Source organism: Uloborus diversus, chromosome 10 (assembly GCF_026930045.1).
Source record: "Uloborus diversus isolate 005 chromosome 10, Udiv.v.3.1, whole genome shotgun sequence".
In the NCBI taxonomy this organism is placed as follows: domain Eukaryota; kingdom Metazoa; phylum Arthropoda; class Arachnida; order Araneae; family Uloboridae; genus Uloborus; species Uloborus diversus.
In genome coordinates, this window is record NC_072740.1 from 27,157,622 (window position 1) to 27,229,710 (window position 72,089).

General features: G+C 32.4%; 1 protein-coding gene across 1 annotated transcript; it reads right to left on the minus strand.

The window, feature by feature from the left end:
• Positions 1-750: 750 nt before the first annotated feature.
• LOC129231481 (lysosome membrane protein 2-like) lies at positions 751-35,338 on the minus strand. Its single transcript, XM_054865810.1, has 12 exons — positions 35,083-35,338; positions 12,411-12,568; positions 11,357-11,501; positions 8,595-8,831; positions 7,815-7,906; positions 6,003-6,292; positions 5,227-5,345; positions 5,038-5,111; positions 4,881-4,932; positions 3,686-3,838; positions 3,441-3,573; positions 751-2,318 (listed from the first exon to the last, which is right to left on the minus strand). Exons 1-11 carry the CDS (start codon positions 35,215-35,217, stop codon positions 3,442-3,444), a joined length of 1,587 nt encoding a protein of 528 aa, XP_054721785.1. The 5' UTR covers positions 35,218-35,338; the 3' UTR covers positions 751-2,318; position 3,441.
• Between the last annotated feature and the right edge of the window lie 36,751 nt (positions 35,339-72,089).

Here is a 72,089-nt window from a genome sequence, read left to right on the forward strand (position 1 = left end):
AGATGGAGCAGTTCGCGTCACATATGTTTTCACCATATTAGTTTTAAAATACTGTATTTTATTTAAAGGGCTCGGGGCAGAAATGTGACAAGCCACAAAGAGTTTTTTCGATCAAAATTTTTGTTTCTCATAACTAAAATTGAAATGACTATGACAATGGATTATATCATTTGCGGAAAACCATATCTGGTTTTAGTATTGCAGACTATAAAGCTCACAGATGGAGCAGTTCGTGTCACATATGTTTTCACCATATTAGTTTTAAAATACAGTAAAACCTGTAAAGTTGACCACCTGTCTAAGTTGACCGCTATTTTCAGGCACAGAATTAGGTCTTATCATATAATTCAACCTTTATAAGTTGACCACCTGTTTAAGTTGACCACTTAAGTAGTGCACCGCAAGTGGTCAACTTACACAGGTTTCACTGTACTGTATTTTATTTAAAGGGCTCGGGGCAGAAATGTGACAAGCCACAAAGAGTTTTTTCTATCAAAATGTTTGCTTCTCATAACTAAAATTGAAATGACCATGACAATGGATTATATCATTTGCAGAAAACCATATCTGGTTTTAGTATTGCAGACTATAGAATGTATAATACCTTTGAAAAAATCTACAAATATCTTTTTATAAGTTGGAAATTGGCCTACTGAAAAATTCACATCATGTGGCATATCACATTTTTGCTCCGAGCCCTTCATTTTATGATTTGTGCGGAATAACGAAAACAAATGCTTTGTATAAAATCACAATTTATTTTACTAGTAACATTCACTTACATTAATTTGTACAAAAAAAAGAAAAAACATTTCACAATTTCATAAATAAAGGAACACTTATCGTTGAGATGACAAAATAAATACTGGAACTTAAATGATGACATCTTCATTCAAAGTTGCAGGTTTCCAAGGAATGAAAATAAATCACACAGCAGCTGGCACATTCTGCTACCAGAAAATACCCACACAAAAACATTTTGAAAACATACAGTAAATCAGTTCTTTTCATATTGGCAATAAATATGCGGATGTACAGTGAGGTAGGGAATGCAAATGCGTAAAAAGAAAGTTTTAATTTGTGAAAAAATTCACCTTAGAGAGAGAGCGCGAATGATTCATGTCTATGTACTTAACTGTACTCAAAAGAAATAAAAGTCAAGAAATAAAAATTGAGTAAAATAATCGTCCGAATAAATTTTGAAGAAAATAAATAACAAAACTAAAATGCTAAATATTATTATTATTATTATTATTATTATTATTATTATTAAAATAGATTTTAAACAGCATTTTTAGCTGTGCTGATTTATCACTGTTAGTTTTTTTTTCTTGAAGTTAATGGAGTGAAAATCAATTTGAAGTAGCGAGTGATAACACTATGCATGAGGTCGCTTTAAAAAAAGCAACAATGATTCAAGATCAATTAGAATAGTTTGAAGATTTTTTCCATTGAAATATTGAGATTATCTCCTAAACACGTGATTTAAGTCTTCTACAGAAAAAGTGAAAATATAAGTAAAATTTTAGATTAGAATTCTGTAATAAGATTTGTTCTTTTTCGGATGTTTTTAGCAAATAACTCATATGTATTTGCAGTCCTTAATTGAGTCCAATTAGTAGTACTGTTGTTTCTACAATTTCCAGAAATCTTAATTGTTTTGTTACTACTAGCATTTTAGTTTAAAAATTTAATTTTAAAATAATTTATATTTTTTAATTATGTTTTAATGGTTTGAAAGAGATAAGTTTTAGCGAAACATATACACAAATTCCAGCGTTGAATGCGGTAAATATACAAATATATTTCATTTGACTATGTAGGTATTCCGAGACATAAAAATGTATAGTACTTGTATGAAAATATAGTTCATATACAAAATATCCAGTTAGCCTTTATATCACAATTAGTTATTAAGGCTCCTCTTACGTTTGATTCCTTAATTAAAATGATGATGATTTTTACAAACAATTATCAATGAACTCGCTGAGGATGAAAATATGGTTTTCAAATTTTCTTGATATCAGAACGTAAGAAACAAGCAATTTCTTCAGTGTCACTTCTGAGCTGCTCCATACATAACCATACATAGTTACCTAGTTTCCATCCAGCAATGAAAGGACTAGATAAATTTTTGAACAAAATCTTTCTTAGATTTTAAGGATTCACCCATATGCTCGTCAATGAGGTTAATGGAGATGTAGTCTTGATACGTAGAAGTGATTATGATGATATAAATTATGATATATAAAAGTCTAAAAAGCGCTCAGCACTTAAGTTCATGTGGAATCACAAATGGTATTTCTTTGAAAAACAACCTAAAAGAAAAAGATGAGAAATTAGTTTAAAAATATGCAGTCATATTAAAACTAATAATATTTTAGCTGTTTAAAACTTTCAATAATAAGCAATTTGTTCAAATGTATTTTTCCTTTAGAGTTGCACGTTTTAAAACGATTATGCTGCTTTCATATTGAGGGGGGGGGAGAAAATCCACTTTTTTATGTCATAACATTTTAGTAAAACTATTCAAGAATATGTTGCCCAAATTTCAGTGAAGAATTCCGATTAGTTCCGATGCTATGAGCACTTACAGTGACTGTGGAGATTCGAAAGAGTCCATATTTTCGCCTTACGTTTTTTAATTTGCATTTTTAATAAAGTAAAAATACCTGCAAAGTAAATGACCAGCAAGTTGAAAACTCTTACATCATAAAATAAATTATTTAAAAAAAAGAAAAAAGAAAACATCCCTTTCGAATCAGAATTCAGGATGGAGCAGTGAGAACTCACTCTGCCTAAATAAGACTGTTTCACTGTACCCCACTCCGTCTTTTTCTTCTGATTCAACAATTTAATGAGCTCATTTAAAGCCTATCCTAAATGTTTTTAATGATAATTAGCTACATAGGGAAAGCAATGAAAGGGATCAAATGGCTAATTTTTATTCATAAAAGAAAATGTTATAAATCGATGCACGCGAGAGAAAAAAAAAAAAAAAAAACATTGCTTGCCTGAAATAAAAAAAAATAACGATCATTTGATTACAAACACAAGCAATTACTTCATATTCCAAAATCCACCCGGCCAATTCTTACAGATCAATGGGTACCTTGCATCATTTCCTGAACACAAGTATATGAGTTTAGTTCATGTCATGTATTATGTTTAGGCTTTGCATACCTGGAGTTGGACGTTATTGAAAAATCTTAATTTAAGAAGGTGCCGTGATGCAACAAGGTTTAGAAGCCACTGAAATGTGCAATATTAATTGTAGCCATTTTTATTTTAATAAATGTTATTGATTTAAATTAGAGTTTTTGCAATTCTGAAACATAAATCACTGAGAAATATCTTTTTAAGCATCACTTCACTACTAATGGACGATTTTTTAATAAACTTCTTTTTTGTTATCTTATTAAAACAAGAACTTGACGTACTTCATAAGTGAGTTTTCTCAGTAATATTCGCTTCTTTTATTTCGTCTTCAACAGGAGGCCAAAGAGCAACACTTGTATACACAGAATTTAGTGTTTTCAAAACCAATGAATGTTTCAACTTGTCTGGTTTCACCTAAACAAATGAAATATAAGGATGAGAATAGCAATCATAATTATTTCTCAAAATAATGTGTTAATTCATATTTAAAACTCTATTGTATTTTCCTTGAAGAGTTAAAACTTACTTTAGCCTCTATACACAACAGGAACACAACGGAAGACAATGCCCAAAATGCTCCAATAGTTACTGCTGCTATGGTCAGTGCTTTGAAGACTATAATTGGAGTTTCCACCCTTGATTTGAAATAATTTGCAAAATAAACATCTAACTGAGCTTCCTGAAACAGAAATGAATTTTATCAACATCATTTTCGTCAATTAATTATTGACAAAGACTACAGCAAAATTTTCAGTTAAAAGAACAGTAAAAGAAACATGTACCGATCATTTTTGCAAATCGATTTGAGCACATGGAAGTGCTAATTAATATAAGATTCCTTTGTTTTTCACAATTTATAGATTTGAAACAAAAGATGACTGATAACCATTCTCCCTTTCTCTTTTTCTCGAAAGAGAAATTGGTTAACCATATTTTTAAAAAGTGGGAAAGTTAAAACCGTAAATATATACCTTCTGTATTTTCTGATCAAGATATTTATTTCAACATATACATGATTAATACGCAGCACCAGTAATAAGTTTAGTTTTAAAAATAAAAAAAATTACCTTTTCAAAAACAAATACAGAAATAGCTACCTAAAAGATTTATAAGCTTTAAGAAGTACAAATAAGTAACTAAAGATTGTTATTCGTAACATTTTTAGTTGTTTACATTTTAATTGTTATTTTTAAATCATAAATACATATTACCGAGTACTTATTAAAATATTTTTGTTTTCCTGTGTTAACAGCAACGCCAACTAACTTCTCATTACAGAGTTATAAAATGAATTATTTTATAAAATTAAAGATTTCGTGTTAAGTAACTCGATAAAATTCGTTATTGCATGCATAACTTCATTCTTTACTGCATTTCAATTTATCCTGCTACATTTATCCAAAATATCAAAATCTATCATTTTTCTTTAAATTATGAAATATATATATATATATATATATATATATATATATATATATATTGTAAGATTACCATCATATAATAATATGAGGGGAAGAAATGAATGCACGATTGGGCATCCCGTAGTTTTATTTGATCAAACACATAAAAAGTATTACTGTAATTTCTTTGCATTTTTGTAACAAATTTTCAAGGTTATTAATACAACTGAAAACTTTTGAATTTTTATACGTATTTTCAGAGACATTTACTACTTTTCGACTGTAAATAAATTAATATTCCGTAATTAATAATGTACTTACTTCACTCATCCACAACACAGGAACTATACTGTCTGTTACTTTTTGTAGGGCTCTATGAAAGAAATAAAAGTGATTAGAGAAGTTTTTTTTCTTTCAAATAAACGTTGCATTTAAGTATAAAATGCATTGTGATAGAAGTTTGTACAAAACTACTTACTTATACTCTTCTATCCTTCTTGTCACACCATTTAACTGTATCCTGAATGCTGCATTTAAAACAAAGCCAGTATTCTGTAAAAAGCAATTAAAAAATTATAGTTGTAGTAATTAAGAAACAGAAACATGCATACATGTATGATCATACAATTCAATGACCTTGAAAACAACGAAACAAAGTCATACATACTGGTTCGATATCAACATATGTTTTATGTTTATCAAGTGAAGCGTTAACACCGTCAACTGCTGCTTGAAGTTTTGAATCTCCGTTCAAAAAATGAGGAAACGAAATCACATAAGGAGCACCTATGTATAAAAATTGATGCATAAGAAAAATATAATATACTTAACTTTTGATCATAAAACAATTTGTATTACAAGAATGGAGAAAATACTTTCAAAACATTGCTTTTTTAACGTTAATTTAAAATGTTGATAGCATGTATGTGTATGCATAATACCGTGAGTAGTTTAGTCTTCATTTGACTTGCTAGAATTTTATATTTTTGCTTTTCGGTAGAGAATAACGATCTCTTTTCTGTTGTACCATTCAGCTGTTAAATCTTAATATTATATTAATAATTTTACGAGATTTTGAGAGAGAGAGAGTTGGAATCAGTGTGTTCTGCATCTGTATGTCTAGTTTCTATGAAGTGCAACTTTTTTAAAACTTAAGTTACGATCTAGATAATGAATTCGCTGCTCGCTTGAAATTAAGAGTTTTTCGACAGAAGGATCCAATCAATGTGTCCGCACTTCGCAATATACCTGAAGCCCTCTGGCCTCGTTTGAGAATAGTTTTACTTCTAACAAAAGGTGTGATATTAAAATTCAAAGGATAAAACCAGTTTTTCTTTGCACTTTACAACTGAAGTTCGCCGTATTTAGTTTAAATACTTTTTGTTGTAATCCGTATCCGAGTATTCTTACACATAAAAATAACTAAAAGAAAATAAGACACACCTGGTTTACAGTTCAATGGCAAAATGCCTGAGAGACAATGTGAACTATGGCAGTAACATTTGTTCCCAGGATTGGTAGCAGCATTTGACAAAATATTTTCTGGCATTCCGAATCGAAGAGTTTTTATTCCATGGACTGTTACATCTTTTACGTATTTTATTGGCATTGATCTGCATAAATTAGGGTTAAATATGCTCAATGTTTGATTCCTTAGGACACCAGGAGCATACTGAACACCATCCGTTCCATTTATTTGATCACAATATTTATCATTCCACCAATTGACAGACCTAAAAACAGATGGAAAAAGTATATTATTGAAAATGCAAAATTGATTTGTCGCATGCAACAGGTTTGAAAAAATATTTTTTAAAAAATTTTGTGTTGCTTAAAGATGCTCTAATGACTCAGAAAAGAACTTTTAAGCTGAGTTTCTTAATTTGGGTTTGACTGGTTGCCACACTGCTAATATCCACATGTTAGAACCACAAAAACGTTCATCTATCATTGGTAAGATATTTAAGATCATTTTTATTACTCTTTTGAGGGAGTTTCACAGTAAATTTTCTGCATTTTTGCTCTTACTACCAAAAAGTATTCTGGATAGGGCTGTCATTACTGAGTCGCGCTGATTTGTTAAAAAACAAATCGAGGTCATGTATTGCAAAATATGTTTGATTTTAGAAGAGTTTTTCTACAGCATATCGATAATGTAAAACAATGGTATACGGGAAAAGTTGGATGAATGAAAGTTACCTCAAACGTTTTTCACCCGTTTTAACCGCTGATTAAGTTGTACTACAGAGCTCTCATCAGGCAACACGTAAAAACGTAAGCTCGTAAATGTATCAGCTCAGTTAGTTTCTAGTTTTAAAAACTGTCCTCTAAACATATTACTCAATAATTTCAAATCAATATTATTATGTAAGAAAGTAGAACATCTCAAGAACAAGAAGTTTTCATGTAACGATAACTTAATGTGCTGCAATGCGGTAATTAATTTGTATTTCTCTTTTTCAATCGATAGTGTAAAACAGTTATGCATTCCTCGATTAAAACAAATTTATACATTCGATTCTAAAAAGCAAATCATCATTCTTTGAAAGAAAAAGAAGAAAAAAAGGTAAGAGAAAAAATAAAAAATAAATAAAGAGAGTGTTATAATTAGATGACTCAATCTTGCGGACTATAAAATTAGAAGTAAGCTGTAGATTAAACTATTTATACAATTAGATTTGATGTCTTACTTTTATATCGAACTACTAATCATGCCTTTCAGTAATGTTCCCACTCAGGCCCCTAACCTATTTTCCTCATATGCAGCAGGCGTCTAATCAAGGTATCATTACTGATAGGAATTTTGTTCTCTTGTTGCAGAGAAAGTGTCTTGACAGTTGTGTAGAAATCTAAACGAGTTGTGCATTTCCTTTAAATTCTACTTAACCTGAGCACATGCAGCTTATCAGTTAAGAAAAGGGTGAGAAGTAAAGTTGTTTCCTCGAATTTGAGAATGGCTTGCCTATGAAGGCACAGAAAGATAAGGGAGATTGTTGTCTTTGCGAAACTGGGAACAACCGCAAAACGGCTTTCGACACATTTGAAACCGTAAAAGAAATTTCTTCATTCCCCGATAAAACTACATGCCATTCGTATCTTGATCTAGTCTAGAGTTTAGTCACTTTGTAGCAATTGTTGTTTCCTGCGTGAATAACGAACAAATAATAACGAAGACTTAAAATAAAAAATACCCCTTAAAATCAACTTAACAAAAAAATAAATAATAATTTTTAAAAAATAATAATGATCACTTACGTCTGATTATTCCACATCTGAATTGCGGCATAATCTTCAATTCCACGGGCACCTGATTTTATAGTGAATACTCCATCTCCGATATGCTTTCTCTGTAAAATATTTGTACATTATTAATGGAAAATGAAAATTCTTTACATTTTTAATCAATCTGAAACGACTTGATATTGCAGTTAAAACGTTAATACTCCATGCAACACGATCATGTTTTTGATTAGCTCTGAAAAATTTATGTAGCGTTAAGTAAAATTTAAAAATTAGATTCAGAATAGCCAAATGTTTGTATGCATGTCTTGTCCTGATAATATCTCAGGGCGGTTGGGATTCGGGCTCTGGGACCATTACTAACGGATTCGGAAAATTCCAGGGAAGCCATTTTTACCGGTCTTATTTTGTCAAGTTTTTCGGTGTTCCTTATTTAAGCGGAAATTTTAAGAAGCTGATGTCCTCGATCTAACAGGGATTTAAAAGTAAAGTTGTCCTTATATTGATGGGGATTTTAAGATGATTTCAAGATGAGCACTATGTAATAGCTATACTATAAATCTGAGAAAGAGTGGGCAAAATAATATTTAAATGCGGAATTAACGGGCGGATACTACTCACCGTACTCACTCATGTTTCAGGTTTCCATTGTATAGTGTAATAGCATGGTCAGTTGAGAAAATGTATTGTTCAATCATGGATGCATTTTAAAATTGATTTTTAGTCGAATGATTTTCTGATTAATGAATCAAATTGTTGCTTATTTTGCAAGTTTCATTGACAAAACTAACTTACTTCGTGTAAAATTCCAAAAGTATCATTGACAAGCTTGAGTGGCAAATTTATGAAAGGTTCAACAACTTTTGTTAAGTCAGCAACCATTGGTTCGTAGTATCCTTCGTAGATAATTTCCCGGATTGTTTTCTGCACAAGAAGCGTCTCATTGTAGCTTTCAAAGATGCCATTCATGATATCGGCGACTAATGAACGTATGAAAAATGGAGCGTAATCTTCGACGTAATTGATGACAGCCTAAAAATGATAATGAATGAAATCGATTTATGTTCAAATCATAAGATGTAAGCAAAATACAATATGTTCATCAATAGAGCAAAATTTTAATAATTAATATATGATTAGTTTAATTTTGTATGCATTTTTTATTTCCAACTTCTAGAATTACATAAGCTAATATTTTTATTATCTTGCATAGTAAGCGTCTAAAGGAAGAAAGCTAAAAAGGCTTACTAGTTTAAAAAACAAAAAAATACTATGAGTTGAATTCGAAACATATTAACTAGAATCCTAAACGCGCGCTAGGGAATTTTGCATCGTTTAACCAGGGGTGTCCTCTCCTTCCAAGACGATGGCACACCCCCCTAAGATGCTACGGAGTACCCTCAAAACGGAGCCCCTCCCCTCAAAAAAAAATAAAAACTACAAATGAGGCAGTGAGAAGCAAAGGGATGTAAGCGACAAAATTTAAAAGTTGGGCATAACCAGTACAAATGATAGATGAACCTTTACTCTGTCTTGGGGCAAGAGATGGTGTTAATATTCCTGATAGGTGCTGCTATAAAGCATGATTTAGAAATACTTTTCAGTGAAAGTCAACCTAGGACCAGAACTTTAAACGCGATTTGCTCCAAACTTGAAAATGTCTACTTACATCCCTTTGCTTCTCATTGCCTCAAATGTGAATAGATGATTAGGTGAAGACAACGGCGAAACAACTGTTTTCAATATCATCGCCTTCGCTCAGCCTCTAGCATCTCCAACTAGGGGTGGAAGGAGGGGGGATCGTGTTGTTCTATATAGTAGATGCACACAGTGGTGCAAACCCTCCCCCCCCCCGTCTCCAGAAGGATAAGTAGAATGTTTCTCAAAAACATTCATTTAAAGAAGAAAATATCGTGCCTTGGGAAAACAAAGTAATTTTAATATGAAAAGAAAAAAAGTTGGGAAAAATCCTTAACTTCTTTTGAAAAGAAAATTAAAATAAAAATTTTCAATAGTTGCGGATTATTGATAAGTTAATTACGTCCTACATCTCTTATTTCTTTCATCCCCCCCCCGCCCTCTTCCATTTCTTTTTCCTATCTCGATCTAAAAATAAGAATGTCTTCAAATGCAAAGCTTCGGAAAACCCCTCCCCCCCTCGCCAAAACCATTAAAGAACGTCTCAAATCTCGTTTTCAGGGCTTCAATTTCGAAAAATTTCCAGGGAAGAACTAGCAAACACCTCGCCTTCTAACAACATCGAGAATCGTTTAAGATAGTTTTTTTGTAGCATCCATTTGGAAAATTTGCCAACCTCCCACACGTTACGAAGCATGGTTTCTAGTCACGTTTTTAAGACATCAATTAGGAAAATTTTCGGACAAGGGTCCGACTGTTCCTGTATGAAATCTGAAAATAAAAAAACTACGATTCAGAAAATTTAAGATGGAGATCGTTTAAATCCCTCCACATAGTGTCACTGAATAACTTCTTAAAAAACTTCGTCTTTTAGGCCTTGAATTCCAAAATATTTTTTGGGAAGAGCCTTGGAACCCCCCTGCCCGCAACATCATCAAAGTTTGTCTGCGTTTTTGGAAGTTCAGTTTCGAAAAATTAGGCAGAAGGGTGGTCGATTTAGCTCTATTTTTTCAAAAAAATCGATCGCGAGCAGCACCAAAAAGTTCTATTCATTAACTATTTTTAACTGTTCCACACGTGGCTATAGAATCCCCTTAGACATAAATTTTATGACAAAATTCTTCGTTTCATATTACCTCGTTTTATTGCTCGGTCGGGTGTATCCCCCCCCCCCTTTTTTTAAACAAACTGTCTGTGCTCTTGGGTAGCTTGTCCAGCGCCCTTTTAGGGGTATCAGTCCATCCCTGGAGCGAAAACGAGGTTATGGCAAACGTTATACCTTCTGTGCTCTATAGTGCATTAAGGGAGACTTGATAGTGGAAGTAAACAAAGCGGGTTGCTGTTTGGTGCCAACATTTACCACTTTCATGAATTACTCCTTGGATTGGCGATTCCTTTCAGGAACATTTCGCTTATCTGATTGGCGCTGTTTTCGAAATCCCGTCGTCAACCAAACAACGGTATCGACAAGTGTCACGCTGCTTTGTTTACTTCCACTGTCAGTTCTCACTGAATTCACTACAGTAAAATAATTAACTATAAATTTTCAGATTGCGATCAATTACTATCAAAGTAACTAAAGTAATTAATAAAATCAGTATAATAATACAAATAGTCAGGGGTGTGCACGGGGGGGGGGGGGGAGAAAGGACTCCTGTTGACCCGTGCCCAAGCCTGAAGGGGGGCCAATATTTTTAAAACTAGGCGTGAAATATAAAGGTAAAAATTTGGAGGGGGTCCGGAAAAGTCATTTGTGACTGGCCCCAGAATTTCTGTACACGCCCCGGCTACAGAATATACAGACATATCAACATATGTCTTCTCTAAAACAGTATAAAAATGTGTTTCATTATAACACCAGTATATTGAAAAAATAAATCATATAATCACTATGAAGCTATGGTATAAAGAAATCTTACCAGCAAGGGACCATTTAGGGTGTAAATTTTCTGTTCTTGATCCCCGACTGAGAGCTCTCTGACGAAAGTATACTCTTTGATATCTTTGTAGGTTACTGTTCCGTCTGTCTCATTCCAATGCATTCCTTCCTTCAGCCATCGACCTCTGTATAAATATCGAAAATGTAATTCTAAAACATGCAAGACCACCCGTTTCAATGTTACAAATTAACACTTTCTCTTCGGCAATACCACAGCGGGAGTCGCTTTTCCATCAACAAGCTCGAGGGGAAATTGGAGCCTGATGATGGATTCCTGTCAAAACTGGATTCAAGCTTACGCAGAATTCAAACAGTTTGCTTTCTCGAGATATTTTTCAGTCTAAAAATGTCAAGTTTTTAAATCTTGTTGCTTATTGCAAAAACTAATCGAACTATGGTCAAAGAGATATTTCGGGACATTTTCATAGGGTAATCCGGGCACTAATAATCCATGCACAATAGGGTAAATCCGGTAGTTAAGTCGCACTTTTTTTGCAGATGTGCAACAAATCCCATGGCGCACATATAATAAACTTAATCATGCTGTGCTTTTTAATGATAAATATATGACAAATATACTTCGACAAAAAATGTAAAATATATAGAGTGAAACCGCGTTGCAACGAACTTCAAGGGATCGCAAATTTTATTCATCGTAACGAAAATGTCGTTGTAATGAAATTCAAACAATAAAAGCAATAAAAAAAATCAATCAAAATATTTTATTTTGGTAATTTAAATTTTTAGCACAATTCTTTTGCATATATTCTCTTATTTTAATAATGCGTAACATATACAGTCAAACCGGTTTTTTTTTTGCAAGGTATTACCATCATAAAATACATTAATCTAAATGAATAAAATAAAAATAAACTCATGTGAAATAACTCACAATAAAAAAATTATAATTATTATAAATAAGTAAATAAATAAAAATGAAATAAAATAAAGAACGAATGCATAAAAAGTTTTGAGTTAAAAGTTTTGGGAATACAAATAATTTGAAAATGGCACTAGGGCTTGACTTTACATACCTGAAAACAAAGGGTCCTATTTCTTGAATTTTTGGTTTAGCTCCGTTAGAAAATTCATCAGGATTCGTGATATTGAAGATAAAAATTCTTTGGTAAATCGGAATCGGGAGCTCTTTCCAAATATCGTAAAATTCACTGCCAGGTCTCAAAACAAGCTCCTAAAATTCAAGCATACCTTAATCTGGAGTTCTTTAAAATATTCAACATTTTTATACATAAATTAGTGATTGAATATTTAATTTATGATATTATTTTACTTAAAACGAGTAATTAGACGAAAAACTCTAATAATTAAACTAATTGAACAAATCAACCTGAAAATAGATCGACTACACCGGATCCAATAGGTTTCGAAGCAGATAGAATGTACCTCAATTTTTAAACTAAAATATTACTATTGCAAATAGTTAAAATTTAGTTGTGCAGTTTTAGTACTGTTTAACAAAAGTTCATGTAAATATTTCAGTAGTCTTATATTATTAAATTTTGTTTATTTTATTTCAATGCAGAAATACTAAGTAATACGGTATTGTTTCGATGAAGCAGTTGGTGATGCTCCACGTTATCTTTAGCAGTATAACATACCCAAGATGTTCATTATTGAACCAAGGACTAGAAATTTTAGATAAGTAGCAATTTGTCCACTAGTTAAGCTAATTCATCTAAAGTCTTTTTTATGCGCCTTATAACTATCTAAAATTCCAAGAAATAATAAATATTACAAAAGTAAGAAATTTGAAAATAATGCTATTATGTTGGTTGTTAAGGATTTATGTTGCAATATTGGTATCAATTTATTTTGATTAAAGTTGTGAGTGTTCACATCGCTCAGTACTTAGTGCAAAGTTTTGAAAATAAGTATAGGTGAGTGTCAACTCCAACGGATGAGCGATTTATGAAAAAAGCAATGACGAAAAAGATATCTTAAAAAAGTCTGATATGCTGTTGAAAGAAAACTTCTTCGAAACTTCTAAATAGGAAGTAACCTATTATCTCTTTTTTGGGGGGGAGGAGTGATAAAATTTCATGCCTGAATGCACTAAAAATTCATTAACAAAGCTGGAACACATTCTTTGTTTTTCATTTTTGGCTAAAACGCATCTATTTTCAATACTGTTATTTCAATACAAAGTATTAAGGTGATTATAATCTGGCTTTTTAATATCCATCCTGGTTTACTTAAACGAACAATAACTTAACGTTGTCTGCATTGTGTGCATTGACACTAACTTTTTGCAAACACATCGATAAAGGAAGGTTCTGGAGAAAACAAAATTATTATGCCCTCTATTAAAAGGAACTCGAAAACGAAACAAATTTCTCCTTGAAATCTTTCTTCAACTGTATGTTTTATTTACTACGTGACCACGTAGTCAAACAGGTAAAAGTCTCAATGTCACGAAAGAACAAAACGCGATTCTTTGTTGACAATTTTGGCCACTGAACTTGTGCAATGAAAACAACAAAAATCGCTCCTTAATAAACGTAGTGAATGCCAAAAAGAAATCCAACATAGAAATTAAAAATAAAAGATCAAACCATCTGCAAAAATCGCTGTATGAACGAGACTTGGATCAAAATAATGGGAGCAAAAATTGATATTTTATCAGTAAAAACATCAATTTTCAAATTAATTCCTTGAAAACATTTTCATTAAGTTATCTCAAAGCGAATCACACTTTTACCAGCTTTTGTGTGAAAATTTGGTTTCCATTTTTAATCAAGTCATTAGATTATGCATTATGGATCTTCAGCAAAATAATTAACATTTACTAAAATGGAGCTTTGATCTTGATTAAAAATTTGTACAGACTTTTGTATCAAACTTTTACAAAATTCATGCAAAGTGTTAAAAATCATTTCTCAATACAAAATGCTGCAGAAAAAGTTAAAGATTAGTGTAATTAAAATTAATGTTTGAGTATATGATTTTTATCGCCTGAGGATCGTCTCAGTTAACAAAAAACTTTTGAAAATGACGCTGCAGGCTTTTTCAAACCAACTCTACAAAACTTTCTGAATTATCTGCATACATACGCATGCAATAAATCCACATAATATTTTAGTCTCAAAGTGTAGCTGTACTAGAAAGCAATAAACGCCTCATTATTTAAATTTGTACTTAGGAATAAATTGAGAGGTTCTATTTTCTCTCTCTTTTTTTACAGATCTGACATAAAAATATCAAACATTTCCTTTTATGCAAATTCAGTAAATAAAAAATATAAAATAAAATAAAGGCCTCTCTGTAAAATATCTCATGTTTACGTATTCTAAGAATACGCAAGGAATCCGTATTGAAAGCGATCTTAGAAATCACATATCAGGGAATTCCCAAGTTAAATGCCAGTTTTGATGTTATAGCTCCGGGTTATGGCAGTGAAGACAGATCAAATTCAGTATGATAGAAAGATGACTTGCGAGAAATTCTTGAGCAACTTCGTGTCGTCTTCTTTTTCATCAATACATCTTGACCGCTCCTGTTGTCTGGATTTTGACAAGTTGACTATTGGCAACTGCGTCTGATACGGCCATTTATTATTTATAGAAGTATATAATAGTAGTTCTCTCTTTTGACGTCACTGGTTTCGTCAGAAAACGTCAGGTCAAAAGTGCATGACAGGGCAAATAGTTGAAAGCAGTTTATTAGTAATTATTGGATGAATTTTCAGAGACGAAATAATTACGATTTTATGACTTTCATTTTCTCTTCATACAAGGCTTCCTTGATGTTTGTTTTAAATATTTTTTTTTCCTGAAATTATACGTATAACGCCGAGATACATAACACTTTTGCTTTAACGTTAAACATTTTTGACAACTGACACTTTAAACTGTTTGTAATTTTAATGTTCACAATTATAACAAAATAAAAACCGTTTTCTAATGATTTGTGAAGGAGGAAACTTTTATTGATACGATTTTTAACAATTCATTGATTTGGAAATTGTGGTATGATAGCGATACTTGTTAATTCCATTTTATACATAAAGGCGGCCGAATTTAGATATTGTTGTACTTGAAATTTCTTTTTGTACATTCGTGGCGAAAAAACTGAATTACAGAAAAGGGAGGGAGAAAATATTGCCACCCATTACTTTAAAAGTTACTTAATTCAGATCAACAAAAATTTAATAGCAGTTTTTATGAAAAAAAAATAACGCTTTTATAACAGTTGTTTAAAAAAATATTGCTTTTGTATATCACAAATTTTGTCCCGAACTTTACTAAATATATGAAAATAATTTTATCTTCCAGTTGCACTTGAACTTTTTAAAAAGTTAAAAATCATCATCAGTCAGGGGTGCAAACCTGGGGGAGGGGGTCACGGCGCAGATTACGCCATTGAAATATTTAGGGGGGTTGAGGGGTATTTGTTTTTTGGGGGGGGGATCTCTTGCTGTTTGGGGGGTCTTTGCAATATTTAGGGGGGCGCCCTTGCTCTTGGGGGGGGGCACCCTTGCGTTAGTAATTTAGGCTTGAGTATATTAAAAACTAAAAATGAATATATCAAGTAAATCAGTAGATTCTTAAACGAAAAATTAAAGGGATAATGGCTTTGAAGCATAAATTAAAACTGATGTATTTTGGTTTCTGTCACGAATTCTCAGTTACTCTCAAAAAACGCATCATAAGACGATCAGTATCATCTTAAAATTAATTCCAACCATTTTTTTTCGATTGCTAAAATTATGTTTACAGCTTTTATTGGTCTCTAACATTTTCTAAAGTTCACAATTTTTTAAATTTTATTTTATGTTTTCCCTTTCTTCTTAGAGCTCTTGCTATTTTCATTAAAAAAAGCTCATGTAATCGAGTACTATTATTTTGAATTTTGAGTAAGCTATACAATCCTTGGGAAAATACAGTTTAAATAAATTTGCATTATTATTCTTTTATTCTTTGCATTGTTTAAACATTTTCATTTTATATTCCTTAAAATTTTTCTTCACTCAGTTACCAAAAAGTATCACTCCGTTGTTTCCATTTTGTCATTTACAAGCCCCACCAGTGTTGGAAAGCCATATTTCATTTAATGAGGAAATGTTATTTGCACACTTTTTAGCTTTCTTAAACAAGTCTTCACATTCCTACTGAGCTACGATCATGGTTGATTCCCTCTAAAGCTATGGGAGACTTTCCAAGGATGGTGTCGAAATGCAGTAGTAGTTACTTTCGGCTGGGAATTCCCACGGAGTATATTCAATGCGTTAGAGAAATATTTAAATAACTTCTTGCCTTTTGAAAGAACAAAATATTCGGATTGCAAATAATCTTGTGATTGCAAATGACACTTGAATAGTAATTAATATACTTTTGTGATAATTAGCATTTGGATGTACTTTACACTTTCATTTTCGAATGGGTTTTGACTATATTTATCTTTGGCGGGAAAGGCCAGTAGCAGTTAAAGCAATTCAGCACCACTTTAAACCCTAAATATGCACATTTATTTTTCACACCAAAGACAATCTTTCTATTGATTTTATTATGCCGTAGACGCATTATTGTGGTCATGTACTTGATAACGTGTTCACTGAAATCTAATTTAAACAACCGTAGACAAGTTACTATCGTTATGAACTGATGACCCATTAAATGAAGTCTTTGGAGAAATCAGAGCTGTGCAAAATTTTGGTGCTCACCGCATTTCTTTGGAGTCCATGCATCTTTTCTCAAAAATCAGTCTTTTAAAATTTGGAACCCCTTTTAAACCCTGGGTCAGAGAAAAATATAATCGCACCCCTCCCCCTACACGGCCCTAAAAGCAATGCCAAGCAGTTCATTCACAAAAATCCATTTCCTAGAGGACTAATAACTGTTGCAATCATGTGCTCAGATTATCAGAACAGTTTGATATTAGGGTCATCCAAGTGGGGAGGTGAGCAAGGGATCACCTCGGGCAGTGACATGAAAAAGCCCTGGATGATGAACAGCTTTATTGCAGCGATTTCAAATGGAATGAAATTTTCGTTTTAGCTGACGATTGAAACTCGAAGTCAATTAAAATGACAATAAGTATTCAACTCCAAAGGAAAGAAATTATTCTTATCTGCAACAATTGTAGAGCCAAAAACATTTTCTTAATAAATAGCAATTTAGCAGTAGTGTCGCAGAGACTCGTCCCGAGTGCTACCCCCTCCTGTGACGCCCCTGCAAAACACCATGAGCACAATATTACCTACGCTTAACATATTTCAGGGATACTGAGATAATTGAGGGGATACAGGATCAATGAGATAATTCATGTTTTGCACATGTGAATGTGCATGTGTTCACTTTATTCAGTGAGTTACGTTTTCGAAGTAAAATTCAGAGCACTACGTATCAAAATTCTAAATAAAATAAAAATCTTCGAAAATTGAAAGCTCCATTATACGCAATTTCTCATCGTTTTAAGCTACTGAATACTGCAGGTCCTTTTGTTTAGCATTTCTGCCTGCCACTAGCGCAGCCAGGAAAACCTTCTGGAGGAGTTTTTTTGATCACAAATACCTTCTGGAGGGAGCTTATTGATCAAAAGTTTTTTCATATGTTTAAGCTACTGTATTAGAATACGCATTTATGTTGAAACCAATGTCTCAGGGAGGTGTTTTTACCCCTAACCCCCCCCCCCCCCCTCGTTGCGCCTCTGCTGGCTGCTTTAGTGTCTTTAGAATTTGAAAAAATGTTTAATCAAATTTCGAGAAACATAATCCTTAGAAATTTTGCATAATCTGCTAAGATTACGCAAAACTGGGAAAACTATGAGTTTTCGAAACAATCATAAGAAAACATGCATTAATAAAAAAAACCATCAACTTATTTTCTAGAATGTAATATTAAAGTAAATAAAATTTTAAGGCTATTTGATCAAGTTTCTTTTTCAAAACGTCAACTGCGCAGTTCCTTAGACGTAATGAAAGTAATCTTCACCTGCAACCCTTTTTAACTATAGCCTTGATCTTCCTTGAACTCAAACCTTCCGTTGAAACTTGATGTTAGACACAGTAACACAATAAAAGTATGATAGGAAGTCATGTGTGTGGGTATAATTATCTAAACAATGTTTTAAAACTTGTTTTGGTAGTGAAATTTATAACAGCATTTTAAAAATTATGACTGCAATAGGCTAAACATTTGGGATTTTACTTAAAAGAAAAAAGCTACAATGCTGGTGCAAAAATAGCTAGACAATCAGTTTATATGGAAATTATGGTAGTCTATCACACAAGTAAACGCAGTCTAATTTTTTACTGATTTTAGAGATAGTTGTCTTTCTTCTGACACCGCAATAAGCTTAAGTTCTTTTTAAATCAAAAATATGTCATACTGATATAAAAAATAAAGCAGTTTCAAGCCTTCCACTGAAAATGACATAAATAAAAGAGCTGGAAATAAGTGGGGAAATAAATTTGATAAGTATGAGGGGTACATTTTGGCAGACTTTATGTAAGGTAAATTTAACATGTAGAAGCGTAAAGCCAAATGGTCAATTAATATACAATGTCTAACACCTTAAACTACGTAGGAAAGGCAAGAGAGGAAGATTTGAAGAGCACTAGACTGTTAGGGAAAATTTTTTCGTTTCTCTACTTAAAAATACAAATTTGAACCGTGGTTTTTCCCTTCTCACGTGATAAACATTAAATAAATATTAGAGTGAAGCCTGTAAATAATAAAAAGGACTGACTGATATACTAAAATGATTTTTTTAGAAACGTAAATTTTAAAACTTCAATTATTTTACTGCAATTTACTGTTTTTCAGAAAACACTAAGTGAGTTTAAGTGAATAGTGAAGCAATAAAAAAGTATATGGTTTGATTTGTTCGAGAAAGAAAAAAAAAAAAACTTTTACGGTAGTTTGGAGTGCAGTAAAACCTGTAAAGTTGACCACCTGTCTTAAGTTGATTGCTTTTCTCAGGTACAGAATTTTGTCCTATATCATGAAAATCAACCTCTATAAGTTGACCACAAAAGTAGTACGCCGCAATGGGTCAACTTACGCAGGTTAAATTGTATCAGTATCCTTAACAAAGATGCTGAGCAAAATATATATTTAAACATTGACACCGCTTCCGGAATGCAGATTTATTTAAGCAATTCAGCATAAAATAATACAACAGTGTTTTAGATATAAGTGTTTTTTTGATAACTTATATAACTCAAAACTATAAATAATGCAAGACAGTTATTTATAGGCATGCATTTTATAAATATTTTATCACACAAAAGTATAACTTTACACGATTAAAATCTTTTAATATGCTTTATTTATACTTGGTCTAAAAAGTATTTACTGATTCAACATGTACTTTCATGACTTATATGAAACTAAATTTCGCAAATTCTGACAATAATGCTTGCGTCATAAAATATTTCAACAAGCTTTCTATATTTCCCCCATAAAATGTCAATTAGCTTGAGAATCTAAAAATTCTCACGGATATGTCTACCTATAATTCTCCCTTCTAAAAACTACCTTTTAATAATCAGGTCTTTGACTTTTGACTGAAGTGTTGCGCAAACCGATCAGTAGTCTTTTCAATGCTGTTGCTCTGGCAATTATATAATATTAACCTTCTCTTGGGCCTCTGAATGCAAAGTCTCACACGGGGACCTTTAAACGAGCAATATAATTTAGTGCATTTGTTCTTGTATAAAGACAAGCACCGGCAAACACGTGGATGTCACAATACCATCCCATCCCCAATATGAGGGAATTGGGTGCTTCGAGATGATCTCTCGGGTAACAACCATTTGAAAGATGAGAGCATTCATTAGGATCATTAAGGAAAATCGTCACAAATAAGAAAGCAATCGCAAGTAAACAGCGCTGCTTGATTGATAGAGCTTGTAGGTGCTCTAATATTTGCTTTATAATTTATAATTCAAAACCTTGAACTTACTTAACCACAGTGTGTTGCTTTCCAGGAAGAATGTAAGTTACACGCGTTAATTATAGCCTCACTTTTTGAATTGGTTACATATTTTTGTTACGCTCTGATTTCTGATTCGACAATAATTTGTATCAGCAGTTTTGCTTTAGTTTGACGAAAGCTAAAATATTTCGTTGTTTTAAATAATTTACGGGGTGTGGAGGGGTGGGAGAGTGATCTCCTTTTATTTAAGACAACAGATGCTTTTTATCTTCTTATTCTTTACTTTTGAAACGAACTTGTTCTTTTTAATCTTACTGTTCATTAATGAATTTTGAACTATGTCAAAAGTTTTCAAATCCAGGAAATTGTCTGATTGCATAACTTTATTTTATTCCTAATCGATAATCCTTGCGTCAAGCAGTGTACTACTTCACCAGAAAAAGAGACTACGCCAAAAAAAATGCAAGGTTTTATTTTCTGGAAATAGTGTTGGTGATATAAATACTTAGAATTAAAGTTAAGTCATAATAGAGGCAGCGAGAAGCAAAGGGATATAAGTGGCAAAATTTAAAATTTGGAGATAACCAGTACACATGGTAGGTGAACCTCTCCTCTGTCTTGGGGCAAGAGATGGTACTAGTAGCCTTGGTAATTGCTGCCATACAGCATGATATAAAAAAAATCAATGAAAGCCTACCTAGGATGTTATCGTTAAACGCATTTTACTCAAAACTTGAAAAGTCCACTTACATCCCTTTGCTTCTCACTGCCTCAATTCACAACAGGATTTAACAGTTTCAAGTTTAAGATTCCCAAAGAAAGGGGAAAGAGAACTCCATGTGGAAGGGGCTATCAACTTAGGCAGGAGTCAACCTATAAAGGTTGATCTATATGATATCGGTCTAACTCTGTACCTGACAAAAGTGTTCAACTTTGACAGGTGGTCAACTAACTAGAGTGAACTTTACAGGTTTTACTGTATTTTGAAGGGCATGTTTTATTTATTTATTTTTTTTCACTGATAAATGAACTTCTTATTCTTAACCCTGACACATATGTATATTATTAAAAAATAATCGACAGTGTTGACCTCTTTCATATGTTTATATGCTTATTTTTTTAAATTAATTTACGGCTGTCTGAGAAAACGGATCACTAAGACAGCCCAAAATTTCAGTTCTCTTTCGGTCTTGATGGAAATTATTGTACTTGAATAATCCTCACTTTCTGAGTAACAGCCATCACTTCATCCCTGTCCAAGGGATCAGGTCAAGAATCACCTAATTTTTCGAAGTAGGAATAATTACCAATAAATTTTAAAGCGCCCTCTCATTTGGAAAGGGAAAAATATGATCTCATTTCTACATCTTTTACGAACACAAACGGATGGATACATACAATCCCAGGCGGCTTGTGCTCCAAAAAATTGGGAGGTCAAAAGAGGAGTTGGAATTAGGGGATTCCCCAAGAAAGTTGATCTTTTCCTCTTTTTTCGTAAAATTGCGTAATATATTATTGAATTTTCATATTACTAATAAAGTCACCTCTTGAAAATGAGGAGCGTTGCAAGAAAATAGGTTACTTTTCAATTCTGAAAAGTGATGGGTCAAGCGCACAACCCAATCTCAAAATCCATAAAAATGCTCGAATTTTGAAATGAAGAAATAAGTGGAAGTTTTTCAGGAAAAGGTGCGTTTTCTCATATTTCTTCATTTAAAATGAAAATGCATCCTCCTATTTGCGATACCATCATCGTAACAATTTAGTAAGTTTATAACCAGTAAATCATGTTGTTGTAGTATCTTTTATCTTCTTATATCACCGGTATTCATCTTCATTCTCTTTCATTACAACAACAAATAAAATGCAAATTGGTTACCATTTATCGAAAATGTGTTAGAAAGTATCATTTTCAATCTAATCAGACTGCATCAATACGGAAAAGAAAGAGATAAAATCAGCTTTTTGAATGCTCAACGTAAGGAAAGAAAATTGCACTCTTTTTGTAACGGACGCGTTCAAATTCTGCTCTTTTATTTATTTTTTATTTTATTTTATTTTTTGCGAGTTACATTTTGTATACACACAGTAACATTTGCTTATAATTATTTATTTATTTATTTTTGGAAATTAAATAAAAATGGAAATTAACGAAAATGTAAGAAAAAAAATGAGTTAAGTTGAATAATTTTTATAATGTGTAAATTTCTACCTGAATTTTATCTAAACAGTAACGCTAAAAAGCATAAATGCAAGAACGAAGTTTCGCATTAATGCTAAACTTCGTCCCAATACTTATAAATTTAGTATATGCAGTGAATTTCCGTTACAACGAATACCAATACGACGAACTTTCCGTTTCAACGAACTACATTTTCAGTCCCTATATAACTGCCATTACATTATTTGAATTCCATTGCAACGAAATTCCCGTTACAACGAACAACATTTGCGGTTGCTTGAAGTTTGTTGTAACGGGATATCACTGTATTAATATTTGTACCTCAGAGCCAGACTGACGTAAGTTCAAAAATTGCGACTTTAGGTTTTTTTTTCGTGCATTGTTATTGTACGTAAATGCCTATTCCGCATCGCTATATGACCTGTAATTCTTTTTTAAAAAATCCTTTTCAATCTTTTACCAGGGTTAACAGGGCGCGCTTCTCCTCCTTTGCATGCGGCAGAAAAAATTTTTCTATCTCCTGTAAAATTATCATAATGTGACTTACGTCCTTATGGCTCTAAGGGAAATATTCAAAATGTATTTGGTTACAAATTTCAGAAACATTTGAATCGATTCGATGTTCTAAATGTATCTAATTTGCTCAGCCTCGAGATCAAATTCAAAATATTATAAATACAAAAGTATTTAACTAAAAAGTATCATTATGGTAGAAAACTAGTTATCTCCAAAAACTATTTTCTTATTTATATAGATCTACTTACCTGCAGTAAATTGTAATCAGTTATTGATATAGGTCTTTTACTCGAAATAATCTCGATCTTTTTTTTTTAATTTAGTGTCTAGCTTTTCAAATTACATGTCTTATTTCTCATGTTTTGATGCTACAGAAACAAGCGAAGAATTTTATTATTTTCCGGAATTCTCAGTGGAAAGTTTAAGAAAGTGTAGAATCAAACCGGGAACGATGCATTCGAATTAGAATAATCTGTTTCAAGGTAAGGTTGTAGAACTCTGCAGAAGGTCGTTTGGTCTTTGTCAAATCATTACATATATTACCGTTACTTGGTGATCATTTCTTCATTTGGAATTTTATTGATGGTTTCAAATCACAGCAAGAAAAATATGAAGCCGAGGATATAAGTTCCCAATTTCACTCCTCCACATCAGAGAAAATCGTACAAAACGCAAATTTGACAATTGTTAAGGATTTTGAAAATAGTGACCTAATGAAATACTTGCGTGGTATGGCCATTTATTTGTAATTATTTATCTTAAATCACAATAAAAATGACAAAAGAAAAAAAAAAGATGTATTTTCCGAGGCCCCTCTCCCTCCTCCCTCCTTTATAGTGGGCCTTTTTGCCGAGGACTTTTTTTCCTTGGGAGACACGTGTTTTGAGCGGTTTTGTTTCCCCTAAGCGATGTTTTTTCTGGTAAACTTTTTTTTCTAGTGGTCGTTTTTTTTTAAGAGAACGTTTTTTCGAGGGATGGATTTTCTGGAGGCTGAAAGTGTTTTTCCCGGGGAAGTTTTTTCCTGTACATCGACGTGAGTTCTTGGTTGAAAAGATAACTCCCACTTCTTTTCCCTTTTAGTATATTAGACAAAAGAATTTGCTTTTCTGTAACTACGACTCTTGTCACCGGGGGAAAAAAAAAGAGCGTTTTCGATCATGCGACCTGTCAAAAAATTTCTCCTAGATTGCTGAAACACTGTCTGATTAGATCCTGAAATGTTTAAGTCTCGTGCGAAACACACTTTTGAAAAGCCACGAGTCAGGCGTCAAATTTAAACAAAATTAAATACAATAACTGTAGAGCTATCATTTTAGCCCTTGTAATCGGATTATCCTGCTGTCATATGAATCAAAGCCTTTCTGCAGAGTTTTCCTTTCAGCTGAAGTCTATAAATAATCTCCATTTTTAATAAATAACATTGAAATGCATTAAAGAAAAAAAAGACGTTCATCCATTTTGTTTTATTCAACCATAAGAACATGCATTGAATTCACGTCAATTTAACTGCTCTTCGAGTGAAAGTGATTCATGTCTTTTGCTTCAAAAAGGTTGTCAAGATTTAGCTTTGAATGACTGTAGCAGTCATCTACTTGAAGACGAGCTTTAGAAAAGAGAACCGTCAAGATCAGAAAGAAGTTTGTATTGAAATTTTCCATAGGTTAACCATCCTACTGTTTTTTTTTTTCCTCGTGAGACTCGGGAATTGAAAACTATCTTTTCAGGTAGAATCTATTCCTTTTCACTTTATGTAGCGTGAAATTTTTAATGTTCTGAGGGGAAAAAACCAATTTGCGGTTTTCTAAGCATGTAAGGCAAAACAAATAAATTCATTCCTTTAAAAATTTAGAAATCTTATTGATTAATTCTGAAGTAATAACTAATCATTAATGTCTACTGGTAGTACTAATATCATCTCTTGCGATGTTTTGAGGTCATTTTTGATTCAAGTTGAGCGTTGAACATTGACTAGTTCTGTGCATATGATACATATTACGAATGCACAAGGTTTTATTTTGGATATGGATATATTTGCAATCATCATATCACTATAGCTTTTAATGGTACTTGGTATTTTTCGACAAAGAATGAATCTTTTTCAAGTTGACAGAAGCAAATTAAGACATAATTAGCCTACACATATGTTTCAAACACTAGCGCAGCCAGAAATACCTTCTGAAGGGGTTTTTTTAGTCAAAACAATCCCTTCATATACATAAACTACTGTATTAAATTTTGCATTTATGTTAAACGCTTTGGGGAGGGGTTTCACCCCTTAACCCCCACCCCTCGCTGTGCAACTGGTTTCAAAGCACGTGTCTTCATTTATTTATTTTCCATGCAATCTTTCGCACACAATTTCTACGATTCATTGCAAATTCAAATGTTTTCTTTCATTCTTTGGTTAAAACTCAGACATATAACACTTGATGATTACGAGAAAAAACAATCTCTACCAAAACCTCCGTTTCATGTAAATGCCGTAAGAAAAAAAACTATGCAATGATGGAAGATCTCTTTCGTTTTTCCGGGTACATAACTTTGACAGCTAATTTCCCACACTGAGCGATCTTTTTCCTTCCGTTATTACGTTTTGTAACTTCAGCAACTACTGGGACTTAGTCTAGTGGCCTTGAAATAAGGCATTGAATTGCATAACGTAGCATTTCTGACCCATATGAGTACGTGACACATATTGGTATTGCTTTCCGATTTCTTATACATCTACGGCTCAGACTGTACTAGCTAACTCCATGCTAGGCAACTTATTAGGAAGCAATGAAAACATGCTAGGTTTATAGTACGTTGTGTTGTTGATTAGCGAGATTTTATACCTATAACGAATTTCTATGTCTTTAGGCAACATTTGAAATTTTTCTACTGATGCAGCTTGAAGTAATAATAATAATTTTAAAAAACTTATTTTTGACAATTAGTAAGCTGATTACAGTCTAAGCCATCGCTTATCTATCTCTTCGGCAACTTGCATAGCTTGGAATATAGAGTTCTGCAATAAATTGTAATTCAGAAATGGCGACTTTCGCTTTGAAAACGAAATAAAATCTATGTTAAAAAAAATGTCCGCAGTAGTTCACCGAACATACGCTCTTCTGATTTTTGTTATATAGTTTTCAATTTGGGGGGGGGGGGGGGGAGATACTTCTAGAACGTAGAGTAGCACTTGATTGTCTGTTATCGAAAACACATTGTTGCAATTCTGAAAATAATTTAAGTGCAGAATAAAATTACGTTAAAATTTTCCAGTAAGGAAATTTTGAATAATTGTTGTTCATTAATGGCTTTCGTTTAAATGTTTTGATATAAGCGTACATAATTTATCTTAAAAATTAGCAGTGCTAATATCTAAAGGGGACTTGAGCTCCCTTTATGGACTCCCATGCATTTGACATCAAGCAGGAGTAGCTTGCATAGCTGCTTTTTTTGTTCATTCAAGACTGCAATTAATGGAATAAAGTAATCTGACAATGAAAACAAAATTCAACTTTAATCGAAATTCAATGTCAGGCATTTGAGACGAGACTAAAGAGCAGTTAACAAAGTCGTCAAGTAAAGTAAAAGCGTTCAGCGGAAGAAGTTAACCTATTTAATTCTTCGTGCTTTCTCACTGAATTATTTCAAGCCTGTCCTAGTGTTTTGTTCTAATTAATTAACCTTTCTTTCACGATTTCAAAACTTGCTTGTACTTTTACAACAGATGTAAGCTCTCTAATTGACACGAATGTTTTGGTTGTGAAATATTTACGGAGACAGACAGTTATTTACTGCTACAGCAATATTTCGACAACAGAGTTAAAAATTATTTATTATTTCTTAAGATTTAACAGTTAATTTAAATGGCTTCTTGGAATCATGAGACACCTTTTAGCTTCAACTTTCTTACAGATATTTAAAGAAAATAACGTTTAGTTTCATATAATTATTTAACACGCCATTTGAACATTTCTGCAGGCAGTAACAAATCCAGTTTGCAATGAAGATTGCATTGAGCCAAATTGTAAATGGTTATCTTTTGCACTGATTGTACTCAGTAAGAAATCGTACAATGGCACTCCTTTTTAATAGAGAATGAGCTATTTGCAACTTTTGTGGAAATTTTGTTATTCATAATTTCAGATTTCTTTAGCAGTAAAGTGGACGAAAAAGAAATCAAGCAATTTTTCCACCTTTTTCCTACACAATCTACTCCTGGATTTTGAAGCAATTTAGTAACATCAAATTATCATGCTTTTAATAAGAAGTTAATTTAAAGCATTTTTGCTTGGTAAAAAGTTATACAAATTAACAACTCCTAATAAAATGCAGTCGTCAAGAGTTATAAATATTTTACTTTTTTTTCACGAAGTAGGGGAAAGTAATACACAAAAAAATAGGGGAAAGAAAAACCAGTATAAATGTATTTATAATAATTAACGGTGCAGGTATTCCTCGGATGAAATAGAATTTCCACTACGCAACTTTGTAGGAGCACAATATCAAGGCCATTCTTCAAAAAGGTCACCAAATCTGAGGTCCTTGCAAGGCTACTATTTATTTTCATTTTTTCTTTTTTTCTTAGAATAAAAATTCTTACGGCGTTTCAGTTTTCTTCATCATCAGAGGAAGAAAGTTTTTAATCCGTCTTATCGTCTGAAAATGAGGTGTGTGCTGGCGTCATAAAATTAAAGATACAAGGAAATATTTATTAATGTTGTTTCTATACAAATCTTTGCTCACGCTAAGAACTATTTTAAAATTTCAAAAATCGTCAAATGTAAGTAATTAAAACTCTTCCTGAATGAGCATTCATCATGAGTTATCGCTTACAGACAAAACAGTAGAATTACAAGATCAAGACAATTATCAAGAGCATAATTTCAAGAGTGGTAGTGAGCTAATATTTGCATGATTGTTTCAATAATAAAGTGTTGCTTTTTTTCAATAAAAACTTGCATTTGATTGAACGTTTGTATTTTCTTTTTTTTTTTTTTTTGCATTGCATTTTTTTCTTTTTTTTCAATTCAAATATTTATTTTGAAAAAAAAAAAAAAAAAACGATACTTATACGTCGCGGGTTGACAAAAATCATTGCAACTAGACTAAAAATTTAAAAAAAAATCTTTGATGTAATTAGTGTCAACTAGTTAGTGCTTCTTTTCTTTATCGGGGGAATTACAAACAACGTGCGATTGTTGATGATGAGGATAAAATTTTGTTTTGCGATCCTGGAATTACTACTTATATTCCTTAACTTTTACCAACCTTATACTATTGCTTTATCAGAAAATAGGAGAATGATGTAGAGCTGTTGGGCCAAACAATGATTTTTTTTTTAAACTAGAGATATAAATGCTTTAATTGGCCTTTATAAAATTACTTTGCAACATATAGAAAGGAGAATGGACTTAATTATTTTTATAAGCATTACTGTATTTGTTCGAGTTTATACAACACGTCAAGCTTTAATGAAAAAACTAGTTTCTGGTTCTTTACTTAAAATCCATGTATCCACATAACTCAAGCAAATTTTAAGAAAAACAGTTCATTGCCCCCTATTTTTCTACAAAATGATGAAAAATCGTTTGATTTCTAACTTGGAACATTATCTTAATACTTCACTTGAAACTGCTTAAAACTCAAAGAATTAGAGTAAATTAAAAAATTAAAATAAATGAAGCATAATAATAATAATATTAATAATAATATCAACTATTCGAATATATTTTTTTGGATCGTAAGATGTAATAATTAAGTACTTTTAGTAAACACATTAAGAGAAAAAAAAATCACAATTGCTGGAGGAATCCAATAAACATTTAGCGCAGGCACAAGTTCCAGTGCTCTTATTTAATCATTCGATACACCCACTCTCCGATTACGTCAAGGCAATAACTTTTTGAGTTTACTATATTTGATTCTTAATTTTGAAACTACATAATTGATTTAATTATATGCAGTCAGAAGCTCTTTACTAAAAGCTCCGAATTACGCAGCGTGGACTGAATGAGGAAATTAATTAAGGAGGTGAGAAAAAGCCACGTCAACAAGCGAGTTCTTATGAAATGAAAAAGTAACCTTTTAACGATTTTCCGGGAGAAATAAATATTGATCCATAAAGCGAATCGTATCATCTAAAAAGACTCTCGATAATGACACACAGAAAGATGTCAACGCTGATGGGTGGCGGAATTTTCCTCAAGCGGAAAAAGCATCACGTGTGAAAACTTCTGTGGACATATTTGCTCGCAAACAATGGGGGGAAAATAAGATTTAAGGATTTTGTGTGGTTATGACAATGGACAATAGTTCTGGAAATCAAAACGGTTCAAAACTTTCTACATAATGTGTAACAACAGAACTAACATTGTTATCGAATCATGAAATAAATGTCTTTCTTGTTGAGCAAGGTTGTGTAATATAGTTAATTGTAGATAAGAAACCCGAAAGTTTCAAAAACTTTCAAAACTGAATTTTTTTTTAATGAAAAAAGGATGTGTCCCAAATGTAAATTTTTAAGGAAATATGAGGAAGGATTAAATATGGAACTATGTAACTTTTTTTACAGGGACGAATAAAGATGATTGCTTAAAAAATAAAATTTTAACAAATTATATTATTTTACTTAATTATTGTAATTCATTTTTCATCATTAGGTTAATGAGTAGTTATTTCTTTAATGTGTACGAATTTTGTTGAAATGCTTATTATTTTCCTGCAATTTTCTCAGATTTCAATCATTTACTGAAAATTTATTTATTTATTTATTTATTTTTTTTATTTATCTTTTTCCGTCTGACTTCGTTAAAGTTTTTTTTAAAAGGAAGGAAAACTTTCATCCCAGGCAAAATGTAGAATATTTTTTTTCCTGTTCGGCTCAAATTTCGAGAATTCCTTTACTTGCATTCAAATTAATTGGTTTGCGCATTACAGTGCTTTTGATTTCCACTTTTAATAGTCGACAATGCAAAAATGCATATTTTATTTCTAACTATAAATTACATATTGGAGAGCATATTATCATCAAACACTGACAATTCTTCTATGAACTTCAAAACGATATAAAATTACTGTTATTAAATTGATAATATCTTCAAACTGAAAAAATGAATTAAAATAATTGCTATACAATACAGGGTGTCCTGTATACCATAAGATAGGGTGTATCGCAACACCGGGGTGAATTGAAACGAAACTTCCCAATCATACACAAAAATTTCCCATGAATTTACGCGAGGGTATTTTCAGCAAGCAATTTATTTTTACAAAAAGAAATATAATATCATGAAAAGCTTAGAAATAAAGTTTTGTCATTCTGGGCAAAAAACTCGCTTATGCGCAAGACAATTCGTGGTACGCCAAGTAATCTCACGTTTTCATCATCTGCAAATCTTTGTATGAAGTGCAGACTTTTTCGTAGTTAAAACCTAAGAATAGTAATTATTTATAGGGCACAAGTTTATACAACAAAATTACTAACAGCCACTCTATTTTTTAAAAATAATTTATACTGTTCTTTAATAATATGTATACCAAGCGGAATGTTTTTCACTATATTCAATATGAAAAATGAGCAATACGCCAAAAGATATACAAGTAATAAGATCAATTTCAAGTTTAAAATAAAAGCTAAAACATTTTTTTATTATTATTTTAAACTCGGACCATGATATATTTCATTTTGTTACAGTATAAAAACATATTTTCAAAGGTGACATGCTCCAGGTTCTTATTCTATACATTCGTCATGTAATTGTGAAAAGCAAGTTTTTATTTTGTATCAGCATTTAGAAAATCCCCAAAAGTTGACCTTGGTTGACATTGCCAGCAAGAAAGCAATTTCTTTCGAGGCGACACTTGGGGGTAGTATAACTCATTCAGACTAAAATGGAGCCCACCCTCCCTGTCTCATGCTGATAGCCATTGATGGTCAAGTTCAAATAACACAAAAGAAGGGGAAAGAAAGGTCAAAGTGCGAGCCACGTGAGCACACCTGTGTAAAAAAAAATCTTTCCTGGACAGGTAACCAGGGAATTGGGGGAGCCTGCTGGGCATCGTCTCTAAAAGCGAGGGGCAGTACTGACTGATACTGAAGATAACAAAATAACGTGTAAGCTTATAAATAACACAAGGAATGTATATATCGCCGCCTCAGAGAGACGAGTCGGATATCTTAGAGTTATTTCTGGGATTAGATGTCTTAGTATTGCTCTGAGGCGAAGATATATATTTTGAAGGAAATATAGTAAGGTCTGTTAGACTCTACCATTAGTTGAGTTTTACTCTTTTAAAGTTATAAGTTTGTTCACTTTCTGGGTTTAAAAATCGAAAAAAAAGAACGCTTTTTATAATTAAAAAAAAAAATTGCAGAAATTTAATATCTGATTCCATTTTCCGACGCGCTTAACAGTTACATTTTATTACAGGCAGCTACCTGAATATTATAACGCACTTTATTACTACTTCGAAATTGAAAATTAAGCAAAATTTTTACATGAAGTCAAAAATGCCCGTGCCGAAGAGCATTTACAAGATCAACTGGGTGTGACCAATGATTTGAAAGCTAATTTAATTCTTTTTTAGTTTTCTTATTGCTCCTATTTTACAGGAAGGGTTAAAATTATTAATATTTTGCTGTTTTTTTAAAAAGAAAATACAAATATGATTTTGCAATTTTGTGTAATTTGGTACATTTAGTAATTAACCAGAAACCAATTTTCTTTGTTAATCATCCCATAAGTTGAAAGTATTTTCATTGAGATGTCATTTAATTTTCAATTTATTAATATCAGTGTACAAGACATAAAAGAGATCAGCAGTATTATATAATACCGAAATGCTTATCTAATTAAAGCTAAAATAGCTCGTCCAGAAGATGGTGACTCCTTAAGACGTTCTATGATCAATTTTCAAATGATTTTAAGGATTTAAAAATTAATTAACTTCAAAAAATTTTTTTTGAAAATTGATTCTTTCAGTCAAATATACGATTTGAAGAACAAATATATCTTTAGTTTGAGCGCTAATGCAGAGCAACAGATTCACGAGTGTTTACCAAACAGAAACAGAATATCTTTGCTCGTTTACTAATTCCGTGCACAAAGGATTGCTTATAATACATCAAAAAAAATTATCATTGAATTTAATGACTAGTTTGGGGCGAGAAAATAAATAAAAACGCAGCCAAAACTTAAGATTTTCAGATTAATTTCTCAAATTAATGACGTACTTTCAAGGTTATTATACGATGCCCTAAATGCAATGTCATGCGGCCAGGTTGTCAAGCAACTCTGCGATCACTAGGATTCAGAAAACTGTTTCTTCCTACTTACACAGAAGTTTAATTTCGTTGCTTTCGGTTTCGAAATGTCTCTCCGGATGCTTAAGGAGGAGTGAATGATTGCAAGAAAAATAGCTCTTGGATCGGGTTTAGTTCTCTTTTCTAATTGCCGTTTTTTTAATTATAATTGGTAAATATGAAGGGTAATAAAAGTTATTTTTCCTTCAACTTTAAAATATAGCTGTTTTGATTTTCGGCAAGATATTTATAGTATTTTTTTGGTTAAATACGTTTAATCTGTAGGAGTCTTAAAATTTCCTTCTTTTACCAAATTCGGTTAACTTCAAGAGGTATTTTAAGTTTCGTAATGGAAATTATGCCTTAACACTGCTTAATGAACGCGTGCACATGTAACCATTAGTAAGTCTATCTCTCTCTATATATATCTCTCTCTTTTCTCTTGAAATGATTCTAGTTCAAAAATATTTTCGAAAAAGTTTCAAGTGAAATACATTTTTTCTAAAAAAAAAAGGACTCACGAGCTCAGAAACATAAGTTATTTTAAAAAATAAGTTAAACAAATAGTTGTTGAATAACTTTCGGTACTCTTATTTTATAGCGTTTTAGTATAAATGTTTTCTTTCTTTCTTTCTTTCTTTTTTTTGAATAAAATAACAATTGAAGAGTTTTTCTTTTTTTTTTCTTTTGAGGCTCGAATTTGTTTGACGTTGCAGAAAAATGATAATACAGCCAAAATTTACTTTTTTTAAACATTGGAATCATTCTTAAGAAGTAGCAGATTTTCCTGGGTTTTAAGCGCATGGTTTACAATCAGAAGCAGTAAAATTTTGAAGTAATCTTTTAAAATTCAATAATACTTTTTAATCAATAATAATTCTCTAAATACATAAAATAGACGCATGTTGTATAGTATAAGAAATAGCATTAAAATATGGGAGGTAACCAAGAAGGATTTGACGTAAACGTCTATTACTTTACTTTTAAAACTATTTTTACATTTAAAGAATGGCAAAAAAATATGGATGATGTGTGAAAAAAATAAAGAGAAATGAAAATACAGGTTAACTCTAACTTCAGGATTAATTACATTTATGCAAAAAATAGAAAAATCATATGTTTATGTGTTATACACTAAGAAAAAAAATATTCTGTTGAATAATAAAAGCAAGCAAACTCATACATATGACAATATATATATATATATATATATATATATATATATTTTAATGAGGAACTTACTACAAGAATCTTTACTTAACCCCATGTATTAAAACGTAACGTGCTGAAAACAGTTTTCCTTCTATTAATTTTATTAGTAACTTATGTTGCACAACATTCTAGACGACGGAAAAAGCTCTTTATTTAGATGTGAACAAGGAGGAAATATTTACTTTATTTCGATCTTACAATCCTTATTTTCTTTGGACTTGCATTCAATTTAAGCTCTTAGATTATAGCTTGTTTAGCAAATAAGAATTGTTGTATAGTCTCCAAAATTATGTTCCATACGCTGTTGTAACACTTCCTCGTATTTTCCATGCAATCATTTCATTTCTATAATAATTAAAATTTCCAATGTGGCGTTTAATATACAACATACACTTATTACCTAGAGACGGAATACCCGTTAGTAGAAATATCTACTTGAGGCACATGATAATTACCATTGCAGTTTTATTTCATTATTTTTTAAACGTTTTGTAACTGAAATTACTAATCACAAAATACATTCACAAAGTACGTTTAGGTCATTCAAAGTATGTTTGTACGTTCAACTAATTCAGTAACAGTTTTTCTTTCTTGTATGAGCAAAATGAATGTCATAATGTCAGTAACCCAGGCGAGCTTTCAATTCATAAAAAAATAATTTGATTTCAAGTTTTTACGAAAGCTTTCAAAATTAAGCAGTTTTTAATGCTTAACTTAATAATTAACAATTTTGTCAAAGTTTTAAAAAGGCATCACCTGGATCGAGTACTTGCACATCATTTAATTTACATTTATTATTGCTACGTAGTATTAAAATACTTGCTTCATATGCTTTTCATTATTTTTCATATAAAAGAATCTCGACGGAAAATATTTTGAAACTAACATGAGAAATTTTTTTTCTCAAAAAGTAGTTTGGAAAACAAATGCCAAGTACTGTTTTACATGTTAAAAATAAATAAATAAATAAGATGAATAAGTAAAAATAAATATTTTGAATTTACAATTCAATAAATCATTTTTACTGGAAATATTGTTTGCATTAGATTTTCGTTGTGAAAGCTAACCGGATTATTACACGTTACATAATTATAGCTAACAATTATGCAGTACTTAACTTGCAAGGTCAAAAAATTATTGCATTAAAAAGGAAAAAAAATGAATTAAATCGTATTCGGAACATCACAAATGAGCGAAAAGCTATCCCTTTTAAATTGTAGTTCCAAAAAATAAAATAGTAAATAAAATTTTAAATTTTATACATCCAAGGCAGAAACTCAATTGAATTTGCAAAAGTGTTCAGTTGGCGTGCAGTTAAATAGTTTGAATAAACGTTAAAACTATTTCAAGTTTTTTTTTTTTTTTTTTGCCGCTAATTTTTCAAAAGCATTCTGAATCGAAAATAAAATAGTGATATACAAAGAAAATAAAATGGTGATAGATATAATCTTTAAAATTTAATTTAAAATCACAGGAAATTGCTCTCTAGAAAGCATTGCTTCAATAACAAAAATATTGTCTAAGTTTTCAAAAGAAAGCAGCACTAATTAGTGATATGATAACACTTTGCTGTAATTAATATTAAAAGTAATTCGTATGTACTTACTCGCTTCAGAAAAAATTGGATAATATCTTCAAAAAATCCTAGAAGCATGGAACCTCCTGTAAGCACGAACAATCCAACAATTCCTAATGTAGAAATAATAAGTCGACTTTTTGCGGCAGTCAGCTTCATTTTCATATAAAATTAAAATTATTTTTATCAATTTAAATTAATATATTTTACAATTTCCAATTGCTTAAGACTTCAAAATTTTGTAACCAAATTTCTATAACTCTGGACACCAATATTGAGATATAGGAGTTAGTGGACATTTAGAAATGAAACCTATCTGAAAAGTAAGCATGCGAGAAATACGCGTCCATGCTTTATTTTACGCGCTGAAAGTACTAGCGCCACCTAGTGACGTCAATATGACGTTGCCAGGTAGGAGGAGTCTAATGGGGTTTCGTTGTTGGCGGCAGTTAATTGGCGTTACTCGCAGGTAAACAGAATGGAAGGAACGATGTGGAAAAAAAAAAGTTTTCAACTTGCAAGTTCACTTTCCTTGTAACATTGAAGGATAAGCAGTTGGAAATTCATCCCGTTTATTCTCCCCTTTCACTGGCTCATTCCTTGACGTCAGAGTCACGAAAAATTCTGGTGGTTCCCCACTGTAATAAGGCAGCAATTTTGAGCTTTGACGCCATACATCTTTTTAATACCTCCTTTTAAAATGTATTTTACTTTATTGATCAGTTTGAAAAGATCCCATTGTTTTAAAATCCATTTCGTGATCCTCCAGGAAAAGCAATTAGAGTGGATATGATTTTCTTTCAATTTCCAAACAAAGCATTTAATGTCGCCTCACGTGAAAAAACATGCGTCAAGTACCATTTTCAAACTTCGATTGCTTCTATTTAACAATATGTAATACAGAATACTAAATTGGATATAGGATAAAAAATATACCTTACTTTTACGTTATTTAACTGTTGAAGTAGATAAAAAATATCAAGTGTCATTTAAAAAAATGACTTGAGTCTGATTTGTGAGCGATAATCAGATTGACAATTATGCTTTTAAGATGTTTCAATGCATATAAATTAACTTAAATGTTTATATTTCAGAGTTGGCGAAATTTTAGTTTTCAAATTGTGTCGTACAAAAAAAAAAAAAAAACAGAAATTGAAAAAATGAGCAAAATTATAAAATATCCTTTAAATGCCACAGCTTACCTTTCAGTCTGTTCTTAGCTGATTTTTTGCTCCTGTCTTATAAGCGTCAACTACTATTATGCCGTAAGCAGTTATCTACGGAAATTAGTTTTCGAGATATTTGAAGAAACGTGTTTTGGATTCAATACTGACAATAGGGAAATGTTGAAATTAGATTAGACATTTCTTTCGCTTTTTTTTTTTTTTAATTTTTTTCCCGTGCTAACCAAATAAGCAAGCTTGTACAATAAAGCTAAAACGTACAATGAAAGACAATATGCAAAAAAAAAGAACAAGAAAAATGCCTAAGGCAGTAAGTATTGCAGTGTCAAATACAGTACCCGCCGCGTGTTAAAATTACATTGGTTCTGAAGACATTTGATTTTATAAAGCTGCTGATTTTATAAACCGACATACGTACTCTTAAAAAGAATAAAATGTTTTAAAGTTTAAATACTCTAAAAAAATGAATCACTTATTTATATTTTAAGTTTATAATTTTAATTTATATTTTAATTCAAAATGCAGTCTAAGCATGAAGTACCATCTTTCTATTTACACACGGGTCTTAAAATTTTGGCGTTCTGTTGTTTCATTAACAGACTTTGAAAATAAAGATTCAACACATTTTGAAAGTTTATAAAAATCTTGGTAACTTTCAGCATTTTCTCCTCTTTGTTATAAAGTGCATTGTATGACATCAAACGCTTTTCTGACATCTACTGAAGAGGACGAATTTGACACTGCAAATTCCTCTGCTTTCAAGACCGATTCCTCCACATCTTGGTGTAGAATTTATTATGTGTGTTGCAATTTTTAACATATTACAACTGTCTTTCTCAATTTTTAATATCTACTCGATTAATTAATATATACTTGATTGTATAAAAAGGCGATAAGGATTTTATTAAAGGTTGTTTTTAACATGTTTTGATGTTGTTATAATTCCATTCATTTAAATCTGATTTTAAAAAGCGGCTGATTTTATTATCCAGTGATCTTATTAACAGCAGTTACTTTACTAGAGTTTTTACCATACAGTAGCGAAAAGAGAAATTTTCATAAGAAGGGAAAGGGTTCACTTATAAACACATGCAAATGGACACTCACATATACAGTCGAACCCCGATTTAACGAATTCAAATTGAACGAAACTTTTATACGTTAAATCGGGGTTATTCTTAACATTGAGGTGTGAAAAATTAAAAAAAAAAAAAAAAAATCACTTATCTTATCTAAAACCCCTAATCCTCAACTGCTCAAAAATATCCATAATTAGAAAGTTTACACTTTTTATTCAGAATTACGCGACTTATTACATGCTAGTTAATTTGAAATTTTAAACTACTGAGTATACCGAGTTAATAGACGTTTGGACAATTTCCTTGATACTTGACTCGAAATAGTTCTCTTTCTACTTTATGGAGATAAGAAAATACTGTGTCTTTTGCAGCCTGCTGTATGAGATGTATTTTTACAGTTTCCAGGCCATGTAAAGCATTTGAAAAAGTAAGTTTTAATCGCTTTCAGCATCAGAATCACTATTCGTCGGTTGCCCCCTCGTCCTCGCCCATCAAAAATTGCTGATTACAAGAAAAGTATCTTTTACTGCTTCGGACAATATGGATGTAAGTTTTGGAAAACAATCCAATATTTCCTAACTGAAATAAACAATTTTTTTTTTGGGGGGGGGGGGCAGTTAAAATAATTAGTTATTTCGGGGTTTATTATTCGGAAAATAGGGGGTTTTGCCATCATATTAGTCGGGGAAAAAGAAAAACTCGCTAAATCGCGAAATTCGTTAAATATAGGTTCGTTGAATCGGGGTCCGACTATATGCATATCAACACCGGCTTCAGAGAGGGTTTCATTGCTTCATGAAGTGTGACCCCTCCATCCCTCCCTTTCGCTACGTCTCTGAAATCATGCGATTTCTGAACGTAGTTTTCAATCATCTTCATTAAACAGCTCTTTGGAAATCGTACAATTCTAAACAGAGTTTTACCCGAAATTATTATTTATTAAAATATTTCTTTATACTATTTGAAAACAGAAAAATACGAGATTTCTAATATGTTTGTCAAAAAAGCTCGTTTTCTTTTTTATCCTACGAGGTAGATTTCACTTTGAGATTGTGGTTTTTCTTACAGTAGACAAAGCAAGTAGGGGAATATAGGGAAAAGTGAAATGGTGAAATATTTACTCTGCTTTAGCGCCACCTATCTGGTAGTATATTTTAATTCTGCAGTAACACATGTGGTCTATTCCAATGAAGAAAATATTCCTATGAAAATGAAAGAATATGATAATAAAAGCAATTTTCAAAAATTGATATTCATATGGTAATATTTTGTTGTTACTCAAAAATGATTTTTGTTATTACTAAATGATAAAGTTCTTGCTTTTAACGTTTTAAATAAAAATTGAGATTTAGTAACATTTAGTGCAGTATTTAATTGTTTAATATTAAGCTTATTTATATTTTAAATGCTTTGCTCAGTTAGGCAAGTGCATGCGGGGTAAAGTGGATGAGGCAAAAAGGAATAGCTCATCTCGTTTGTTCAATCTTTTATCAAATCACTTGCGTATTTATTTTTTCAAAATTGTATTTCATATCCTTCACATTCCTTCATTTAAGAATTCCTTTATTTTTTTTTCATTCATTCACTATTTTATTCCCTAATTATTTTTTTTCGTATATTAATTAATATATTTATTTATTTAAATACGATATTCTTTCGTTATGTACTGTAGTTTTCGAAATAATTTTCCAACTAGTTCATTTTGAAAAAGCTCAGTCATCTTAACTATTTCACTTTGCCCCTCATTCCCCTACTATAATAATTATATATGCCTGTGTTTCTTGTCAGATATATTTTCTGTATCAGTAGCACCTAGAAAGTTTTGTGTTCATTAATACATAAAGTTAAATTATTTTGATGTTCTTCAGAATTTTTTTCATAGAATCTTTCAGTAAATATGTTGCTTTATTTCCGTTTCTTTTTGATAATTTTGAGCTCTGATTTCTTTACGCCTTGCTAGCTAACTGTGAATTCGGCAAGCCCCTACCACTGTAGAAAGCTTTCTATGTTGATACTTTCAATAATACAGTGTGTTTCTTTAAAAGTGTACCTACACTGATGAAAAGCAGTTTTATGTGAAAAAAAACTTATGAGTGAAAATAATTTAAAAAATTCAAAATGAATCTATCTTTTAGTATTGAATTTTCTGCAATTGATTGTCTTTTTTTTTTTTTCGTATTCAAAATTCGTCTTTTGAGACTACACCCCCTCAAAAGAGCACAGATAAATTTCTCAGTTGATGAAAAAGGGGAATGTTAATCGGTCTGAACTGTGTGTAAATGATTTGTCATCCGAAGAAATGCTGATAGTAATGAATCATAGACCATTCATTAGGTCGGCAATCGAAATTTTCGTATCTTATCGAAAGAAATTCGTGTGATCTTATCTATTTTACTCATTTAACAAGAATTATTTTCTTTAACATTTTACTAAAAATAATAACTGATGGTCAAATTACCTTCACTGCTACATACAGAATATAATGTTAAAAAAAAAAGAAAAGACTTAAAGAGCTTTGTCTATTTTTTTTCAATTATAACAAGTGAAAAATAGGAGTTTGATTGTTCATCAAAGGACGAAAGAACTAGCTTTTCATTTTGATACATTAATAAGTTAGAGTTCACATCTTTTCCATTATTTTGTAAAACACTTGCTTTATATTTCTATAATTGGAACTATTTTAAACAAAAACCACTAAAAAAATGACAGCGTATGTATATGAGGTGTCTCCTGAATCAATGATGTGCCGGAAACTTACATTTCACATAGTTTTCTTTTCTTTTTTTTTTTTCTGTTTTCCTATTATTTTACCTGTTTCTTTCTTTTTTTGCTTTGTTCTTCAACCATCAGTGTTTTTAGACAAAAGCTATTAAAAAGATTTGGACGTGAATATCAGGCCTAAGATGTATACTGATAAGGTCTCAGGTCCTTATCAGTCAGAGAACCACCAAAACATCAAAATTACGCTCTTCAAGTATTTCTGCAAGGCATTTCTGTAAAAAAAAAAAAAAAAAAAAACTATGGAGGGGGCTTATTTGCGGGGAACATACCGAAAATGATCGGTATGTTCTTGGCGTCGTGGTCTGAAGTAATGCTGGCACCATTTAAATTTGAGAAATAATTTGGCCTTTGATTAGCACAAATAATACATAAGGCGGACATTGTTTATTGTTCAGTGGCACATAATTTAAGGATAGATGTATTTTTTTATTTTTTTACTACTTTGTTTATTTTTTAGAATGCCAGATTTTAATAAATACGAAAAGAAATAAGTCACTAGTTTTTTAGCTTCCCAATATTTCTAAACAATATATTTGAACCCTTAAGTGCTAAGCACGGGTCGCTAAGGCACATATCCGTTGAGTCCAGGTCTAAAATCACTTAAATACTTTAGCATTAAAGTGATTTTAGTATTAAAGTTAGACTTAGATTTAAAGTATTAATGTGATTTAGGTCTAAAATCACTTTAATACTTTAGTATTAAAGTGATTTTAGGCCTGAGGGAGTCCAATTCTGAATCGATAGCGATTGAGTCAATAATGTTTTGTTAAAAGCGGAAACAAATTGGGAGTCAGCAAGAGGCAACGCTGTGGCAAGTTCCAACATCCAGGATGCACCACGAGAAGACCTCTCACACTACCACCCCATATTTTACACTTTCAAATCCATGGTTTTTAATATGGTCTGCTTTGGTTTAGCTATCGGTGGGAAACACTGATAAATTTATATTTTAAGTTTCGCAGCAATTATGCTTGAATTTTATTATTAACTATTACTACTAATTTTTTGCGTATAGCCTCAAGTATTTCTGGAATGTGTAGTAACTACTAGTAATTTTTGACGCTTTTAAACATAAAAAATTGCTGATAGATAAATCATAAATGCTTTTATTATCAAGTCATACAATCAAGAATGAGTTGCTTCAGGGTACTCGATGTTTAAATTGGATTCATACACAATTTTTCTACCGTTAACTTTAAATCAGTAAGAACATTACATTTCTTAGAAGCTATAAGCCATATGCATGTAAATAAGAGAATACTAAACATTTGTTTATCAGAACAATATTCACCCGTCGTCTTTGAATACTTGCTGACAGATGCGTTTATCAAAGCAGTAAAAGTCTTTGAAACCCTTACCAAGGATATTTATATCTAGCACACAGTGTTGACAAGAGTAAAATAGAAAACATTAAACAAAAAGATATGATCAAATGACATTCATTTTAACTCTCGCAGTTGACTTTCCGGTTGCTTGATATTCAGTATAAATACATTTTGTTATTGAGAACATAATATTGGGCGAAGCTAATTATTTTGTATGAAACCAATTGTTTCTTTAATCATTAATAAACAATTATCCTGAAAATCATTTAATCTAGATTGTTTGAAGTACTATTCTTCAAGTAAATGCTTCTTCTAATAATATACTTTAAAGAAAACCTTTGCTTAGTTTGCAGAAACTTCACTACTCTTTCTGTTAGATGTTCAGTCATTTAGGGAACTTCATTCAAGGAACACTCATTCAGGGAGCCACAATTTTAAGCTGCCCTATTCATATTTAAATATTTTTATTGCACTTGTTGGACCGGAAGAAACACTCCTAAGCTATTGAATAGTTTTCCAGTGTTAAGAAATAATAATTATTAAATCTATTTAATGGGAATTATTAGCCTGGTTCAAAGTTATCCTGTCGTTTAGGTCTGAACCGACCGCGACCAAATGGCACTAGTCAGTTATTTGAGAAAACGAGTCCACTCCTTAAAATAGGTAGAGAAGGAAGAAAGGATGCGTGTCATATTTACAAGTTTATCGACATTTTGGCGATATGCATGTTTTTAAAAATTATAATGTTTTACGAAAAGGTTAACAAGTTTTGTAAAAAAAAGAAATAATTCTTTGAGGACAAAGAAAAAAAAGCAACATTAAACCATACGAAATTTATCGTCTGCAACATTTATTTTATTCTTTTATTTTTTATTTCAATTGAGATTGATGCAAATATCTTGAGTGAAATAACTGCAAAAATTGAAGAGGTGCAAAGACATGACTTAAATTTACTCTGAATGAATGTAAATGAGTACTTATGAGAGGAGTGTTATTAATTATCCATATTGTTTGATAGATCTAAATAAATGAATGAAAACAGTCATAATTAACTTGTCAATTCTTTCTTCGCCTTTAAAAAAAAAAAAACCTTTAAAGTGATTATTTTTCCCCCTAGTTAAGAATAATACTATGTAAAATATGCTTACACACTCTTCTAAATCCAGATTTAATGTAAATTAATACACATTGTTGTGTTATTAACCTTGAAATTCAAGTTTTTGTAGAATTCAGCAGTTATTTTGCGCTCACAAATTCAATAAATTATTTCTGTTATCCTTACTGTGACCAGCTGCGCACAGTCCAATACATTTTCAGCCACTCTAGTCATAGAATTTTATTCTAAACTTTGGTAACTATTAACTTCCTGCCTAAAATTACTTAATTTTACCGTTCTTTTATACATATGGCTGGTAAAGTTTCATTCAGTTATCTGAATTTCAATTTTTGAAGGTTGGAAGGTTTCATCAACATAAGAAAGCGAAAGTGTTTCAATTAAAACGCTAAATATCGATAATTTTTTAAGCTATTGTATAGTGCCGATAATGAAAATCAAATCTTGATTAAAATTTAGTTATTCAAGTTTTAAATAGGAAGGCATAAGTTAAGTTTTAACTTATTATGTGGATTCCAGAAAAGTTTCAAATTGAATTTACAAAATAAGTAAGAATATGTAAGGACCAAAAGAAAGGCTGACTACAGTCACTTGTTCTAATCTATTTTGCTACGCTTGTTAAAAATACTGCTACATTTAGATTTGACTAATATAATAATTCCATAATAAACAACTTATTCACAACATAAAAAAATCTCACTTTAATTTCACGGATTCATCTAGTATTATGATTTTTTTTTTCATGCGAAATTACATATATTATGAAGCTTTAGCAAGGAAGAACTGTTTATTGTGGAAAATAACAATTTTCATGTCCGAACGTTTTTCACAAATTGCTTCCGATACTGTTAACACATATTTTTTTCTTTTGTTTTTGAACATTTTTTGTATGCGTATTTTAGTTAACTCAAATATATTTTGGTAAATGCTGTAGCACTTCTAAGTGAATATAAAGAACAATAAAATATTTTTAATGACCGCGCGCGTTGCTTCCTTTTAGCGATTTAATAATTTTAAAGCAGAATGAGTGAACATTTTACTGTGCTTTGTCGTTCGTTTTATCCGTTTCACAGCATCAAAACAGAAATAAACGAATGTATTTACCATTACAATTTCGCAAAGAATAGCAAACCGCACCATCAATATTTTAACGAAAAGTCAATGTTTATTAATTACGCGGTGAAGATCGTGGAGAACAATCTGGTTGAGTTCATTAACTCATTGATAGCGTTTCTAGAATTTAATAAGAATAAGATACTGTGGATAAGATAGCAGCAAGCTATAACCAAGCAATGTGTTCAGCACCGTCAGGGGTGCAGCATAGATGGGGACGTTAACCCCTCTCATGATGCTTGGTTTTCAGACACATTGTTTATCCTTGTATGTCAATCTATATCACTAGCGGAAATACCTTCTGGAGGGGTTTTTTTGATCAAAAATATCTTCTGGAGGGTTTTTTTTTAAATGTAATATACCTTCTGAAAGGGATTTTTTAATAAAAAAATAATTCTGAAGGGGTTTTTTTTTCCTTAAATCAAAACAGGCCTTTCATATGCATAAACTACTGTATTAGAATTTTCATTTATGTTAAAATCAATGAGGGGGGGGGGGTCAAAAACCCCTTCGCTGCGCCACTTATCTATATGCATGCAAAGACTTACCAATCAACTCCCGATTATCCGCAAAAAAAAAAAAAAGAAAGCAATCGGTGATGATTAACTATGTGTATATAAATTTATATATTTTCAAGTGCAAAATCTATTTTTAGACATCCCTGTTTCTTCCTTCCTCCTCCCTTCCAATGGCACTAAACCTTCCAAGGTGAACTAAACCTGACTAGTTGAAACCTGATTTTTAGATCTACACTACTTACTGCTTTAGATCTACTCTACCTACTGAGTTTTAGATCTACACACTGCTTACTGTTTTAGATCTACGACACTTACTGATTTTTAGGTCTACACTACTTACGGATATAAACGAGTGATCGGACCAGTCTTATTCAAAAAAAAATTCTCCCTTCTAGACCACTAGTCAAGCTAGGGGCGGTTTTGGGACTCGAGAAGAATATTAAAATTTTAAGTAGAATTTTTTTCCCTAGATTTAATATTTGCATCTTGCGCTAATAACTTCAATTTTTAGAATTTTAGCAATAGATCTGCCCTCCCCCCCCCCAAATTTTGGTGTCCTGAGCCCGTGTTCCATGTGCTTCATTCTGGCTTTGGATTTATCTAGGTTTCACTTTTCCCATATAGGTCACATTTCGTCTTGTAGAGGAAGCGTGATGTTTTACGTGCTTTTTACGTGATTACAGCATACTCATAATTACACTAAACTTATCAACAATATGAATGTTGTGTCTACTCTACGCAAAATTCTAAAGCACGGCAAGACCGTTCATTAAAAAACTAAAAATAAAAAACCAAAAAAGATTTATTTAAAAACTTCACTCATTTCTTTTTTTTTATTTGTCCAGCATCAAGACTGCAGCAGCACAGCAGTTATCTCGTAATAATGGATTGCAATACCGGACCAAAAATTCAATACCGGTGTTCGGTATTTTTGAAACGTAATACCGGAATACCGGTATTTGAAAATTCTCAAGAAATGCTTGAAAACATATTGTTTTGTTGCCACATTTCAAAATTTTGCACAAAAATTGTATTATTTATGAAAACGTATTGTGAACAAATATAAAATGAAGGAACAAAATCATAATGAAAAATCAATAATAGTAAAAAACATATTGCATCTATTGAATTGGCTCTAAGCCTTGAACTCATTTTAGTGCTCACCTTTCCCATAGTTGAAAATACTCTTTCTGAGTTCACGCAGGTCGGTGGTATTCTTAACAATGCTGATACACACCTTCTCTACTAGTTTAGAAGTCCTTCATCTTCAAATAACTTGGTCTCTTGCGTATTATTTTTGGATAAATCTTGTGTGTGTTTCTTTTGTATTGTGTGTATTATTATCATTATTATTTTATAGTTAGTTGTAAGTTCTTTCCTAGAGACGATACTTTTCCAATATTAACATCATTTTTCTATTGAGCAGGAGAGGTTTGTGTTTGCTTTTTATTAGCCCTTTGGTTTGAAATTTACAATAAACTTGACTAAATTTGATCTTTTTAGTTTCTTTTATTCGTTTTCGCTTTCTTTCAAAATTCTTTACAATTATAATTATGTAAATGTTTGAAAATATGTTTCAATTGATTAAGCTTTACCTCTATGCAAATGTTCAAGGCAACATATAATCTCTAAATATTATCTTGTCAAGTATAAAGCCAAATAGCGAGACAGGACAACAAACGAATACCCTAGTGACAAGAAATTACCATTTGTTATGCTAACAAGAAAACGTTTTTGTCAAAATTTAGTACAGTTGAGACAAATATATTTTTTAAAATATCATAAAGTATTACTACAATTGATGGTTGGAATTAATTGTTCAAAGGACAAATGCACTTAAAATTACACTCGAAATTAACTTTCACAAAAGGGAAAATGAGTGATCACGGAAATGAAAAAAATAAAAACATGACGCACAAAGCGCACGAAAATGCGATTCATCTCACCATCTAGTAGTGAACATATCATTTTGCAATCTTTTCGCTACGTTTGTTTACTGATATTCTATTAGTTCGTGCTTTTGGAGACAAATTTTTACATCAATACATTGATTTTGGTTCTGTATCAAGGAAAAAGATATGTACATTTAAAATATAAGTAGATCTGAAATAAGTTAAATTGAAAATTAAAAAAAAAAGACTATTATTTTCAGCTAATACGGAAAATACCGATATTTTACCTCAGCAAATACCGGTATTACGAAATTGCAAAATTGCTCGAAACACCAGTATTCGGTATACCGGTATTGCAATCACTATTCGTAACGTAAATATAATTATAAATGATCTCTATAGATTTAGAAAGAAGCGAAATAAATGTGTTCTCCGAGTAATTTATTTTTTCTAAGAAATGGTTAAAACTTCATCATAATAGCCGATGTTTGAGTTTTTCTACAAACAAAAGCAATTCGTCTGTTCTCAAAATATTTTTGGATTTTCCACTTGTGAGGCACGGCAAAAGTGGTTATTTTCTAATGTGGTACACCGCGAAATCTACCCACACATTGCACAGATATTTTCTGCAATTCTTACGAAGAAGTTCGACCGTTCAAATTTTTTGATAGGAAAAAAACAAATCACTGTGCACAGTTTGAGTTTGCTTTTCAAGTAATTCTTTTTTTTTTTTTTTTGATAATTACCAAAATTTTGGAAGCGGCAGAAAATGTGATAGTGAAATCTGTGTATGTTGACCACTTGCGGTGCAGTACTTTAGTTGTGACTTAGACAGGTAGGTGTTCAACTTATAAAAATCATATCGATTTTTTTTTTTTTTTTTTTTTTTTTTTTTTTGTACCTGATAAAAGCGGTCAACTTAGACAGGTGATCAACTTCACGGCTTTTACGGTACAACCATAAGCAAAAAACTGAAAATTTCCAATGTAACATCTGAAATAAAAGTATACGAAAATTTACAATGAACAGTAAAAAATTTATTTTCTGTTGTTTTTATTTTATTTTATTTTTTTTTTTTTTTCATTCTAAAGAAAAATTAATGAACCATTTGATAAACAAATATGATAGAAAAATATTTCTTCCTGAGCCCAATCGCGTGATTGTTTGTCCCATACTCTTCTGATATTTGGAGTCTTTTATCACAAAATAATACCAAGTATAACCCCTAACTTTCATTTGCTACATTTACTTTTTAAAGAACTTAAGGTGTTATTTCGATTTAAATAATTCATTTTGCACAATAGTAAATTCCTGATTATCCGCGGAATGGACTGGCGTGGTAACCGCGGATAAGCGAATTCGCGGATCAGGGCCGATCCTAGGGTGTCGGCCGCCCGTGTGCAAAGACCTAATGTGCCGCCCCTCAAGAGTAATTTGCATATTTCGACTAATCTTTAACGTCTAGATAAATCTTTCTTTAAATTTATGTGCCAAGTTCGAATTTAAAAAAAGGGGGGAGGGAACAGAAGAATGATCTTATAAAGAGGAAGACATTTTTTATCGTAAGAAACTCCTTAGGTACAATTTATATCTTTGAAGAAAGTAATAGATACCGAAATTTGCTAATCGTAAAAACGCATTTTATAGTCTTTCTTCGGTGACATCAGAGAAGGGACGGAGGAAGGGGAGGTGTCAGGGGTTCAGGGGAGGAGGATTGCTCCAAGAAAATTATCGAAATTGGCGTATGAAAAATATTTTTAGTTAATCTTTAGTTGTGTTTGGTTGCAAGGACAAAAGAGTCAAGTATATTGAAGTCAAGTATATAAATAGTCAAGTATGCATGGAAAAATTTTTGAAATTGACGTCAAATCAATTTGAGGATTTAGGAGAATGCAATGTTGCAGTTCTTTCCTAAAATTCTTTTAAATTGAAATCAATTTGAAGCTATTTTTGAAAACCGTAGCTTAGGAAGAATCGGCGTTCTTCCCGAAAAATCACCGAAACGAAAATTTTAAACCCGCAATTTTGGGTTACCTTTGTTGACGTTGCAAGAGGGAGGGAGATTCAATTGTCTCCCATCGGAAGATTTCGAAATACAGTCAAACCTTGATGTCTCGAACCTCCTTATCTCGAAACCCTTGAAGTCACGAAAAAACATTTTTCCCCTGCATTTTCTATAAAAACCCCAATGTATTTTCCATAGCTATCTCGAAATTTATTTTTCGAAACCCTTGATATGTCGAAATTTTTGCACAAAAGCATATTTCAGTTGTCGTTTTTCTTCGGCAATTTTTGTAGTAAAACCAGTTCCAGGGACCAGTTTTCATCTTTCTTCTTGGAAACTTTAATTAAGGGATTGAAGCAAGATAATAGAGAAGTGTTGGTATGAAAGGAGTGCTGTGTTTTCCCCAGAGTTTAGAATCTTTGTGCATTTCTCTCGAACATGTTGTCCACTTTGAGGATAGGGGGTTGATTTTTCGCCAGTCAGATTTCAAGTGAAAACTGAAAATGCGTTCCTCATTTTCATCATTCTGCTTTTTTAACTCCTACAAAATGGCTACTGAAAACTTTTTTGAATGTGGGGAGCTACTAGTTGAAGATAAGGATTTTTAAATTTTTAGGTGAAAAACCAAGTTGAAGTTATTGTTCATTTCAAAATCTCTTCCTGTGCACTTTCGACAATTATAAAATTTCAAATCTAGTAAAATATTGAAGACTACTTTATTGATAGTAATTCAAAGTGGTCTCATATTACATATATAAATGCATATAGCGTACGTGTATGTAATTTTGAGAATTTCTAGTGTAATTTTTTCAAAACCTTGATAACTGAAAAACTCGATATCTCGAATTTTTTTCCTGTCCCGAGAGATTTGAGATATCGAGGTTGTACTGTATAAGTTTAAAACGCAAATTTAGGCCATCTTTGGTGACGGTAGGGGATCTGGCGGCTATCCTCCGGTAATTTCTCGGCACTATTTTTTCAGAAACCCGTTTTTGGCTAAATTTGAAAACAATAGGGGAAACGTGAAAATATTCTGAACCAAAATATTTTTCGGAACTGAAATCCATTATAGGTTATTTTTGGGAAGGAAGGATTTTGGGACTCTTAAGCGGATATTTCTAAAATCGCAATTTTATATTATCTTTGGTGTCGTTAACAAAACTGGGAAGCTTCTACGGACCTTTCGAATATTTTTCAACATTAATGTCTGAAAAATATAACTGTAGATTTTTGTCCACCTCACCTCGATGATTGATGGATATGCCCTAGCCTCTGTGAAAAGTTACATAAGCCTGGCAGTTCTTCTCCGAAATTCTTTAGAAATATAAGTCCCAAAATCGTATTTTAAGCATTGTTTGAGAACGATGGGGCTAAGAGCGGGCGGGGGTTCAGAGTGCCCTCACGAACTGTTTTTTGAAACTGAAGTCAATTTCAGGCTAGTTAGGCAGGAAGCTGTGGCTCCACGGAACCGTCTAAAAACGAAATTTTCAGGTATATAAAGATTGCATTGGAGAAAAGGGGGATCCGGGGTCTTTCCCCAAAAGTTCTTGAAACTGATGTTTGAAAAACGCAATTTTAGTTTGTTTTTCAATACGTTAAGTGAGAGGGGGTGGAATTAGGGGCTTCTCTAAAGACGCTAATTGAGACTGTCTTTGGTAGTAATGTTTGTGAATGGATTGCGGGGTCCTCCATTGCAAAAATTTCGGAAAATGCCAAAGCAATTTTATATGATGTTTGATGATAGGAAGGGCTGTCGTCTGAAAACACGTTTTGGATTTTGGAGCCAACATTTTAAGTCTATGTTTGATTAAGTTAAGATTTGCTTCCGGGGGCAAGGGTCCCTGTCCTCCTACCTGATCTGAAACCGGGCAGTTCATTCAAGATTTTAATCAGAAAAATTGTCGTAAAGGGGGAAAAGTTCAACATTTTAGTTCGTCATTCATATATGTTACTCTGAAGGGAGTCGCAATTTTCCACTTTCTCTCCACGCATCCACGATTGTTAAATACAGAGTTTGTTACATAGTTTGTTGTTTGAAATGCTTGCGAGAGTATCTAATCAGTATAGCTTTTTTTTTAATAAATAAAATATGTCTTCAGTGTTTAGGTCTATAAAAGCTTGGGGGGCAAACATTAGTGGCTGCCTTCGGTGCTCCTTTTAGACGGCACCAATTTATGCTTCAGAAAGGGGACTTTCCCCTCCCCTGTATCCATGTCTGATTACCGGTTCTGTCACAAACTTTGCAACCAAATGAAACATGTGTGTTAAGAGTAGATATTAATAGACAATAAAATAACACAATGTTCCCTAACATTCTATTTCTCTTGCACTATGCTATGCTGTCGGAAAATCGAAACTTACGTACTTTGATAATTGAACATTTAAAAATCAGCATATTCATTTCACTTATTATAAGCTATCTTGTGAGAAATTCTTGAGGAATTTTACTTGATTATAAGAACTATATGATGCGGCCTGCGGCCGCCCCCATCTTTGGCCGCCCTTGTGCGGCGCACACTCTGCACACCTGCTAGGATCGGCCCTGTCGCGGATGATCCCCAATTTAGGTAAAAACTATGCTAGTGTATGAAATAGCTGAAAAAGATCAATAATACTATCATACATTTAAACTACATCTACGACAATAACATTGTATGTAAAAAATGTATGTAAAAGCTAACAAAGGATCGCGCATTGTTTCGAAAGGATTACACAGACACGCCAGCAAATCGTGCAAGCAAAGAAACTGAAACAGATCAAGTTAGGTTACACCAAACACGCACAGGGGAGGGGAGAAGAATTTTCAAGGCTGATCCGGTCACTCGTTTACGCATATGTGGAGTAGATAAAAACCAGTACGTAGGGAAGATCTAAAAATCAGTAAGTAGTAGACTTAGACCAGTAAGTATAATGTAGATCTAAAGTAGTAAGGAATGTAGACCAAAAAATCAGATTTCAACGTGTCCGATTTTATTTATCTTTTTGATATCATTGAAAGGGAGGAGAAAGAAATACAGGAATGTCTAAAAATAGATTTTGCACTTGTTAAGTTGAAATGTGTGCATTTTTCTGCAATTAGTTAGCCACCCCTTTTTTTTTTTTTTTTTTGAAACTGTGAAAGGCCGCGGATAAGCGACCTCGCGGATAATCTGGAGTTTACTGTATCAAATATGATGACGTATTTTTAAAATAGTTTTTTTTTTTTTTAATCAGAAGTGACTCTATTAACTATCCTGCTTCAATATAAAAAATCCTCCAGAATTGTATCATTAATAAATGAAGTAATAATCTAATAATAATAAACAAATAAAATAAATAAAAGGCAAAAGAAATTTTTCTCGTGTATTTCTTTAGTTTTAGAATTTTTATATAGGAGTCTAAAGACTCATAGTATGAATATAATGTCTTTCAGTCTCAATATTTTCAAAGAGAAAAACTAAAAGGAAAAATGTTCTTTATTTTACGATGAACTATTAAGTACCGTTTACTTTATATACGGATACGATGTAATGTTAGAGTTAGTTTAACGACCTTAAGCTCATTTTATTGCTTACAAACAAAGAATTCCAAGTCCACAATAAAAAAATTCGCGCTTGTTCTCTCTGGAACGCAATCTTAAATTACAAATCGTAAACATTAAGAAAAGGAAAAAAAGGTATAATTTTTTTTTGTCATGAAATTGCTCATCAGAGCAATTTCAATTGTTTCTACTGATAAAACATAATGTATCAAAAATGTAAAAACTATTTCGTGAATTTATTTGGGATTTTTCTCCCTTTGTCTTAATGAAACTGCCAAAATTGTTTGAGTCAAATGCACAAACATATACTTTAGTTTTTAAAGTAATTTCTCAAGGTCAGAAGATTGATATCTTACACATCAAGACAAATTGTTAGACAAAGCTTTCTAAAATTGTTACTAAAAATTTTCAACTACTAATAATCGAACCGAAATTTAAGTTGACTACAGTTTTCGTTCTTGAAATGCAGTCCGTAAAGGGTTTTCGTCTGCTTGCCCCAAGGGTTCACCTATTGACCTTGTCGCATCCCTCATCTTGTTTTAGAGGTCAGACACGTACACGTGAGCAATGGGCTAGCCTTTTGTATACTGTGCTTGACAGGTGATCATTTTGTTTTTGTAGAATAGAAGTAAAGAATCTATGGAAACAAACAAGCAAAAGTAACTGTCGACAGGGAAGAATTTCATTGATATCTTCTTAATCAGTTGATAAACATTGTTGAAAGTTTAATGCACAATGGTATCCGCATTTAGTCTCAAATTAACGTGATCAATTCAATTTAAAGATGAAAAAAAAAAAAAAAAATCTATAGTAACGCCAATTCTCCAATAGTACAGAAATATTCGCTAATTGTGATGGCGATTAACTTTTTTCGTTAATGGTATCAAAATCACCATGTTTGCGTTTTCTATATAATCACAGTATATGTTCGCAATAAAATTATCGTTTCTGTGATCACCATTTCAGTAATTATAATCAATTTTTGAATTAAATAAGTATAAGTGAATCAGTTTAAAGAAAAGATTCAACGAAAAAGATTTTCCACAAATCGAAAATTTACAGTGCATTATATAAACAGAAGAAAAAGGAAAATAATCTGAATCAGCTGAATGTAAATTTGACAGATATGATAGCAAATTATACCGAGTTGCGTTGTTTTAAATAGTTGAAATAAATTTTTCTCACGTTCTCTTTTGCTCCTTTGTTGTTTTTCCTAGGATTCTACAAACGTGCAATCCTAGGAAAACGTAGTAGAGAGTTATGGTATTGAATTACAACGAAGTTTACACCAAATTAAAAGCGCTTAATTGCAAGCAATTAATACATAAATCACAATTTTTTATTCCATGAGGAAATTATTTTAACTTGATCCTATAGAGTAAAAAAAAATTTAATAATAATAATAATAATAATAATAATAAAAGCGAAAGAAAATAATAGCTATAATAATTTTAAAAACGCGTTTTACTCAAAATTTTAAAAAGCCCACTTACATCCATTTGCTTCCCACTGCCTCCTCTTTTATTTTTTGAAACAAGAGCTTTAATTTAAAATTATGCAGAATTTTTACATGCAAAAATTTTAACTATATCGACTTACAAAAATTTCCAAATAAAATTGTTATATATAGCTTTAGATAGTTCGTATAAAGTACAAAAAGATGCAGCTGAGCTTGTAGTTAAATATTTTAGGGAAAGTAGGATGATTAAATTTTTCATTTCATTTTAAGAATTTTTGGTTTGAAGAATTTTCATTGAAGGGTTTGCTACAAAATAGGAGTAGCTCAATTTTCGAAAGGTCTGGATTAGAGCTGGAAAGACGAATCCATTTTTTCTTTACTATATTTCAAGAGCTCTCCGTGCATGTTCTTGAGTAGAATCATACAGAAATAGCCATGAAATTTAAAAAAAAAACAAAAATGTGATTTTGTGTTTTAAGCTTTAATTTTTGACATTTGGAGCTACCCCTTTATTGCAGTATACCATCAATTGATGGTGATCACATCTCGCTGTTGTGAGGAGAGAGAGAGAGGGAGGGGGGAGGATGTTTCGTCGGATGTAGGATGTCGAAAGCCAAATAGTTAAAAAAAAAATGCTCCTCAACCCTCAACAGCATTTTTCCTTGAATTCTGATGTTCATAAAAAGGATTACCACTAAGTACTGAGACACTCTGATAAGAGTGGAGTTTTCACTCCTTTCTTTAAAAACAGACAGTTCTAGAAAATTTTGCTGCAGGAATTTCTGCTCCACTGAGGAAGAATTAGGAAAAGAAGTAAGTGAGTTTGAGGGAACATATAAAGGCGGAGTTGGTTGACGGCAGATAAATACTATGTGAGCATGAGCACGACTATTCAGAGTTACAACTGAGTAGTCATTGCGAAGACTTCAGATAAGATACAAAGAGAGAAACATCTCTGAAATCCTGAGTGACAAGGTCATTTGAAGAGCGTGAAACTTTGGAAACGAAAATCCCGATGAAAGCAGATCACTTTCTAAAAAGTATAATTCGTAGTTCAGTAGCGCAAGGGTTTTCATCGACCTTATTTCGTTTTTCTCATTGTATTAGTTTATGTATTAGGAACTCTGCGTACTAAAGATCGTGAAAACTGCTATTTATTAGTTATTATAAAAAGTATATCTATACCATGGATAATTTTTATTCCAATTGTTAGTTAGAAATGAAAAAAAAAAAAAAAAATACACAAAAAAAAAATGTAAAAAATAAATTTCGTATAAGCTATTAAAAAACGAAAGCAAAAACAAGAAAATTAAGCACATTTTTCATTTTAAACTTATGCTTTCCTTAAAAATACGTTTGGTCGAAAGACCACTTTATTAGAACACTTAGCTGAGATACTGTATCAGTTTGTCGATGGAATAGTTATTCAAATAATTTCTTAGACAACAGTCGACTAATCATTTCATCGAGATTACGTAGTTCTATACATCGCTCCAGCAATCAGTTAGTGAGTTTGTTCTTCGATCATGTAAACGTGTTAATTTCTCAATATATTTCCCGCTGTGTCTAGTAGCAAGGCCCGACTTACTAAAAGTGAGGCCGAAGGCCCACAATGCTTTGGAGGGCTCCCTCTCTATACTATCACTTTAAGTCAACTCAACATATTGTTAAAATAATGTTTAACATTTACTAAAAGATGATTTTTTATTATTTTCACAAACATTTATGATTTTTTAATGTTATGCATAAGCTTTTTAAAAATTCGGGGCCTCTTAGGAAGATAGGGCTGTATGCCCAGGCCTAGTAGGCCTGTGCCTTAATCAGGCCCTGTCTAGTAGAACAGATTGTTCAATCCAAAGAATTTGGAAATCGTAATTGAAAATGTAAAAAGCTAATCCCCTTACTCTAAAATAAGTCAAAATTATATTTTTGCAGCTCTTTTTTAAAAACAAATTTTTTTTAGCAAGAGCGTTTGGTTAGTTTTAGAACAATATTAAAAAAAAAGAAGCATTCCAAAGATGCAATATTAAAATGCTCATCACTCGCAAGTCCGACAAAGTCTGCGCATTAGGTCTCCCGGGTGACTAAAAAGACAACTTGGCGACTAACGTTTTCAGAAGACAATTTCAGAAGCAATGTTACTCTGAATTTTTCTATAATCTCAGACAAATAATTGTCTGGTACCGTGATGCCTAAAACCTTTTTCTGAATCCCATAAATTAACAATTTTTGTCATTCACTGATCATTCGTTCTTGATTTTATTTCAAAAATGCCCGTGTCAGTAATTAAATTACGTTTTTATGTAAGCAGTTTTTCTGAGGAACAACAAAAGGCACAAATACACGATGTAAATTGTAGGATATTGTCTCCCCCTTGGTTAGAAAAATTCATTTTGAAAACGTAAAAAAAAAAAAAATAAATAAATAAATAAATAAAAATAAAAATAAAAAATAAATAAATAAAAATAAATATAAATAAATAAAAGTTTCTTCATATAACTTCTTCACTCGCCTGGAAATGGAATTTACAGGTACACACGTACCCTACATCACGCTTAGAGTCTATTAAATGAAAATGTAATCGATTACGTAATCGCCGATTACTCCAAGCCTTCCCTATATTTTCATGTTCACAGATCAATTGAAAAGTTTGAAATCATCCGCAATCCACTGAACCATATTTTAATAAACATTAAATTCACATTATATTGATCTAGTTTTATAGATAAGGTTTATGAGGAAGCTGCTCATGAAACGCATAATATTCCCCTTAAATGTGGATGGTTTGAGTAATTCTATTTTTATATCGTGTCAGCGAACCATTTATGTATCAATATTTTCGGGAAAAATGAAGATCGCGTGGATTTGATTTTGCATGAATGTCACTCATGCTTCATTCGATTAAAGTTTTTGATACGATGTTTTTTTACATCCTTTCACAAAAAAGGAAGTATTGTATTCGAGAAAAAAAATTTCACTCAAAAATCGACCTTAATTTCCATTTTACTCACCCCCGAATGAATATTGAGTTTTTTTTTTTTTGACTCCACCAGACGTGGATAGGTGCCTAAGAACGTATAGACAGGCGAAATATCCGTAATGACGATTCCCGAGTTAATTACAACAAATATTCTCGTGACGTCTGTATGTACATATGTATGTATGTGTGTATGTGCGTGCGTGCGTATGTATGTCGCATAACTCAAGAACGGCATGTCCTAGAAAGCTGAAATTACTTTGGTACGTAGACTCCTAGTGGGGTCAGTTGTGCACCTCCTCTTTTGGTTGCATTCGGGCGTTTCTAAAGGGATCTTTTGCCCCTTTTTGGAGGGAAATCATTGTTAATTTCGATGTAAACTCAAGTGGTGTTATAATTTGTCAGACACTTGGCGATAAATCGCCAATCTTTTGATCGTCAAGTTTTGTCGCCAACTTGGCAACAAATATGGCGATTGTTTTTCCTTCTTTTTAGTCTGTTTCAATTTTGCCACTGTTGGTGATATTTAGAGAGTAAACTATTGAATCACATTAAAATTGCCAGTAATGGGGAAATGACATTAAATTGGAGTAAAAGGAAGACATGAGATGCACACACATCGGGCTCGTTTTTCTTTCACGTTGCTCTTGAAAAATAAGTTTACCTACAAGCGGAGCATAATGCATTTTTAGAATCATTTTGAACTTAAGTAAAAAAATATCTTGTCTTATTTTACTTATTGTAACCATTTTATGACACAAAATTGCAGGACCAACCACTAACTGAAAATTTTTGCTTTTAAAGAAAAAATAAATATGTTATACATTGCTACTTAATTTTATAAGTGAATTTTATTTGAAGTATGGTATGACAATCAAGAAGTTTAAAATAAATGAAAAATATTTGAAACGAGATTGTTTTAAACTTAGTTGTCAAAATGTTCGTTCGGAAAGGAAGAGTATTTTATGATTTTACTCAAGTTTTATTACTCTGAGCAAGCAATGTGTAAGTTTACTTTAACATTTCATTGGAACTAAAAAATTAAGAATACAGTACCTGTTTATTTCTAGCTCCCGTAATCCGAACGTCCACAAATTCGTACGCTGCCGAGGTGAAATAGAGCACGTTCGCAAATTCGAGATAGATAACCAAAAAAAAACGAGCTGATGTGTGCATCACATGACTTCCTTTTACTCCAATTTGATGTTATTTTCCCATTATTGGCAATTTTAATGTGATTCAATAGCTTACTCTCTAAATATCACCAACAGTAGCCAAATCGAAACCAGATTAAAGAAAAAAAAAATCGCTAAATTTGTCGCCAAGTTGGCGACCAAAAGATTGGCGATATATCGCCAAGTGTCCGCCAAATTATAACACCACCTAAGTTTACATCGAAATTAACAATGATTTCCCCCCAAAAAGGGCAACCAAAAGGCCCCCTTAGGAACATCCGAATGCAACCACAAGAGAAAGTTCACAACTAGACCCCACTAGGAGTCCACGTATCAAATTTAAACTTTCTAGGACATACCGTTTTTGAGTTATGCCAGATACATACACACATACGCACATACATACGTACATACAGACGTCACGAGAAAACTCGTTGTAATTAACTCGGGGATTGTCAAAATGGATATTTCGGGTGTCTGTACGTTCCTAGGCATATATCCACGTGTGGTCGAGTCGAAAAAAAAAAACCCAACATTCATTCGGGGGTGAGCAAAATAGAAATTAAGGCCGATTTTTGAGTGAAAATTTTTTGGCGTATACAATACTTCCTTTTTTGTAAAAGGAAGTAAAAAACGTACTTTATCTTTGGTTCAGAAAAAAAAGGAGTGACTTTTTTAATTTTAAAACTTTGACAAATTTGCACATTATGTACAGATGTACGCTACTGAGTAGTAACCCCTCGTTACATGGTGCCTCGTTATTTCGTTCATTCGAATCAGTCCTTTGTCTCCCGAAGAACAATATATACTTAAAATGTTACTATTCACTTGTGTTGTGTTACAGAGAAATTGTTTTTTATATTTCTCAAACATTTTTTTTAAATCAATGAACAAAACTGAGATTTTTTCCATACACTTAATTAGTTTCATTTTAAGCTGCAGTTTTCGATTCGTATTTCACCCAAAAACGTTAGAAATGTCTTGTATTTATTTATTTTTTCTTTAACAATATGAAAAACGAGCTGATGTGTGCATCACATGACTTCCTTTCACACAACGGTAATGTTATTTCCCCATTATTGCAATTTTAATGTGATTCAATCGTGAACTCTCCAAATATCACCAACAATGGCAAAATTAAAACTAGATTTTTAAAAAGAAGCCACCAAGTTGGCGACAAAACTTGGCGACGAAAAGACTGGCGATATATCGCCAAGTGTCCGCCAAATTATAACACCGTTTGAGTTTACATCGAAATTAACAATGATTTCCCCCCAAAAGGGGCAAAAGACCCCTTTGGGAGCATCCGAATGCAACCAAAAAAGGAGGTGCACAACTAGATCCCACTAGGAGTTCAAGTGCCAAATTTCAACTTTCTAGGACATTCCGTTCTTGATTTATGCGACATACATACGCACATACATACGTACATACAGGCGTCACGAGAAAACTCGTTGTAATTAACTGGGGAAACGTCAAAACGGATATTTCGGGCGTCTATAAGTTCTTATGTATATATGCACGTGTGGTCGGGTCGAAAAAAAAACAAACCCCAACATTCATTCGGGGGTAAGCAAAATGGAAATTAAGGTCGATTTTTGAGTGAAATTTTTTTTGCGAATACAATACTTTCTTTTTTTGTAAAAGGAAGTAAAAATTGGTCGATTTTTTAAAAAAAATTTAGAATATGGTTCTAATATGATAATAAACTAACTTTTTTGTAAGTGCAAATGTCAATAATTAGTACTTTAATTGAATCATTACTTTTTATGAACTCGGTGATATCGCAATTTCGGATACATCGCACTATGGGTTGGTTGTCTCCCGGCACGGTATAATGTGGGGTTACTGTATTGATTAGCTTAATTTTTTCTATTGTAATACTCGTTATGTTCTATGTTAACTATTAATTAAATAAGCAATTTTTAACATTGTAAATAATTTCTCTCTTTTCAGTAGTACTTATGACCCATTTTAACCAATATCTAGGTCTTGTTACGTCAGGACGTTTAAAAACCGGAATATGTTCTGTAATCCGAATGATTCGATATCCCGAAATAACCCGCTAAAGAGGTTATGCTGTCTGCAGACAGTAGAAACTCTTTAATTCTACTGTAACATAAAAAAATCCTTATGGTTGAGGCAAAAACGGAATAAATGCATTTGAAGAACTTTCTACCGGATATCCAGATAATGTATTGCTAAATGTCTCTTTCTTCTAGTCATCAGGTAGTAATCAACTTATCAAACCAAAACAGGAAAATCCTAACCGAGGGAAAAATGATTTAAAGGTGCAATTTCAAACAATTTTAATTGCATCAACCGTTTTCCAAGAACAATACTCATACGAAAATCCACAAATTAATAACGGAATAAGTCAGCAAATAAGACGCACGCAATATTTCACGAAGTGTAGGTTCCTTGCTAAGACTGCGTGCGTAATGTTGCACAATCATTTTCATTGAACAAGTCTCAAATCAGCCTAATGGGAAATACCCTGGCCACAATCATCAGTACCCTAAGCACGTCGCTGGTTGCCGGAAAGAGATCATCTCGTGTAATAATTAAGTATTCCAAATGCAGGAGCAGTGGATGTTTTATGGAAGGTAATGATTTTTTTTTTTTTTTGTCTTCGTGGACTTTGGCTATTTTAAGGACATTGACGTAGGTATTATTATACTTTTACTGACGTTCTCTTAGTCGTCACAAACGCGTGTGATACACATATTCCGCTTAAAGAATGTAAGAGCTGTTGACTTCAGATATCAAATCAGGTGAATTGGCTTCGTGAAATCAAATGCTATTAATAAGCTGAAGCGTCGCAGTAATTCCAGTTGCAACAAGGAGGATTTCATATTTATGTTTTAGTTAGCGAGTCGCATTCAGTCAACAGCAAGAATAACGGGTATGGTGCCTGAGGGTGGAATGCGTAAATTCGGTTTTTTCTTTGGGAAAGCAAATCACATTCACGTAATATATTAATAAATTGAACCAAAATTGCAACAGCTGACTCAGTCATAAGATTCGATCTTATGTCTTCGTTAGCTATACTACGGCTTTTACTTCCCACAATGAGACTCCCCTTTTTTTTGCCAACTTTAACGTAAGGAAAAAGAAAAAGTGAATTAAATGGAAGTTCACTTTAATTTTTTCTCAATAAAAAAGAACGTGGTAAAAATAAGTTGAAACTTAACAATAGGCTTAATATTCCGTTAAACTATCACACAAAGCGAGATTAAATATTTAAACATAGGTAAACACGAAAACTATAATAGTCTCTTTTTTTATTTTTTATAACTAGGCATAGTGAATGAAGCTTTGATAGTTTATGTCTTCAATTTTTGTAAAATTTTGAGAATATGTTAGTAGTAGATGAATGTGGGGCAAAGTGAAATAGTTAAGATAACTTACCATTTTAAAAAAGAAACAAATTGGAAATTCGTTTTGAAGATTATGGGATATAAAGAAAGAACAACGCATTTTAAACTAAAACTAGCATTAAAATATTTTTTTTTTTTAAATTTCTAGCAGTAAATTTGTACTTTAAAACAAAAAAGGGGGATGGGGAATTTTACTTATTTTTGCATGGGGTAAAGTAAAAAATTAAATGTATTTTTAATGAAATATTTTTTATTTGGTTATTAAAAATATTTAACATCTAATGTATGAATATAAACGAATAAATGAATAAATAATGAAACAACAAACGAATTAATAAATAAATCAATTAATGTATGAGAAAAAAATTGAAATTAAGTACAGTCTTTGTAACTATTGTTCATTGAAATAAAATAACACCATAATGCGCAAATACACCGTACGAAACAAATGATATTGAGGTTGTGGCTAGATATTGCTGCTGATGAAAGAAAATCTCCTATTTAATGTACGTTATATTTCTTGTCTTCCTGTTATCTCATGTCTATTTATTTATTTATTTATTTATTTGAGCAGGGGGAGGGAGGTATGCAAAAAAGTACTATTGAGGGCAAAAAATGAATTTCCTAAATTTTGGAAGAAGTTTTCAAAATCATCTTCTCAAAACCCGTTTTATTCCCGGGTTTAAAATGTTAAGTGGGCCAAAATTGAAGGCAACTTCAGTGTGGCTCCAGCTTATGTTCTGAAGCTCAAAGATTTACACATTGAAAAAGTGGGTTCCTTCCCTTGCCTCTCCGAAACAAGGGTAAGGTACATATTTTGAAATTTCTGGGTTCGATGTAATTCTATCTTCATTTCTTCCATTTTCATACAAAGATACATTTACTACTTGTTAAGTCTAGCTTTTAATTTTCTGAAACTAAATATAATTTTATAACTTTTGGATTTAATATACATAATTTCTGTAATCTTTTGCTTAAAATTTGCTTGCATGTATAAAAGTTTTTCTTTTCTTTTTTTATTGGCTAGAGAAATCTTTATCAAATTTTTGTGAATGTAGATGTTTCTAATGAGAAAAAATGTATATAAATTAATGTTCTTTTAACAAGGTACAGACACATTTGCGAATTTTTATTATATAGCAACAGCATTCATTACAAAACTATAGTTTCGTAAAAAGGGAAGAATAAACGATGAAAAATAAATGAATTAGATACTTAAACATTGTAAAAAGTTTTTCGTTAACAAGTAAACATTTACACATTGAAGCGTAGAGTACACATTGAAGTTCAAACACATTGAGTTGTTAAATTATATATTTAATAATACTAAAAACTGTTGAAATTATGATATTCCCACACAAAAAATTAATCGAATATTTTTCTTAGAATATTTTTGTCTTTCGAATTTTTCTATTCAACTTGCATTTGTGTGGCACTACAATCTTTTCTAAGATGTACCGTTAAAACAATTTCAGAGTCATGCCTTACCACGGCTGACAAAAAGCCTAATTAGTAAGCAACAGTGAAGTTTTCGAGGTTTTACTCATTTAAGTACTTTCCTGACTGCACTAATTTGTTTTGAAAAGGGTCATTTGCTTTTAAAAGAGAATGATTAGTAATCGTTTACTTGAACTGACAGCTTGAAGTTAGGAAGAAGGAAATGACGAATGAGCTTTGTTTGAATGTAGATGAGAAGTTATTTTGCGTAGCTTTCTTTTAGTGGAAAAAATTTCTCCTGAGGTTTCACCATCCATTCTTCGGTGCTCCAAAAATATGTTAGTAATTTCTTTTACTAGCATTGAACTAAATTCCAATTGGTGGACGTTGATTGCAAATGCTTTATTCATGTGAATTAATTTTTTAGCACTTGAAACATTTCGCCGAGGACAATAGCGGCACATCTCAAATATTTTAAGAAAACAAAAGTTTGAATTTTGAGATCTTGAACTCAAATTATGTTTTTCACAATCACGAATTGCGATAGGACCCTACTCGTCGGTTTTCGTGTTTCTACTATTTTCATTTAAGCGCAACCATAATTTGAATTCAAGACGTCAAAATTCAAATGAACGTCAGGAGCTGGATGCCTGATGTTATGTGCTAGATGCTGTGTGCTGGATACTATTTTCGCGTAAAAAGGATTGTGCAAAGTCGAGAAGGTCGGTGAAAACAATAAGCAATTAGTAATTGCTCAAAAAAAAAAAAAAAAAAAAACTGTGCCCCTCTTCCTCCAATCAACTCTAATTTGAATTCTGAAACTTTGAATTCAAATTATGTTTTTCGCAATCACGAGTTGCGACAAGACCCTACTCATTAGAGTTATTGTTTCTAGAAATGGCTCCCCCCCCCCAAGCATGTCCCTCCTCCTGGGTGGTTATGTGTGTATAGTTGTGTGTGTGTAGTTTTAAGTGTGTGCACGTAGGCCTTGTGTAAAGGCGCGCGCGTGTAGGCGAGTGTGTATGAGCATGCGTGTGTAGGACATGGACGCCACCACCCAGCAGAAGTGGATTCCGGGGGACAGTGCTCAGGACCAGAGCAGCCGTGCCGCCGCCGTGGGCGGTGGTGCTGCTGGTCCAAGCTGAAAAAGGAACCACAACGTCAAGGACTGTCAAATGAGAACAATAAGCAATCGTGATTGCTCAAAAAAAAAAAAAGTAAGATTAGTTGGGGTAAAGGGAAACAAAATGTCAGTGATTGAACTTTAGATGCTTCCTTTTTTTTGGACGACTTGCGAGACAACCTGTTGTGCACTGCATCCAAGACTGCACTGAGAGTAACTAATTGTGAAATATTTGACTTTATGACTATTTGTTGGCCAATAGAATCATGTTTTCTTTACGCCAGTGACTAGCGGGTAAATAGAAGCATCCCATTAATTTCCTCAAGAGGTTGATGTAGGTAATTGATCGTACTATACACAATCAGTTTAGAAGCTGCTTAAGCAGTTCTACACCAGCAATACTCAAACAGTGGTTCTCGGGTCACATACGACCCACTGAATCCTCCGAGTGTAATCCGAAATCATTTAAAAAGGAAATTCACACTTAAAATTAAATTATGCCCCGAATTTATGAAAAACACACACACACAAAAGTTCAGTTACACAGTTACATCAAAATTTAATCTTCAGAAAAGATTTGACGAATGTAAAAGTTCCTGATTCCATTTACCTTAGAGTGCAATATTTATGAGATAGACGGAGACCCCTAAATAGCACATAAAAAACAGCAGAGAAGTTGAAATTCAAACTATTTTGTAACTTTCCACATTACAAATAAAACTAGTTGAAACCAGCCACTACGCATTTATACACCTGCAGGAGAAGGAAATGTTAGAACACTCAACTTAAAAAAAAAAAAAAAAAAATCACAATATCATTTTCAAACAATGGTGGTGCCTACATAATTGTTGGAGACACACCCTGAATTTTTTCTATACATTACCTAGTCTTCACTCCCCAACAGTTTAGTTTCGAAAAAAAAAAAAAAAAACGGTAATAGTCTGTTTCCATTTCCATTCACCCTATCATGTCTTCCCAACTTACCCTAAACGTGTAAAGCGTAGTATTCCGTAAAAACCTTGATTCCCCCCCCCCTCCTTTTTTTGCTGTGAGATGTGCCACTATTGCCACCGGTGAGAGAGAAGACATGATAATAACGTGGTAAGCAAGGAAATATTGAAAGGGCTACTGCACCCGAAACATATTTTTTTCCCCCAAACTGAAAATTTAAAGAACAAGTCCCATAATTAATATATGGGGGGGGGGGAGTAAAGATAAATTAAATAAGTGCAATAAAAATTAATACATGTCCCACCCGTCAAGGAAAAACCCACAACTCAATATTTCAGAAATAAGAACTAGCTATTCATTTAAAATGTAAATTTGCCCTTTCTTGCCACAAAACTCGCCCAAAGTTAGCAGGTGCGTGATGGCACAAAAAACAGTAGAACCAATAGTGACACGTCAGTAAAATTTCACAATTTAGAAGAAAAAGTTTTGAACTTTAAATATGAATTATTAAGTTAGATAGCAAATAATAACCGGTAAACATCACCATATAAATATTTGGTGCGTATTGTAATATTTGAGAATAAATCGCTTAAAACTACTAATGCGTAAAACCTTGATTTTCTCCAAAGCCGTTTTTTTTTCTTTTTGAGTTATGCCACTTTCCTTGCCGGAGAGCGATATTTTGAATGAAATAAAAAATAAATAAATAAATAAATAAAATAAAATAAAAAAATAATAAATAATTAATTAAATATAGGGAAGAAAAATGAAACAAAATAAAATGTAAGGTTTTGGTGCCAATTGATTTTCCAATTTGAATTTAGACGTCGTTTGATTTTTTACCTATTCGTAAAAAATTGTGGCAACTGATTTTACTGTCTTCCTGTTAAGTTGAGCTTCAAGATGAGATAGCATTGTATTTTGATCGTGGTCAAAGGTCAGTAAAATCGCGTGATCTTGAAACACGTTTTAGTGTTGGGTACAGAAGTGGACTTTCGCTTTAAGTGACTTATAAATACCGAAACTATTAGCAGATGTCTGTCTATTAGCATACACAATTAAAGATGAAGGTCGTTTCAAATCTTCATATGAAAATGAATGACAAATTGTTCTGAAAACGAGTTCATAAGGTCAAAATCATCAGCCGTAAGGTCTCTCATAATTAAAAAATTAAAAAAAAAACTTTTGTTTACAAAAATGTTATCTTAACATCAAAATTAGTTTTGTCTTCCTGCATCATTTGAATTTTTGGATTATTCGTTCTGTTGGTCGAGATTCATGTAATTATTCTCATCAATGCCAAAGATAAGATCAATCTTTGGCATTGAACTCCGATATTTGCTTATTTTTTTCGTAAAGCACGTTTGTTGCAGTTTAAACAAGAATTTATGTTTTCAAAATCATCAACTTTCACAGTTTTCGGGTAAATTCTGAAATTAAAATAAAATTGATTTAATTAATATTGTACTTTTCAATAGCATTCAAAATATTTGGGAGACCCGGGGCATTTCCTGATGAAAAAATGCGAACATCTGTTTTGTAAAAAGAGGGCTGTTTTGCTCCCTCACTGTTCGGTGTGCCCTGTCACGCCCTACAGCAGCGCCACCTACGGCAAGTAAGAGTAAGCTAGCAGAAGCAATTGGATGCTCAACGAGTGAGGAAGTAATCCTCAGCTGTGCCCTGCACATATATGTAACGGCCCCTTGGCCTATGTGAAGAACTATTTCAGCTGTGCCCTGCACATATATGTAACGGCCCCTTGGCCTATGTAAAGAACCTTATCAATTCAATGCCCACCTTGGCATCAATAAAATAATTAAAATTTTCATAATACAGTCCACTCTTTTCTGAGCTCTCAACAGTTGGTCCGTGCGACCCTGAGCTCCAGTAAAATGACATCACTTGTTGGATTAAACCGTCAACGCGGAGCGCTAAAAGTCAAAGTAGAGAAATTGTGTAAGTTCGCATCTTTATTTACCCTGGATATTGAAGATGTGACAGAAACAGAAATTCTACTAAAAAGTAAAATGAAAGCTGTTCTCGAACTGAAATCAGCACTTGAAGAGATGCTCTTGTCCTATACAAGACTCCCGGATGAAATCGATCTAAAGGACGCTCTATCCCTGACAATGGAGCTTCAAGACGAACTGGATCAAGCAGAGGTAAAAATAAATATTTTCCTCTCGAAATTAAGCAGCAATTCTGCTAACGAAGAAACTGTTAAAAATGTAAACAAATTTAAAATTCCCGACTTACCCTTACCCTCATTTTCGGGAAGCTTTGAAGATTTCCAGAACTTTAAAGTTCAATTCATGTCAATAATCGGAAATAATCCTGAACTAAACCCCACGCAACAATTATGCTATTTAAAAGGTTGCTTAAAGGGAGAAGCTAAAAGACTTGAATCGTCTCAAGATACATATGACTCTCTTTGGTCATCTTTAGAAGACAGATATGAAAATAAACGCGCAGTAATAGAACATTATGTGCTTAAAATATTAACTATGTCTAAGATTCAAGACTCTCCCAATCAGTTAATGCAACTGATAGATGATACAAAATGTCAAATCCGCGCATTAGATTTACTTGGATTGAAATCTAATGAACTGTCAGACACATTAATTCTGTACATCTTGTTTCAAAAATTAGATCCAGATGTCAGAAAGAGTTTCGAAATGAAACTAAACAAAAATGTCATTCCGAAACTGAACGATTTCTTAAGCTTTTTAGAAGAGCGTTCGAGAATAATTCAAGCGTCTACTTCTCAAACGCAGAAAAAGAAGTTCCAAGTTAATATGAAACTTGGCACCCATCCAAATAGTGAAAACCACTCTCTTCTTCTGAAAAATAATAATAAAACTAAGCAATGTGTGATTTTCAATTGCAATGAAACGCACCCCTTATACCGGTGTGAGAAATTTAAACAAATGAATTTAAACAAAAGAATAGGCCTAGTAAATAAGTATAACTTTTGTAGAATTTGTTTGAATAACCATCTTCCAAATCCTTGCCTTTCGAAGAGCAAATGCTTCATTTGCAATAAGGCTCATCATAGTCTGATTCATTGCATCGAGCAAGAAAAAAATGAAGACGCCAATACGTCTTCTCAAGTAGGCGATATATCAAGTCCACCCCTCCCTTCCTTTCCTTCTACTTCAACCGCCTTATTAGCGCATGAGAATCAGAAAAATCCTTGCGTTATTTTGAACACAGCTGTGATTTATTTGAAAAATAGCAGTGGATCATTCAGTTCATTTGTGGCTTCCTTAGATTGCTGCTCAAGTGTTAATTTAATCACCACGAATGCCGCAAATTCTTTAGTATTAAAGAAGCAAAAAACCCACGTTCCCATTGCAGGAATCAGTGATTCCATTTGTAATTCAAAATCATTTATCTCAACTGAGTTATCTAACGAAACTAAATCTAAATTATACCATCTGGATATGTTAGTCGTTCCAAAAATTGCTGTCTTCCCTCCATGTCATATAAATATTTCCAATTATAATTTTCCGTCAAATGTGAAACTAGCGGACAATGCATGGAATATTCCAAAAAAGGTAGATGTAATACTGGGAGCCTCCCTGTTTTTTGATCTTTTAGGCAAAAACAAAATTAAAATTGATAACTCACAATTATATTTAGTTGAAACTGTATTCGGTCATATCGTATCAGGTACTGTTCCACCATCAAAATCCGATAAACCATCATCTAATTCAAGTTTTCTACTTTTAGAATCTGAGCGTTTGGACAAAGCATTAACCTCCTTTTGGGAAATTGAGCAGGTTGATCAAACCAAACCAATAGTTAGTGAAGAATTGCGTTATTGCAATGAACATTTTTTAAATACTCATTATCGGAAGAATGATGGTAGATACGTTGTTTATTTGCCCTTTAAACCTCAAATATCAAAAGATGAGGGATTGGGGGATTCTCAGCAAATCGCTTCAAAGAGATTAACTCAGTTGTGGAAAAAATTAGATCGCGACCCAAAATTAAAAGAATTGTATGTAGATTTTCTTCAAGAATATGAAAATTTAGGCCATATGGAGGAAATAGTTGAAGATAAAAATCCTGAAGAGGGTTTTTTCTTTCCCCATCATGGTGTGCTCCGACCGTCCAGCACGTCATCAAAATTAAGAGTTGTTTTTGACGGGAGTTGCAAAACAACTAACGGGAAGTCACTAAATGATTTGTTATTAAAGGGAGGAATGATCCAAGATGATCTCTTTGCTATAACAACGCGTTTTAGAAAACATATTTGGGCGTTTACTGTTGATATCAATAAAATGTTTCGCCAAATCGAAGTAGATCCTTCTCGCACTAATTTCCAAAAAATCCTGTGGAGAGAAGGAAAGGAGGAACCGGACAAAATTTTTCGCTTAAAAACTGTCACATACGGATGTGCAAGCAGCCCATATCTTGCTACAAGAACGCTGCAACAACTTGCAAGGGATGAAGAAAAAAGCTTCCCATTAGCCTCGGAAATCGTCCTCAACGATTTTTACATGGATGATTGTCTCTCTGGATCGTCCAATCTGACGAACTTCAAGGAATTAACTAGACAATTATCTGAACTACTTCAGGCAGGTCAAATGTGTCTACACAAATGGCGTTCTAATGCAGATGTAAGGTCATTAGACTGTCCAGATTTCTCTTTCAAGGAAAAAGATTTAGATTCACCAGTGAAAACACTAGGACTGCTATGGAATAGTAACTCAGACACCTTTAACTTTAAGGTTACTGTGAACTTAAGCTCTACTTATACAAAGCGAGAAGTGCTCAGCCAAATTGCTCGCTTATTCGACCCGCTAGGACTAATCGGTCCGGTAATATGTCAAGCCAAAATATTAATGCAACAGCTTTGGTTGCTAAAATGCGACTGGAATGAACAAGTTCCAGATGACTTTTTACTGGAATGGGACAAGTTTCTAAGGTCTCTTCCAATTATAGAAACATTTAATTTTCCTAGATGCATCCTTGTACAAGATCCGACCTCTATCTCAATCCACGGTTTCGCTGATGCCAGCGAAAAGGCGTTTGGAGCGTCAGTATACCTCAAATCCTCTAACTCGGACACTCATAGCTGCAAACTTATCTGTAGCAAAAGCCGAGTTTCACCATTAAAGACGGTCAGTATTCCCAGATTGGAGCTGTCAACGTGCCTCCTGCTATGCCAACTGGTTCACAGAGTGATGACCGCTCTCAAGCTTAAAACAGATAAGGTGACATTGTGGTCAGATTCGACTATTGCTCTCGCCTGGATCTCCACCTCACCACACCTTCTCAAGACATTCGTCAGCAATCGAGTATCATTGATTCAGGAACTTTCTAAAAATTTTGACTGGAAACACGTGATTTCCGAGTGTAACCCATCAGACCCATTGTCCCGGGGACAAGACGCCATTTCGCTCTCTACGAACAAGCTTTGTTGGGATGGCCCTGAGTTCCTTGCAGATGACAACTGGACCTTCAACTCAAACCCAGAATCTAATTACAGTGAAGAACATTTTGCGAAAGAACTGAAACAAAATACAACTTCCCTGTTGACTGTACATGACAACTTATTTTTTGAGGACCTCTTTAGTATTACTAAGAGTTTCTTGAAATTAATTCGTGTGATTAGTTTACTTTTTAGGTTTCACAATAACTGTAGAAAACCAGGTAGTAAACTAACAGGCCCCATCAGTTCGGATGAAATGGAAAAATCTAAAATTTTTCTTCTTCAACTTGTACAAAGTAAGTACTTTTTTGAAGAAATTTTGGCTTTGAAAAAAGGTTTGCCACTCTCTTCAAGGAGTAAGTTAAAATATTTTGATCCATTTCTTGATAAAAATGGTTTGATTAGAGTAAGTGGTAGGATAAACAATGCAAATTTAAGCTATAATCAAAGGCATCCCATTATATTGCCGTCTGAGCATAAGATAACCAAACTTATTTTTCTTTATTTTCATAATAAAAACTTTCACAATGGCCCACAAGCTTTGTTAAATTCGGTTAGGCAATTGTATTGGCCACTTAATGGCAGGAACATTGCTAGACAGATTGTTCATCAATGTGTTATTTGTACTAAGGCAAAACCTATCCCTTCTCAACAAATAATGGGAGAATTACCTTCAGAAAGGATTAATGTTAATTTTACGTTTAATTCTTGTGCTATTGATTATTGTGGTCCATTTCTGATTAAGTATAAGGGTCAACGGAAAGGTAACTATCACAAGATATACGTTTGTATTTTTGTTTGCATGGCAACAAAGGCAATCCACTTAGAGATCGTAAATGACTTAACTGCCGAAGCATGTATTGCTTGTTTAAAGCGGTTTTTTGCCCGACGAGGTAAACCAGAAAAAATATTTAGTGACAATGCAAAGAATTTTGAGGGTGCAAATTCAGAAATTAAAAAATTGAGGGATCTTTTCAATAAACAAAATGATTCTTTGTACAATTTTTTAACTGAGGAAAATATAAAATGGAAATTTATACCTCCGAGAGCACCAAATTTTAATGGTCTTGCAGAAGCAGGAGTCAAGTCTTTTAAGTATTATTTCAAACGAACTGTAGGAAATACAATATTAACGTATGAAGAGTTTTTAACAATTGTTATTCAAGTAGAGGGAATTTTGAACTCACGCCCTCTAACTCCTTTAACATCAAATATTGATGATTTAGATGTTCTAACTCCTGGACATTTTCTCATAGGTAGACCAATTAATACTATCGCTGAACCTAACTTAACAGAGTTAAATAATAACAGACTTAGTTTATGGCAGAAAACAACTAAAATGGTTCAAAATATCTGGAAGAATTGGTCAAATAACTATTTGAGCACATTAATCCAGAGAAATAAATGGTTGTTTGCTAAACAAAATGTAAAAATTGAAGATATGGTAGTTGTAAAGGAAGAAAACCTTCCTACCTGTAAATGGTTATTGGGAAGAATTAGTGAGATATTCTACGGAAAAGACAACCATGTAAGAGTTGTTACAGTTCAGACTAAAAATGGTATATACAAAAGACCAATTACAAAAATTGCAGTTTTGCCTATTGAGAATGTATAAAGATTTACCTGTAGAATTTTATATTGTGTGTAATTTTGAATTGTATGTGAATGTTCTGTATTTCTTTAGTCATTTTATATAACTTTTTTTTTACTATTTATATTTGATTATTTGTTATAATAATTTGTTGAAATCAACATTTCAACGCCGGGCGGAATGTTCGGTGTGCCCTGTCACGCCCTACAGCAGCGCCACCTACGGCAAGTAAGAGTAAGCTAGCAGAAGCAATTGGATGCTCAACGAGTGAGGAAGTAATCCTCAGCTGTGCCCTGCACATATATGTAACGGCCCCTTGGCCTATGTGAAGAACTATTTCAGCTGTGCCCTGCACATATATGTAACGGCCCCTTGGCCTATGTAAAGAACCTTATCAATTCAATGCCCACCTTGGCATCAATAAAATAATTAAAATTTTCATAATACAGTCCACTCTTTTCTGAGCTCTCAACACTCACAAATGTAAAAAAATCCATTTCAAACATCCATTTTGTAAAATGCGTGAATTCATTTGTGTGACGAGTCAAAAAAAAAAAAAAAAAAAAAAAAAACCTCAACATTCATTCGGGGGTGAGCAAAATGGAAATTAAGGTCGATTTTTGAGTGAAAATTTTTTCTCGAATACAATACTTCCTTTTTTGTAAAAGGAAGTAAAAAATAATAATTACAAAAAAAAAAAAAAAAATAACTGAATTTATGTGTATTATGTCCCAGGAGATTCATCTTAATTGAGGTAATGTCCTCATTATCAGCGGGCCTGCCTCCGTTCTTAGTTACGAATCATTTGAATCCTTTTTTTTTTTTAATTTGTATTTTTATATTACTTTTTGTGTACGACAAATAGACGAAAACACGGATATAACATTCAAACTAAATATTCAGCTAACTACGATTAAAAAGGTTACTCTCTTAATATTGAACTAACAAGTAGCGCTAGCGAGGGTCTCAAAGC

What these genes read in the sequence shown, in the direction of transcription:
- LOC129231481 (XM_054865810.1), bottom strand. Translation starts at nt 35,217, where the DNA reads ATGAAAATGAAGCTGACTGCCGCAAAAAGTCGACTTATTATTTCTACA. An exon ending in AGAAGGATAGAAGAGTATAA is followed by an intron (nt 4,933 to 5,037) that starts GTAAGTAGTTTT and finishes TTTCTTTCATAG; the next exon opens with AGCCCTACAAAAAGTAACAG. An exon ending in CTGTGTTGTGGATGAGTGAA is followed by an intron (nt 3,839 to 4,880) that starts GTAAGTACATTA and finishes TTTCTGTTTCAG; the next exon opens with GAAGCTCAGTTAGATGTTTA.